Below are 63972 nucleotides of genomic sequence, written 5' to 3'. Positions count from 1 at the left end.
ATTTAACCATGTATACAAGCAATTGACTCTCTAAATGCCATTAAAATAACATAAAAAAGACCAAAAAAATAACGTAATGACGACTGTCATCACATATATACCTATATGACTACAATTATGACTATATTCAAGCCACCAAAAAAAATACTCATTGATTGAATTTACAGTTGATCAAAACTAATTTTTCAACCTGAATCAAATAAAGACCGCACTAAAACAGAAATCAAAATAAACAAAGTGTTCCTAAACAACAAAAGCACGAAATCAATGAAAGAAAGTTGAAAATATATGAAAAATTACTTATTTAATTAAAAGAGAAAGAAACACAATTCGGAGGAGTGATTTCGGATTAAAATTGACCTTAAATTATCCGTCTTCTATAGATCAACAAGAAAAAAAAAATTGTGGCTACTAAGATTTATAAAAGAGAAGAGAGACGCTTTGATAAAAATGTTAACACACGAGAATGTAATAGTTCCGCCAATATAGCCAAATCAAACAAAATATGAATAAAAACAACAATCAGGTGTATTATACAAAGGAATATTACAATCGAAGATGAAAAGGAATGGGCTTTTTGCATTATTCACTCCCAATGTTCCTAAAGCTCCAACTAACTAAGAACTACGGATGTTCGTAGGCATGACAACAAAACTCATACTCGTGGTTACTCGTTCTAATCAAACCTGATTTGACGGGTTTTCTCCGTTTTGATTGGGTTTGAGTTTTTCTCGATTTCAAAACACGGGTATGGGATGGGTAACGGATATATAGGTACTCACCCTGAACCCATACCCAAACCCGTCCTGAATGTAGAAAATTAATTTATGTTAATATGCCATGTTATTTTGTTTGATAACAGTCGTGTTAAACTACCATTGATATTTAAAGGAGTAACTAAATCAATTGGTCTAACAAAATGAGCATATTGTTGGATAATGCATTGCAACATTTCTCTGGGTTGCAGAAAAACTTCTATTTTTTATTAAGAAAAATTACTCAATGCGGGGACGGAGATATCCGAACCCATCGGGGACGGGTATGGGGTTCAATTTCTCATCCCCGTTAGGTATGTGTAGGGTAACGGGTAAGTATATGAGAATTGGGTATGGGGACGGGGAATGTAAAACTCGTCCCCACCCCGCCCCATTGCCATGCCTAGATGTTCGCGGTACGATTTGGTTCCGTTTTGAGCATAAAAGTCATTTTAATCGTGAGATAAAAAACATGTGATTCAGTTTGAATTGGTTGGTTCGATTGGTGTGATTTTTTCGAGACAATACTACAATTTTTTGTTTCGAACATTAAAATCAAGTTAAAGTAAAATAAAACATATTTCCAACATTGCTTTCAACAATCTTTTATATTTCATCCAACATTACAATTTCATTTTTACCCAGCAACATAGACCAAATTAAAAATGTGGACAAAAAGTAATCTTGTACAATAAAAAAATATAAAAGGCTACGATTTTATCATTCTCTAAAAGTTTAAGTAACACATAAATACATTTTTGAAATAACAAGCAACCAATAAACTTAACAAGAGAAAAAAAATGACAATCGTGAGATTAGGTCGGTTTGATTCAAATGTGTAACGACGATTAGCGAATCCTTCTATCCCCCTTTGTCTTTGTTGGAATTAACTCAGTAAATCGTTAGTTTATGTCATGTCTATTTGACTTAAGAAAATAGCGTTTAAAACTCCAAGATGTAACTCTGGAAGTTAATTTTAATATCCCACAATTCAATCAATTACAAGAGATCAAATTTATGAGTGGATTTGGTGTCCCCGAGAGTGTCTCTTGAGGTAAACCTGGTGCTGCCATTTGGGGTTTGGCTGTTTCGGCTGAGAGGTGTTCAGGCTTGGTCCCCAGCGCTGCTGTCATCACAGAACAGTTGCTGCTGGGGCTGTTTGCTGTCATGCGCGCAGCTTTTCAGCTGCTGTTTTTTCCTGGCCAGAGGCTGTTGGTGCGGTGTGTCCCCTTGGGGCAGTCATGGAATGGATGAGGCATAGCAATGGGATTGAATTTTGGTGTTTCTAATTAGATTCCAGAGTCATAGCTTACGCCATGTTTGTTTTGTTGTTTGGTTTTTTGGTGTCCTCGCCGGATTGGTGTTGGAGGTTGGATGTTACGCCTATAGGCGGTATCCTTGTATTGTTGTTTATACCAACTCTTTGCGTCTTGCATGAGTTTTTGGTTTTATAAAATTTTTGCTGATTCAAAAAAAAAAAATCAATTACAATTGCAGGGTTTCCTTAAGATGAGTTAAAAACCCTAGATTCATACTTAGATTCCATGAAAAGAATTTAATTAAGAAAATAAGCAATTTTACTATTGTCAGGATTGGACAAAAACAAGGGTTGTCAATCCTATCATCCGTCTATAGATCAATTTTAAAGATTACAGATTCAGATTATCAGTTGAAAAAGCATTAGAGACCATACATTTATGAAATTAAATCTGACAATTGAAACATAAACTAAGTGAAAAACTTTATTAATTGAATCCAACAAATAAGAAGAGGATCATAGTGGAACTCTAATCAAAGAGGTTTAGTTTCACATTGAAACAATAGAAAATCATACCCTAGAGAGAGAATAAGAGGAGGATGGAGATCTTCTACCTTGAAGCTCTTGATGCTTGACCATTGCCTTGTAGCGTTAGCTTGCTTAATGCTTTTCTGAATCAATAAAAGTGTGTGCAAGGTTCTCTATTTATAGCAGATGATTACTTAGGGGGTTAAGAGAAAGAAAACAGGATTTTCCATTGAAAAGCAGCTTGGAAAACAAGCAAAAGGCACCTCTTAGCCGTCCCCCATTCACAGGGCGCATAAAGTGAGGCACATAGGCGCATGAGACATAAAGGAATGTTGTCGTATACACAGGGGCACATGGGGTAGCAGCTCCATTGCGAATTTTGCAGTATTCATCCCTTTTAAAAAGTGGTGTGTTCAATCTTAATTTTTTCGAGTAACACGTTCAATATTTAATTTACAATTGAGTTCTTACTTTTTTTAATTTTTAATTTTTTAAAAAATTGTATATTATTAGTTTTTAGTTATTTAATTTATTAAAATCCATTCCAACCACTAGATGACAATAGTTCCATGTGATCAAAATTTCTCAAACGTGTTTCAAATAGGAGAAAAATAAATAATGAGACTAGGAACTCATAAATGATGTAAATGTTAGAGGCTAAAATCACACAGTTGAAAATTTGGGGGTTCCAAATCTCATAAATTAAAATGTAGGGAGCAAAAATTGCTTTTAAGGAGGAAAGTAAACAAAGTCTACAACACCCATTACACTTTGCTACAATCAGTAGGCTTAAACGACACAATTTTTTGTTGAAGATCATAACCAACCAACAAATTCTGCTGAGCTAAGTTTCCGAAGATGGAAACGACGTCAGAAGGAATGAATGCAGAAGTAGTTGCAAAAGCAAGACAAACAATGCCATCTGCAACATCAACAAATGTACTAATAGGATGCAACTTAACATCCGCACCTTTAAAATGTGTCGTTATTATAGGAAAATCATATCCATCTGATGTGACGCTATAGCAAAGGTTAAATAATCGGGTTGGATCATTAACACGCTTCAGTTTCACCAATTCCAACACCGCTGATTCCAAATTATTATAAACATCAGTTGGAATAACCGTCAACGTTGTACCTGAATCAATTATGATGTTACCTTCATGACCACCATTTGAAGACCCTTCAAATTCTATTCTTTTGTTACCAACACTAAATGCTTCCAATGTCAAATAGTAGAAAACTATAGGATCCTTTTTCACTATAGGGGTTGACACAACACCATCCCCGGAAACCACAGCCGTGTCTCCAAAATTGAGTTTGCTTGTCGTGTTTGACTCAACCGGGTTTGGCAACAAACAATAAGAGAATTTTGCATCAATTGATGATCCCAATTGTGTAATAAGAGATGCTGGTCCACCTCCAAGGCCAACTATACCAGAACTTGCACCTTCAAATGACACTGTATTGTCAGTTCCACATCCTATCACAGTTTTAGGAAATGAAATAGGATGTCCAGTGGAGGACTCTAATGTAAGAGTATCAACACTAAGATTTCCTTTCGATTGTGAATTATCACCATAAGAAATACTATATTCACAAAAATTTTGATCGGTACAAACGGCACCTTGTTGCCCAGATTTACATAGGTCAGACGAACATGGAATGTTTTTGTAAGTTGACGATTTTGATGGTTTAAACTTAGGAGTTGTTTGATTGTAACATTCTTTGCAAGGCTCGCATTGAAGCCAAACAATGTCACTACCTGTATCAGCAATGCCATATAACTTAAATGGTGGGGTACCAACTGAATAGGTCATGAGATACTCGCCATGATCGGGGATTACAGTTGATTGAGGTGTGTTTGTGAGGGCAGTTTTGTAGAAATGATTGGCACGATTGATAGAACGGCGTGCGGCATTGACAATATGTTGGTATTTGTTTTGTGTAGGTTGGTATAGTGGTGATTTTGAGGAGTCGCGGTGGATGAGTTCAACACTAAAACCATTGTTTAGAGCATGAGAAAGAGAAATAATGAAACAAAGGGAGAAGTAAAAGAGGATCAGCAAGGAACATGTATTCATTGTTACTATTGAGAGGTTAGTAAAATTTTGTTACAATGATTATGTTGTTGTCTAGTGCCATTTTATTGAGAGGTTAGTAAAAATGCTAGTTTTGATTTAGTGCAATTATATTTCATATCAGGTTTTCAACCAAGTTTGGTTAGTGGTTATGTAATTTCCATTCCATGCAATTGCATTTAATTTAATGGTATTGTATGAAACCGACAATAAATATTTCGTTATTATAAGCATTACATTCATAATTATATATATTGTCCTTGTAAAGACTAAGGTATGTGATCTCAACAACAAAATGGTAAGTGATGAAACTTTGGAATAGTATACATTTACAAACAGAATATGTTAAATAAGTATAATAGTAAGCAAATATTTGTTATACGGTGCACAATAACTTTTTAGCAAAAACATCAGTTTACTATATAAAATCCCAATTTTAACTACAGCTTGATTTTAATAAATTTTTAACGTAAAAAATACAATGTCAACCAATCATAAGTTTACATCGTATTAAAAACGTTGATTTTAATTCTTTTTTTGATCAATTATTGATTTTAATTCTTGATATGGATGTTTGTAAAATAAAGAAGTTTCATGTATACAACTGTACGTGTAAATTTATTTTACACCAGTATCTAATCATAATTCAAATCATATAAGCCCACTCGATTTTAAACGTTTAATTTGTATACATTGTCTGTATATAATTCTTTACACATACATCCAATATTGTGTTGACGTACTTGTTGTCAATGCAGAAACACAGCGCGGCGCTGTGTTTCCAAATTTTGGTGTGGCCTAGGAGTGGGCACGTAGCTGGCGCTATTTTGGTGGCGCGGTACTAATATATTTAATACTTCAGCTATTAGTCTGTTATTTTTTTATAACCATTACTGGTATATTCTTGTCAAATAATACAATTTTTATTTAATTATTTTACTACTGCCTTTAAAAATTGAAGAGTTAACGCACACAAAAAATGTATATTTAAATATAAGAGAATAGGAGAGTGAAATACTAGGATCTCTCTGTTGTAATTTACTCTATTTTGTATTATTCTTATTATTATTCAATAAACACTAAGACCATTCCCGTGAGCTTAGATCAGTTGATAAGGACATTGCATAATATATGCAGAGGTTGGGATTCGAACCTCCGACATCTCACTTCTCCGCATTTAAAATGTATGAGCTCCAACCACTATAGGATATGTGAAGAAAAAAAACACGAAGAGAAATTTGAACTTTTAGGATAATCTTTTCTAGTGAATAAAGTGTGAAATATTTTTTTTTATCCCTTTTATAATCAAATCACATAAACTTTAAAATGAAAATCTGAGTGTTATTGAGATGCTTCAATGCAAGAAAAACATAAGTAAGTTCTTTTTGCAAGGAAATTTGGGCCATGCAGAAGAAAAATTATTTCGTCGCACAAAAAAAAAAAACAATAATAGTTGAAATAAAAAATGAAAAGCGACTTCACTGGGGATCGAACCCAGAATCTCTGGTTCCGTAGACCAGCGCCTTATCCATTGGGCCATGAAGTCATTGATATTACTGAAGTACAAAGTAATAAACTTAAATTTACCGTTACTAATTGAGGAGCAAAATAGATGTCATATTGCAAGAAAACACAAATTTTATTTGTCTGTACTGCAACAAGACTCAATAGTGTAACTCTAAAAAACTTAGACAATATCTCCATGAGGTTAGATCGGTTAGTAGGTATATTGCATAATATATGCATGAATTATATTCCAACTTCAGACACTCAATTTATTAACTTTAATAGGTAAATTTCTTACTACTGCACTACTTGACAAAACAAAATATACACGATTATTACTCCCCTGAAATTTTTATGAAGTGACTGAGTAATAACTTTTACATTATCAACATGTTACAATTGAAACCCGGATACGTAATACGGGTACGTGTACGATACAATATGGGTACGCGGATATGTAAATTTTTTAAAATTTAAAATACAATGCTGCTAAGATACGTTAACAAAATATTTATACTAAAATTTATATGCGTGTAAAATACTTGAAAAAATAAGCATTGATTACTCTACAATATTTTTTTTTTTTTTACGAATACCCTTCAATACTATTTAATCATAAAAGTCACAATTTACAAAAAATAATGCATGTGATCAAAATAAAATATGTAAATTTTTCGTATAAATCATATTCTATTTTCATTCATAAGTTAGGATATCAACAAATGCATCAATAAAAGAACTCAACAAAGTTTGTTTAATGTTGATTGATTGAATTTCATCTCTCTCGTTACTTTCATCCACCAAAAACGTTACTTTCATCCACCAAAAACATAATTTTTAATTGGTTAATCGAAAAAAATTATAGTGATACATATCTTAAATTGAATCATATACATCTCCATTGAATTTTCAAAACACATTCTCACTTTTTTACCCTTCATTTTTTTCCAAGATACGTCTCTGTGAAGTATCTTATAAGTATATATATGTCGAGTATCTTATAAGTATCCGATAAAATATATTTGAAATTAAAATAATTATTTCCAATATTTCGTGGATACATATCCGCAAGTATATGTGGAGTATCGGTATCTAATACGTATCTGATACAGATACGTCTCTATTTTGTTGTATCCGAGCTTCATCGGTTAGAAGTGATCATATGTGTGACTTTAGTAGTGATCATAAAAGTGTCAAAGATTTTTAATGATCAAACAATTATGATTGATTGAGAATGTAAAAATTATCTACAGTGACGATATATATTAATTAACTTCAATAAAAAAAGGGAGAAAAAAAAAAAGAGAAGAGCTACATTAAACAGTGTTATGTTATGACTTATGAGTTTCAGCCTTAGAATGTGCATTATAATTATGTGTGCTCTAGTTTTTTTTTCAAATTCCTTTTGGACTTGAAGACAACTATGGAGAAACCATGACTGTGGAAAAGATCAAAATTGTCGCCATCATCGCTCTAGAGACCGCTCAAGAGTCACATATCATGAGCAACGATCGAATTGTGAATATGCCTAGTAGGAATTTGATGAACTACACAAATTGAGCACTATTTTCTTCTTCTGCTATGGCATCACTCTAAAGACAAATAAATAATACACAAGTCAAGGATTGAGGTAGTCTTGCTTGGGTACATGCTTTTGGACACACTATTTAAACACACACATCAAAATGTATTTTACTTAATTCTTTAAAAAATAAATGTTATTCAATTCTTTTCTTTTTCCACTTTTTCTCATTATTGTATGTGTTTCTAAAATTGATGTGTTAGGTATATGTTCAAGTAAGTATTTTCCGTCAAAGATTATATTTACATGTTGCTCACCTCTCTAAATTGTGACAACTCGGTGTTAGCAAGTTCGGCCCTTTCCAATCTTATGAGAAAGATCACTAAGCCTTTTTGGCTAAAGGACTTTATTCTTAAGTGAATTTTATGAAAATTATTCATCTCCCTTTTAAAAATTTTCATTCCATAATCTCAACGGGAGTTAACTTATGCTCGACATTTTTCCGCATGAGTTAACTGACGCTGTACTTTTAAGATTGGTTCAATCACTTTTTATGTCGGCTCAACCGATCAAAAACATTTTGTCGTTATGGAAAAATAAGAATATGTCAATAGGAGACCGCTTGATACTTTTGAAATTTGTCATGTCTTATTCATCTGTCTGCTTCCTTTTATTCTTCAAGGCTCCCACAAGAATGATATCTTCTATATAATCTTTATTTTTTTTTTTTGTGGGGGGGGGGGGGGGGGGGGGGATGTTGCGGTGTGAGGGAGAAATCTAAGAAAGTTTATTGGGAAAATTGAGACTTTTTCAGTTTAGGTAAAGACAAATGTGGCTTGGGGGTTAGGAGGATGCGGGAGTTCAATTTGGCATTGGTAGGTAAATGGTTTTGGAAGATGAATGTAGGCAGTGAAGGGTTAAGGTTTTAGCAGCTCGTTGTGGTCAGATAGGGGGCGGTTGTAGAAGGGTGGGAAAGATGGTTATGCATGGTAGAAAGATGTGTGGAAGATCCGTTTCAGGCCATGGAATGAGTGTGGGAAGATGGTTTGACAATAATTTGCAAAAGGGGAGGTTGTTTGCATGGAAGGATGATCGGTATCTGTGGCAATCATTTGAAAAATATGTGGACTCTTATTCGCACATGGATCGGTATTTACTCTGTGGACTCAGCTTGTGTATCAGATCTCTTTTTGCAGTTTGGTCAATTAGGCGAGTTTTCTATAACCTATCAAATTTTTTTACAGTTGGTTTGGTTCTATTGTGTTTGGGTGATTTGGAAAGAAACAAATTCGTATTTTTAATCACAAGGAAGATCAATTACATCATTTATTAGACAAGATTAACCTCCTTTCTTTTTTGTGGATGAAAGCAAACAACCCTTATTTTACTTTTGATTATCATACTTGGTGGTTAAACCCCTTGTTATGTGTGGGTCTTTTCTTGTAATTTGATTTCTTTCTAGTTTATTTTAACAAGTTTTGATTTGTAACTATTGTAAACTTTCAGCGTTCTTTCTCGGCGGTTCTTGTGCTTATGTTAATATATATCATTTTGACTTTTGAAAAAAATTATTAAAGTATTATTTTTAAAAATAAAATTTAAAATGAAAAAACGTAAACCCTAAGGAAATCAAAATTTTCGAAGACATGCATTGTGACATCATCGAGTAACTTTTTGGCACATTTCTTTACATGACACAACAACAAAAACGAGTCTAAGCTTCAGAGGTATCACTAATTTCTAAAATTTTCAAGAGATTTTCCTTTTCGACCGTAATAGCTTCTCGTGTGTCTTCCAAATTTCTTATGTTGTCCTTGTTCGGATTATATAATCCGAATTAGTTCTCCATAGTTTTAGATTATATAATTCGATCAACCTAAAAACAATATACATTTCAGATTATATAATTATTCAGATTATTTCCCTATAGGCCTGATTCAAAGATGCATCTTACAATATGAAGATGCATATCAAAGAGAAGTTTTGACCGTTTGTTTTACCAAAAACAACCTCAAATGTCCACCTCTAAAAATGGTAAATACTAAAGATGCACCTAAGAAGGTGGATCATTTCATACAATCAACTAAGCGTTCATATATTCTTTCTGGGAGCATGTCGATGCTTGCGATCAAGATATACATTTTTCGCAGTCGAAGCGAGCATTTTCAAATCAACATTTCAAATGGTCATCAAAATATCCGTCTTGAACTTTTACGAGAGTTAACCAATAATCATTATCTCCAATTGATTGGGACCCATAATCGATTCAACAAAGTCAAATGCACTATAACTTCTGATTGTATTGGTCCTGCAATCGAGGATAAATGGATGATTATATTAGATATGAGCTTTCTCATTGTACATAAATATAAGCATATGGTAGTTCTGCTATCAATCGAAATAGGGCAATCAGAAACTTTTTTTAATTTATGTGGTGCACCATCACAGATAGATCGAATGGCAGTCATTTTTTATGGTAAACTTTTCTCTCTGAATTTAGTTCATGTTTAATGTCATTATATTACATGTATATCTGAAGGACGGGTGTCTAATCCTCTCACATTTTAACTATATGCACAACATCATTGAGATGGTGCAGAGCCTTGGGAGCTTGGGTATATTCGTAGGATGGCTAGTTGTAATGAACTAAGTCGTGTGGCAGGTCATGAGATAATTGAGATGATGATGTGGTGATTGTTGAAAACTTTGAGAAGGAATAGAAAGCTGTTGATGATAAGAAAGTTGACGACGGAGTAAAGGATGAAGTTGATAGTCTTGAAATTGATAATTGTTGCATAGACCACGTGACAAATTAAATTAAATGAATATCATTAGAGAAGTAAACACATATTCTATTTAATATGATATTCTTGATATAATTATATATGTTTATGTTCGTCAAACCTTCTGGTTTATGAAATTTTTTAAATATGCAAATGTACAAAAGCATTTTCTGTGGTTTGTTGGACTCTAGGGTATTCAAATTATATAATCCAAAATTCAGCAAAAATGAGAATTTCAGAAGGCTTGCGAGAATATCGGAGGTTTGGAAACAAAATTCTCAAATTTCTATTGTGAAATTATATTTTTAGATTTTAGAACGAGAAGATTAAAATTGTGAATCAACAAGAAATAAGAATCGAAAATTCAGTTAAGTAAAAAATAAAATTAAAGAAACTAAACTCAGGTAAATATTACTCAACTGGTAAAAGAATATAAAGACATTCGATATGTTGTGGTATGAGTTCAAATATACAATTTCCTACGGCTAGGCCGTAAGTCTATGCGAGTTTCACCGCTAGACTCTTAAAAACAAAACAAAACAAAACAATATAATAGAAGCAAATGCAAAGCAACGTATAAGAAAAGAATCCCAGATCATGGATCCCATTGAAATCATTGAAATTTGCCACCCTTGCAACCATAAAGGGACGAAAATATACATCACTATATTCCCGTGCTTTTCCATGCAAAGCCAAAGAATCAAGTTTTCTTTTCCGTTTCTTTACAACATTTTCTTTGCAATTTCTAAATTTATAAGTGATTTCTTAATGCCAAAGAATGCTAACTATTGAGTAATTAAAATATTTGTCCTTTCCCTAAAATAACTAATAATATACTAATCTTCACATGAAAGTAACGTTCAAATGTGATGATGTGTGTGTTAGGCGATAACATCAAAGAAAAACCATTGGCATATATATTAAGCTGGTGATAGAACCAATCTTCAATATATCACACAAATCTTGTTAAGTGATTAGTTTTTTCTATGGCTACTCTTGTTACAATAAAATCATCTCCTGTGGAAGATGCTGAGGCTCTCCAAAAGGCCTTTAAAGGTAATACAAAAATCATCTTCAATTAATTATTTTGGTTATTGTTTAATTTGATGCTTTTATATGATACACTAGTTACTTTTATAATTTTTCTTTATTTTAATTTATTTATTGTCTAAAACAACACTTAATGTGTTGAATTTTAAATATGATGTTCAATTCAAATGAAGAAAATATAACTTGTATTAGCAAAAATAAAATATTTTGTACTAAAACAGCTTATGTAAGGTCTTAGCATTGATAACTCATTCAATATTGTCAAGGGAGAACCAACTCATCACTCATTTCAAATACCAACAAAAGGGAACAAAAAAAATATAGCCACCGATTCTTCAATATCCTACTCATATAGTAAATGTTTTATTTTTGACAAATTGATATAAATGTTCAAAACTCCAAAATAGACACTGACTATATATAGAAGATATTTGTATTGCCTTTTTTTTCTTTTCAAATTAAAATGTATTCTCTAAGCAAATTTGGACAACTGAAACCATAGTTCATAGCTGTAGAGCAATACATATTACATAGGTACAAATTTGACATGATAGTTAAAACTTTATTAATTTTAGAAGATTTTTACGTTTCTCAAAAAAAAAAACTTACCATTGTTAAAAAAGTTACTGTATAGATTATTAATTGTACTCTATATATTGAAGAGCTAGGAAGTTAAACTTCAACTATTTAAGCATCATAGTTAGGAAAATAAATCAATTATGGCTACCCTTATTGCTCCCATCAACCATTCTCCTGTTGCTGATGCAGAAGCTCTTCATGGAGCTTTCAAAGGTTGTATAATTTCTTTAATTTGCTTTCTTTAATTTACTCGTAAAAATATTGCGAAGAACAATTGTGGTTGCATTGCGTTCTTTGATATTGCTACGAACACATGGTAACATTTGTGGCCATGACACAAAAAATATTGATGCTGCGGTCCAAATCGTGTATGTGAATCTTGGTTATAATCCATGATTTTGAATTGTGTAGGATGGGGGACTGATGAGAAGAGTGTTATCACAATATTAGGTCATAGAAATGTTTATCAGAGACAACAAATCAGAAAATCTTATCAGGAAATTTACCAAGAGGATATCCTCAAACGCCTTGAATCTGAACTCTCTGGTGACTTTGAGGTACAATAATCAAGAACATGATTTTGTACCAACAATTTCATATACCTTTTCTTTATATAACTTATTATGTCCTAAGCTAATGACTCGATATTTTGAATAGAGAGCTGTGTACCGTTGGATGCTGGAACCTGCGGATCGCGATGCTGTTTTGGCCAATGTAGCCATCAAGGATGGAAGCAAAAGTTACCATGTGATTATTGAAATTGTTTCTGTTCTTTCACCTGAAGAAGTGTTGGCAATGAGACGTGCTTATCATAACCGTTACAAGCATTCTTTAGAAGAAGATTTAGCTGCTCATACCACCGGTCATCTTCGCCAGGCAAGTCATTAAATCTTCGACTTTGTAGTCCTTAAGGATTAAGATAATCGAATTAGGTCACAGTTAGCATTTTCATGTTAGTCTGTGAAATGAAGAATATGTTTTGTTTTTCTCGGCAGCTGTTGGTTGGATTGGTGACCTCGTTTAGATATGGCGGTGCTGAGATAAATCCGAAATTGGCAAAAACTGAAGCTGACATTCTTCATGAATCAATCAAAGAGAAAAAAGGAAATCATGAAGAAGCCATTAGAATCCTTACTACAAGGAGCAAGACTCAGCTTTTGGCAACTTTCAACCGCTACAGAGATGACCATGGCATTTCCATAACTAAGGTGAAAAAAAGTAGCTCAGTTTTTTACAATTTATTTTTGTTTTCACGTTATTTCCATGTTCACAAAAATTCTTATCATGTCCTTGATTACAGAAACTGTTGGATAATGCATCTGATGATTTTCACAAGGCATTGCACACTACGATTCGATGCATCAATGACCATAAGAAGTACTATGAAAAGGTTAATTAGTTTCTGACTTTCAATTTGTTCAAGGACTATTTTCACACCGTCTCACACATAAACTTGTAACATATTTTAATCGATGATTATCCTTGATTTTTTTTTTTACCATGATGTTTAGATTCTACGCGGTGCGTTGAAAAGGGTTGGAACCGATGAGGATGGACTGACTCGTGTGGTCGTGACAAGAGCCGAGAAAGATCTGAAGGACATCAAAGAGCTGTATTATAAGAGAAACAGTGTTCACCTTGAGGATGCAGTGGCAAAGGAAATTTCAGGAGACTACAAGAAGTTCATCCTTACCTTGTTGGGGAAGCAAGATTGAAGTAATTGATCTTGTTAAGGCATATATATTTGTAATAATGGGATTTGGATATGTTGGTTTCTTTCTTGTGGTTTGGTTTGGTTAATTTGTCTATTTATATCATGTTTTCATGAGTCTCATGGCTGTGTGAGAGATATTTTGTACTTCTATTTTAATAAATTACTAGTTGAATGAATGGTGGAATTACAAAATTTAATGGTGAAAATTACATAATATTTTGGATAGAAAAATTACCAATCCAACATATTAAGAGAATTATTATTTATGGCTTCAAGCTCAAGCATAATGATACAATTAATCAATGGCATGAACACCATATAATAACTTAAATCACCAGTTGAATGAAAAATGAACATGAATGATATTGGTACAATTGGGTTTTATTTCCTATTTCCCTATCAATTTTTTTTTCTTCAAAATATACACCAAATTTAATCAATAATACTGTATCATGCTTCTCTCTTAAAAGCCAATATTGGCCAAGATGATTGAGCATTCTAGTCGCACCAACTAATCATGGATTTGGTCTAAAAATAAAACTTTCTACGTAAATTCAATCATAACGAGACAAACTAAAAAACAAATAGAAACGAAGAAACTAACGAGATAAAGAACAAAATAAAATAGAGTACGGACGAAAATAACAAAATTAACATAGTTCACTTGAAAATAAAGACCTTCAAATACACACGTCAATGAATTTAAATATAATTCAACAATTGTCCGCTTTGGATAGAAGCTTCTATAACAGTTCTTCCATTCGAATGATATTATCAACTAATTAAGAAAGATCAAGCAATCCTTTTAGGAATAGGCTTTGTGAACAAAACAAATTTGCGAACTCTTTCGCTATTAAGATTCTGTTTAGTAAAAATAGCGGATAATTGATAGCTACTAGCTGATGATTGATGATTTATATAAACTAATTAAAATGTTTGGTAAAATTAGCAGTTCAATTAACTAATAAATGTAAAATGATATAAGTGTACATTCTTAATTCATAATAAAACTTATATCAAGTATTTAGAATTTAGGGTTTTAAATTTATTAATATAATTTATATTATTAAACTAATTTTAATTCGCTAAAATGTTATGGTTCTAATTTTTTTTCATTTAAGTCTATATACCGTCCTTATAAGATTTCATTTAAGTCTATATACTTTATAAAGAAAATAAATGTCACGATGGATGTTACGAGAATGTTTTTTTTTTAACATATGAAAATGGATTATATTAACACCAACTAAGAGTTCTTACTATCATAAGGTGTGTCAGAAAAGAACCTTTAAGATCTACAAACCAAACTAAACCACATTACTACCAGAATGTATTATCATCTTTCTCTTTTTGGTGGTGAGAATGTATTATCATCTATTTGTATTATTATATACAAGAAATTTATTAACGATGATGAAGGAATATAAGAAAAAACTATGAACTCTTGTTTTAAAAAAGAAAACTAAGAAAAAAAAAACTATGGACAGTTATCGTAAAAAATAAAATATGAACAGTTACACCGATTCTTTAAAAATACTTCACTGAATTATCGTTCTTATTATTTTTAATTATAATAAAGAATAAAGGGTGAAAATGGATTTTAGATAAAATAATAAAGATAAAAATAGAATAAAAAATGATAAGCTATAAGCTCAAACGCTACTTAAAATAAATTATAAATTTGTAAAATAAACTATAAACTCGTTATTAAAAGACAATTACCAAACATGACTATTTTAGACATATCAACTTATCCGTTATAAGTAACTTTTGAGGTTTACCAAATTAAACCTAAGTGGTAGATAATTAATTTATTGGAGTTAGCACCTATACAATGACACAAGTTTTCAATGAATTTCAAATGGATTCCTCACGCGATTGTTATGGACAAAAAAAAAAAAGCTTCATCATGACATAACAAGATGACACATGCTTTTCACACATTATTTTTACGTGATGAACCCTAAATAACATGTGAAGCTGGTCATGAGTTTTTGCCATGATTTGAAACCCAAAGAGGATACCAAATTATCCATAACGTATAGAATAGTAATAGTAATATTAAAATTAATAAATAATAAAAATAAATCATATACAAAATCAAAAGTACGTAACGTCCGAAGTCCAAACATTATTATAGCCGTGAATGAACGTTTAATTCCCAAAGCCTTTCTTTAACGTATTAATCCAATCCATCATCACTTCTTTTTTTTTATCTTTTCATAATCACAAGAAAGGCTTATTTACAAAAGAAAGAGGGAATCAACAATGGCTACACTTGTTGTTCAAGATTCAACTGCTTCTGTTCAAGATGCTGAGCTTCTCCACAAGTCCTTCGAAGGTATTAACCAATTAATTATTATTATATGTTCCTATTCTTCTTAATTTCTATAGTTTCATTGTGTCTATAACTTGCATTTCCTTACGTTTTATTTTTATTTTATGATTGTTGAATAATGAAATTGTGATTAAGTTTAAATTCTAGTAAGAAATTTTGTTGGAACCAAAAAATAAATAAATTGGTTTTAATTTCTTTATTTATTTATTTTTTTATTCTATGTTTATCAAACCAAGTGATAGAGTATATTTTTTTTTTGGTTTAATTGTAGTTTTGGCCCCCTATATTTCAAGAAGTTGAGATTTTAGCCCTCTAATTAAATAAACTACAAAATCACCCCCTAAGTATTGACTTTTTTGCAGTTTTGGCACCCCAGACCAATTTTGGCAAAGTCAATACACACATGGACGCCACTTGAAAATAAATACATACGTGTGGCGTCCACGTCAGCTTTGACTTGGTCAAAATTGGCATGGGGCCAAAACTGCGAAAAAGTCAATACTTAGCAGGCGGTTTTGTAGTTTATTTAATTAGGGGGCCAAAATCGCAACTTCTTAAAACATAGGGGGTCAAAACTGCAATTAAGCCTTTTTTTTTTTTTAATGACAAAGTGATTGGGTAGGTTAACAAACTCCAGCCGATTCTCAACAATATCTCAATACCTCCTTCTCATACTAGAGGGTTGAAGACAAACAAAAACCTATTTTTTTTAGCAATTATTGTCTAACTTTGAACAATTAAGTAATTAAATTGAATTCATTTTATTGATTGCGATACTAGGGAATATTTAATATTATTGAGTACTAGAAAGTTTCAAAATCTATAATACAAAAAAAAATAAAAAATCAAACAAAATGGCTTTTGATCAATCTCAAGATCAAGTCTGTCAAAAAAATAAAATAAGGATAAGAACTTTTTTCTGTTTATAAGATCAAGAAGTTGAAGAGGTGATGTATTTATCTTCTATGAAAAATATCTTGTCGAAATAGATAAATATTTTATTTTATTTATCTATATTTTAACACTGTTTTGGAAAACCTTTAAAAAAAACCACTGCTTCCAGAAAAATCGATAATAGGAGTAGTTGAACAATCGCTGACGTTCTATATGAATAACATGTGGTTTGAGGTACTCCAAAGATCAAAGTCCAAACTAAAACCAGCATACTATGCTGCATCAAAGATTTTTTTTTTTAATATATAATCATTTTTGCATACTGAAACCACAAAAGTGTAGATACTTTAACCTAATATGTTTGTTTCTTTCTGGAAAAATTAATTAATATACTTTGCTGCATCATCATATTCATAAGATGAGATAGTTATCTTTGGTTGGTTAGTGTAACAAATTTTTCTTCCTTTTCTTACTAATAAGAACACAAGTACACAACTTGTGTTATGTGAGGTATCTCAACTTTTTATAGCATGTTTTGTATGGACGAAAGTATATGATAGAGTATTATGGCATTCAACCATGTAACCGATTCATTTAGTCAAATAAGATTTGGTTGTTGTCGTTGTTCTTGCTATTTTGTGTGCGTGAAACCAAAAATTAAGGCCGTGTCTAATTGTCGAAAACAATTTTATTAATAAGGAGACGAAAGACTTATGCAATAAAAAAATATGACTGAGAAAATATGTAAACGGGCATATTCAAAATCGTTAAAAATGTTAGATTTGTTGTAAAAAATTGTAAAAGGAAATAGTGAAAAAAATATTGGATCTATCTTTTTTTCACTTTGTTATATGAAGGAGAAATGAAAACACAGAACATTAAAAGACAAAACATCATCAATGTCCTTTCTTTTTTTTTTTTTACTCAAAAGGGTAGTCATGACTCATTTTATTTATAATGTACCTAACCCACAATTAGGTACCAAAACATCATCTATTTATTTTCACTCGTTCCTACTAAACTCACCAATTTTACCAATCCACATTTCTATAGTTATCAATTTTACCAATTTTATGCCATTTACAAAGAAGGAAAAAGTTGCAATCAATTATACTCCATATGGTATTATAATTTGACCATATTATAAATGGAAGAATACCATTTATATATGGTTCACCGTCCCTGTGACATTGATTTGTGCTTTGATCACTTTGATAGTACGTGGCAGTGATATCACTAATATCAATGAATTAACTATTTGCTGTTTACAGATTGGTCTCTTAAGGTACTGCCAAAATTGCCTTTGAAATTGAATCCGTTTGCTCAACATGAAAAGGAAAAAGAATCAATGTGATAAATTATTGTACAAATATAAGTCTTGAATGAGATTTCCAATGCATTGAATTGGACCATAGTGATAAAAAAAAGTTAATTTAGAGCATATATAGAATTTTCAATCTTTATCACTTTCTCAAAATAATTGCACAATTCTATCATGAGAAAAGTTTACGTGAGTTGAGTCCCGATTTCAATTCTGATGACTCGTCGTATTGGAGAACATTTCACCGTTTAAAAGGAGTTTAGAGACAAAATGCATTTTTTGTCTACATGATTTGAGTTCATAGAGTTCCCGTCTTGATGGCTCATCAGCAACTATAAAATGTCTCACCGTCTAAATATGTTTAAGTCTTTGGTTCTAATTTTATCGAATGTCTCCTATGGATTAACGTACCTTTTTGGTCTACATGATGATTTGAGTCTGGTCCCAATGACTCACCGCCGACCAAAAATTAGCTCATCGCCGACAAAAAAATATTTTACTTTCCAAGGATACATTTATTTCTTTATACCGTTTTGGTTTTATCGGATGTCACTTACAGGACAAATACACCCTCTGGTCACTTTAATAAACAAAAATAAACATTTTGAATTAATTAATTAAATGATGTATCTGGTCTATGAAAAAGGTCATATACATATGATGTATGTATTCATTTTTGTTTTCATAGTATTATAAATAGAAGAGCCATAGACTTAGATTTCTTCATCACATTTTCTTACTTAGCACTATAAACAATACATATTGAACTATGGCTACCCTTTCTGCTCCTAGCAACCATTCTCCCAATGAAGATGCTGAAGCTCTAAGAAAGGCTTTCGAAGGTGTTATCATCCCCTTTTTTCTTGTTTATATAGATTTTATTTGTCATTTTAATTTCAGTCTAATCTCAAATACTTCATTGCAATATGTTAAATTGTTTTTTGATTGAAAATTTGTTAGAATTGTTGATGAATTTATAAAATTATGTTGTATTAAAATTGATGGATGATTAATTTTTGTAGGATGGGGTACTGATGAGAAGACAGTGATAACAATACTTGGTCATAGAAACTCTAATCAGATACAGCAAATCAGAAAAGCTTATGAAGGCATTTACAATGAGGATCTTATCAAACGATTGGAATCTGAGATCAAAGGAGACTTTGAGGTATCATATTGATTTATTACCATGATGATTAACATTGAAAAAAATGAAATTGTTTATGTCTGTTTCTTTGGTACATGATATTGTCAATGTTCTATTAGACATGTTTTTGAAACTTATTTTGTGTATTGATGAATTTCGGAACAGAAAGCTGTGTACCGTTGGATTCTTGAACCTGCGGAGCGTGATGCTGTTTTGGCAAATGTTGCTATCAAGAGTGGCAAAAATTACAATGTCATTGTGGAAATTTCTGCTGTTCTCTCCCCCGAAGAGCTCTTGAATGTGAGACGTGCTTACGTCAAACGCTACAAGCACTCCTTGGAAGAAGATTTGGCTGCCCATACTTCCGGCCATCTTCGCCAGGCAAGTCCTTTTTCCATTAACTCTTAACAATATGCAATATTAGATCATGATCGCGGACAAAAGATTGATTTCAATTACATATATGAAAATTAGGAATTTAACATAATGTGATATTTCTTGAAATCATGGTTTCTTGATTTTGTGGTTGATTTTTTGAGCAGCTTTTGGTAGGGCTAGTGACTGCATTTAGGTATGTTGGTGATGAGATCAATCCAAAATTGGCGCAAACTGAAGCTGGAATTCTTCATGAGTCAGTGAAAGAGAAGAAAGGAAGCCATGAAGAAGCCATAAGGATCTTGACTACAAGGAGCAAAACCCAGCTGATTGCGACATTCAACCGCTACAGAGAGACTCATGGTACTTCCATCACTAAGGTATATAATAAAAAGATTACGATATTAAAAAAATTATGATATTATGATTCGTTATTTAAATTTGTGTCCGTTTAATCTTTACAGAAGCTGTTGGATGAAGGATCTGATGAATTTCAGAAGGCATTGTATACCACCATCCGTAGCTTCAATGATCATGTTAAGTACTATGAAAAGGTAGATCTCTCACATTTTTCTGCGATGAATTTAATTTTGATACATTGTCTAGGTAAAAGTTGTACATTGAAAACAAATCGGAACCATTCATAAAATGTTCTTCTAGAGTTTAATTTTGATACACTCTCGTTATAAAATGCTTTACCATGTCCACAAAATATTGTTACTACAATGATTTGAACTTTACATTTTCTGATCAAATCGTAGGTGGTGCGAGATGCAATCAAGAAGGTTGGAACTGATGAGGATGCGCTGACCCGTGTGATTGTGAGCAGAGCTCAGCATGACCTAAAAGTCATCTCAGATGTTTACTACAAAAGAAACAGTGTTCTTCTTGAGCATGTTGTGGCCAAGGAAACTTCAGGGGATTACAAGAAGTTTCTTCTCACTCTCTTGGGGAAAGAGGAATGAGTTTTTCCCTTCTCTTGATGGAGCTTGTGCTTAATAGTTTAATCAAGACTTAAAGTTGTGATGTTTTGGTTTATCTTGTTGAATGTGGTTTTAGTTTTTCTTTCATTATGAGAACTTAAAAGTTATATAGTTGATGGTATGTTTGATGGTTCATTTTGACTTGAAAACTTTATTTGAAGTTTCAAACATTATCAATAATACATGATGAACAAGCTCAAAAATAAAACAATGTCGTAGACATGTTAATTGTTAGATAAGATTAAGGATTTCGTGCTCTGTTAAATTTTAGAATATAGTTCATTTTATTCGAACTTAAGACATTCTGAATTAAATTCTTTGTAGTTGAAGAATCTCGAATTCACCGACATCAAATTTAAAGTTTTGCAAGGTTGAAACTCATTTCATTTAAATCAAGATTGGATGGTCAAAGAAGATTGGATGGTCAATCAAGATTGGTGTCAATGATTCTCAAATCAAGAGGTTCAAAGTGTGCATCATGTATTTTGATTTTGATAAAGGTAACTAAGAATTTTTTATTTTTCACCAAAGAAAAAAAATCCTCGAATTAATCGTCCTATGTGACAATGACCTTGTACCCAAAAACTACTAAAATAATAAGCCAAACAAGGAAGGTGTCAATGCAAAACTAACCAAACAAGAGAAACGTCATTTTACAATCCTTCAGATGGCCACATGTTGGAATCATGCAAGTTTAATGGTAATTATTATGTACAAGAATTGGTGTTTGTATATGACAGGCCTACTCATTAAAGATTTATTGTAGCATATATAAGGCACTTTCAAAGAAAGCATATGGCACCAGGATAATAACTTTGTATTTGTTTTTGATGATTTTTCTTGACATACTTTGTGTTAGTTGAACCATTTTTGATTAGTTATTTTGGCTTCTTAAATAAAAAAGCATATTTTGTTTATTCGAAAATTCTATAGATGAATTTTTTTTTTTCCCATAATTATTGAATCATCAAAGTAGAAGGACTCTACTCACCCTTAGAAAGGTTCGTATGCTCAGATACTACACCCTATACTTTTTTTTAATAATAAATTATCTATTTATCCGGCAAAAAGAAAGTTATTAACCAGTAATTTAACAAGTTTGATTGATGGCGGAGTTTGAAAAAAAGTTTAGGTGAACCATTAAAATAAACTATAATATATATACACAATTAAAGTTGTAATAAGAGTATTTAGCACGAAGTTGAAGTAGAGGTGTGTCACTAAAATGTTTGGGTGGTTATTTTTAAAAAGTGAATTGCATATTTTACTACTGCTATATATTATGTAATTGATTTTTTTTTTAGTATAGCTATTAATTGGAGGTTGGGGGATTTTATGTTGCTAGGACAATATAAAGAAGATTTGAAACCCCCACGTATTAAAAGGTTTAGAAACTTGCGCTAAACAATCAAGTTATAAACATGACAAAAATCACATATGCCACTTTAAGAACCGCCTAAAACGAAAACCAATGAAAGATTGTTTAAAATCTCTCAAAATGGACCTATGATTCTTAATTTCTCTAGGTGGGTCACACACCACTTTGCGGAGATTTGTATCTGCCGAAAACTAAAACCGCTGCAAAATTGTTTAAAATCTCGCAAAATAAACATATAACTGTTTAGAGCCAATTCAGTTGTTGAATACATCATGTGTTACGACATCATCTTTTACCACTTCTAATGAACAACTTACACCTTACCTAACTAAAAAGCAGAAAAAAGAACTATATCGAGTGTCCTACAAAATCCGGTCTAAAGGTGCAATTACTCCTCTTTCTCAATGAAGGTCTTCTATTGGAATATTAGATGCTTCTATATAGTCATGGTCACGTTATTATATTTGTTGTCTCGTGGGTTTCTTTACCTATTTTTTTTAGGCAGGATTTTTACAAGGACATACACGGTCTACTGAATTTTAGATTCCCTTAGTTCCAACTTTTGTTGTTATTTTCAACAATTTTGGCCTAGTTAGTCCCCCATCTTGTATAATTTTTTCTTTTTTAATAAAATTTCAGAGCAGCTAGTAGAGGATGAGAGCAGCTACTAGGTACCAACCTATAGTTGATATGTCTAGGGTCTTCTTGATGTCTTTTTTGCTATCTTGATTCATAAAAAAAAAACATGTAATTCGGAAATCCAATAAACACCCTTTTTCAAGGTAAAACAGTTCGGATTATATAATCTGAAATGTATCAGCACAAATTCTAAACATGTTTGTAACATGGATAGTCATTTTAGGGACAATATTAATTTTCCTAACTCTCATCCTTCTGTTTTTGGTCATTGTTACCTGTTCTTAGTCAAAAACTGCGTTTTCGGGGTACTTGATCGGTTTGCTCCGAAACCTCCCCAGAAAATCAGAAAAAATTCAAGGACCATGGCTCCCTTATAAATAACTTCTTACGGGACTCCGCCCCTCAAAATAAAAAATTCCATCATTTAGACCTATTTTTCATTTTTTTTAATCTTTTTTATTCTTAGAAAAATCCGAAAAAATTTGCATTAGTTTTATTTGATTTTTAGAATTTTTTGGTGCTATTTTTATATTTTTATGATTTTATTTGACAGGTTTTTAGCATTTTTTTTACTTAATTTTATTGTTGTTTTTAAAAGCAAAATTCAAAACTGCTGAAATGTGAGAGAGTCTGATGGCTAATTATACATAAGAATTGTCCGAATTATAAAATTCGAAATAGTAAACATGAATCCGGATTTTAAAATCCGGAATGGACAAAGACATTTTTTGAAATTTTACGGGGCACGGGAGAAGGTCATATAGGGTGGGAAAAGTAATTCCCTTAAATTATTGACGGAAATATTTTGAAAATTGCTCTTTAGATACCTAGGATACTCACAAGCACCAAGTGAAGATTAAGATTATTTGTTCTTCAACTGAAGTTAAGGGCTCCGTCTAAGGTGCATGATGTGAATAGGTCATGGATCCGTGAGAGATGTAATGTTAGTTTTTTTTTTGTTTGAAACATCTAATGCTAGTTGTTGGATATATTATAAAGTAATGAACGGTTATGATTGAATTTAAGAGTTACCTGTTAAAGTGGTATTGATGAGTAATTCTCCTTGTTTATTTATATACATATGTACCTTAATTTCTAATAATATTATAAACGGTGTTTCTGGAAATGATTAAAAATTTATGAAGAACCCTTGTGCAATTGGATGGAATATCCCAGAAAATAATTCAGCGTATTAAATTTCACCTCAATTATTTGATTTACTGGTTGATAGAAAATAGCCATGCATTCTTATACTTAAAATGTTACTAAATTAGGGGTAATATATTTTTTGTTCAAGTAACTGCAATAGTAATATGATAATACAAAAAATCTTTTTATAAAGCACATATTGTGTATTATTAGGTGGTATTAAGAAGTAAGAGGAATTGATACATTGATATTCTTAAGTGAGATGATAGTAGACCAAGGGTTTTTATGTAGGGAATCACTGTGATTGTGAGTAAGAGGAATTGAGTAGGGAATTTCATATCTAGCACTAGGAGAGTCGTAGGTAGAAATTACACCGGTAGTGATTAAGTGAGAAGATAGTAGACTAAGGGTTTCTATGTATGCTTTGAATTGATACTACTATAGTGAATTTCCTTCCTGGCTTGTGATGAGTCAATAATTAGTGTTTTAAATATATTATTCGAGTCTATTTTATTTAAATTTTATTTGTTTTTATTTTCTTTCTAGAACTATTTTACTTCAATTGCAAGTTATTTAATTTCAGGAACAAATATTCTAAAGATTGAGTCTTGGAGCAAAAGAAAGGGATTTGGAGCTGATTCGGGTTGAAAATACAAAGATTCAATACAAAAATATGACTCCCCCAAGTCAGAAGCTTGGCACGGCCCGTGCCACCAGCCACACGGTCGTGCCAACTCTCAGGATGCCTTTTGCTGCTTTCTGCTTCATGGACAAGCTACCTATTAGTTTATTCCTGACCTAAAAGCCCATGGTTTCTTGTGGAACATTCTAGTGATATATTTCTTAGGTCTTAAGTCATTGTAAACTATAAATAGAGTAGCTAGCAGTCACAACAAATCATCTTTTGTTCTCTGAAATAATAAGTGACAATTGTTTATTTGAATAAAAGTTCATCTTTATTTCTTTATTTTATTTTATGTTCTTCTTCTTCTTATTCTTCTTCTTCTTCTCTATGTCTACAATGAACGTTAGTGAGTAGACTTCTTTGTCTTTGGATTGTTGGATGAGTCTAATGACCTAATCCTGATCAAACCAAGCATCGAACCCTAATTTTATGTAAATCTAATTTCTAATCTAATTTCACCGTTTTTATAATGAATTAAGAAGTATCAAACTCATAAAGCGACAACAGAGGGTTAATACTTGTTAATTCATCATCACAAATATCAAAGCGAAGCATCGAAAGAAGAAGTTTTGATATTGAACAAGTGAAATTAGACAAGGTCTACAAAACATGAGAATAGTCTATCAAACCTTGAGACAATAAATAAGTTTCGTTCTTAAAGGATTCTAATAGCAATCAACCATGAGAATAGGCGTGGTTGCTAGAGGAACACACTCACTAAAACCGAAAGGAGATGTGATAGGCTTAAGAGAAACTTGTCTTTAGAAAGTAGGTCCAACATAAAGTTCTAGGTTTAGGATTTGGTTTGTGAAGGGTTTGTTACCAGATGAACCAATAAATCCCAATGCGCTTTTATTATTATTATTATTATTATTATTATTATTAGGCAAAATTACAGAAATGGTCCCATAACTTATTTTTAGGTAACGTTTTCGTCCTTTATCTTTTTTTTTTTCTCATTTTCATCCTTTATCTTTTTAAAATGTTGCACAACAATCCTTTAAGTGGAATCTGTTAACTAGTCTGTTAAAAAAAAAAAATTAACGTTATGTTCATCTTCTCTAATGTTCACACAAGCTTCTTCTCAATCACCCTTCAACCTGCAAGAACCCTAAAAAATCAAATCTCAAAATTCATGGCATCCTTACGCACACAAGGTTCACACACACAATCATTTTCCGGTTCTTTCATTTCTGGGGGACGCAACCTGTTCACGCGAGAATGTTTCTGTAAGATGCTACATGTTATTAGAACAGTGACGAAAATGGGTCCTAATAGAGGAAGGAAATTTTGGGGTTGTAGGAACTTTGTGGTGAGTATTCATACATATTATTACATACATACCTTGTTCTCTCTTGCTAATCCTTTTCAGATCTGTTATCACTAGTTAATTTTGCCTTAATTTTAATGGTTTTTTTTTTCTTCATAAATTGTAGGCTAGTAACATTAATTCTGGATGCAAATGGAATTGGAATCAAGGACACTTAAGAATGTTATCCTGAAGATGCAAATGGACCACAACTCAACAAAAAGTTGGATGAAGATTTTGATTATCATCTTTTATTTGGTGTAACTTTTATGTTTAAGTTGATCAAATAAGGTTGTTCATTGTTAAGAAATTATGTATTGAATGTACTCGATGAATGTACTCAACAATTATGTATTGATATAGTCCGACTGAATGAGTTAGTGTCAACAAATTGGTGACTTGATCTCATTTGATTTTGCAAGAGTTTTTTTTTTTTTAATCGGCAAAATATTATTAGCCACTAGCCCGTGCGAGAAGCACTAACAAGCCATGGACGGATACGGACAGAACATAAGCAATTACAAATGGCCAAACCAAGACCAAAAAACAAAACCCAGCTGCCATAATAATTTCCTCTACCAATTTGTGTCAAATAATTGGTGTCATGTAGTTTCAATTAATAGGTTCATACGCAATAATATCAATTGGTATCAATAGTAATTAACTTTTGTTATAATAACTTCTCCCATAATAACATAATGCAACTTTTGTCATTGTTACAAAATCAGTCATAACTAATTAACTGCATAAATACATACTGCCACAAATTCTAACTTAAAGGCAGTACAAGCTGCTTACAAAACGACATAAGGTTTGAAAGTAATAAAATTCCAACATAAAGGCAGTACAAGAGCTGCATACAAAAAGACATTAGGTTCCAAAGTAAGACATCACAAAAGTTGCCCAAAAAATACATTAAACAAACTGTCATCAAATATCATGGCCTCCATATTTTCATCTTTTGTCTAGCAAAGTGAGTTGTTGTTGAATATCTTGAGCTTGCAGTAGGTTGAGAATTTGCACCAGATATATTTGTTACCATATTTGATGTTGCAGAGATACTACTAGTAACAGGCTGAGTACTTGCAGCAACATTGACTTTTCGAGGTCTTCCTCTAGGCTTTTTCTGAGATGTAGCAACAGTTTGGGTCTGTGTTGCATTCTGACCAACACCAGGCGCAGGTTGTGCAGTTTGGCTCTGATTAGGTGCGTTTTGAGTCTGATTTGTTACAGTTGGAATTGAGGGCCCTTTACAAGAAGTTTTGTTATGACCAGGTTGTTTGCATGTAGAACATCTAGCGGGCATTCCTTTTCTACTAACAAGTGAAGAATCTCTCGCTTTCTCATCACCATCTTTGTTCCTTTTCCTTTTCGGTCTTCCAGGAAGTTTCCTTAAAGGGGGTGGTAATATATCTGAATATGGAGTTGAAACCCACAGGTTCTTTCCATTTGGTGGATAAATGATAGGACGGTAACAAGCCTCATATTTCTCTACTCTGTAACAATCAGGAATCAAGTTTTCCGGATCTTGTTTGGCAAATATGCAGCTTGCTACTGCGTGACAACAAGGTATTCCAGTAAGCATCCATTTCCTGCAAGAACATTCTTTCTTTTCCAGACTTACTGTAAAGGACTCTCCTGTGTGATTGAGGGCATACACCCCATAGATATTCTCAGCCGAAAACCTTGTCAAACATAAGCATATATATATATACACTAGTTAAAAGTCTAAAACTGAACCATATTACGACATTTAGAAAAACTCATAACAGAAGGCAAGAAATCATGATATTATTATAGTAGAAAAACACTTAGCATTTAGACAAACCAAAAAGCAAAAGCACTTAGCAGAAACATACATTTAGAAAAACTGAACCATATTAGATACATATTCATTTACAAAGTTAGAATATGACAAAAGCATACCTGCATCCCCAATTCTTTGATAACTCACACTCTTTCTGCAGTTTTTTCTTTATGTTAGGCAAAACAGAGCCATCATATGCTTGTATCTTAGTTCTGTTTGTTGCCCACCTTTCCATAAAATAGCCTCTGATGTCTTCAAACATTGTAACAATTGGCTTTCCCCTGGGTCCAATTATTACACTATTGAAGGTTTCTGACATATTGTTGACTAATACATCACACTTTGAATTGAATGAAAATCTTGATTTCGACCAATGCTTTTGTGGAATCTTCAGCAAATATTTATAAGCTTCTTCACTAACCTTCCTTATTTCTTTCATCTCCCTCTCCCATGCTTGAAAATATGTAGCCTTGGCTGCCTTCCACATTAACTCCTTGAGTTTCTTACCCGGATGCTTTTTTCTAAAATTATTATACAAATGTCTTACACAAAACCTTTGTTCAACATCAGGAAGAAGCGCCTCCATGGCAGGTAAAAGTCCCTTAAACCAAATAATCAATATGTATAATAAGTTATTCATATTATAGTCTATATGCATAATCAACTATGAATATTATAATCAATTAGAAATAATTATGATATTGAAACTAACCTTTTGTTGATCAGATATGAATGTGTACGAATTACATGCTTCTGGACCACCCAAATCGTCAACTAGCAGTTTAAGGAACCAATCCCATGAATCTTTTGTTTCACTTTCAACAACAGCCACAACAATTGGGAGCATTTGGTCATTTGGGTCTCTACCCACAGCAGCAAGTATTTGACCTCCATAATAACCTTTAAGAAAACAACCATCAAGGCCAATAATAGGCCTGCACACTTTGAAACTCTCTTTACAGCCATTAAGACACATGTATAGGCGTTGGAAACTTGGCAGCAAGGGTCTATCCACATAAATTTCCTCATTGTTCTCCCGTCTATCTTCTACCATTGTAGGTTGAATCTGCACCTTGACAGTACTTAGTGGATTAGATCTCATTAGTTCATGAGAGTAATCATACAATCTAAGATATTGTTCTCTAAATGATCCATCAACCAAATCAATTGCAACCCTACGAGCCCTATAAGCTTTCATCTTACTCACTCCAACATTCCACTTTTGATGTGCTTTGTTTGAAATAGATGTCAGTGTAATATTAGGAGTCTCCCTCACTGTTGACTCTAATCTTTTCCCCAGCCAACTTGATTTCATTAATGAGACTTTATAATCCTTGGGACAAGAATGTTTGTCATACAATTTCCTCAATTGCCATGTATCTTCATCGGGAAGTTTAGCACAATAAGCCATCCACTGACACGGGTCCTTGCATACAACCCTCACTCTTATTTTATCATTCTTGATCATCTTCACATCGACCCCATTATGAACAGCATAAGTTGCAATTGCAGCCTTAAATTCCTCTCTGTCTGAGAAAAGTGTACCCAAGACCCACTTGTAGTCGAGCATATTTTTTGGCATGACAAAACCTGAAAACTTCTTTTTAGTACTTTCCTCGTCACTATTCTCTCCCGATTCATCACTAACTAACTCTTCAGACACATACTCATCGTCAGACAACCCTCTATGTGGCATCACAAGCTCTTGCCTTTTCGTTGTACCCCAATTGAAATCATCATCATCAATTAAAATATTTGGCTCTACACTTAGTTCCACGTTTAGATCTTTCTCAACTATGGTCTTCTTAGGTCTCCCTCTTTTCTTACCAGTTGGGGCCTTCTTTTTTTTACTTGAATTTCCTTCATTTTCTGCCCCCTTCCTCTTTTTAGCACCTAACCTTTTCCTTCTTTCCTCATTATCCTCAATAGTTGGTGTTATTTCCCCAAGAACATCAACTTCTGTTTGTACATCACCAAAACCATCATTAATGAGCAGCTCATCATCCGAGTCTCCAAATCCCACATCCAAGGCACTATCATCAGAGTCTCCATCATGCATTTCAGGTTGGGCTTCACTATAGATAATATAGTTGGGCTGTGACACTGAATGTACTAGAAACAAATGCACTTTTCCATTACCCTTGGCCCAATCACTCATTTCATTAGCTCCAGTATCATCTGATAGGCACTTTTTAACACCACCAACCTCATACCACATGCTAATGTTATCCTTGTACCCCAATTTGCCAACATATTCTTCAATATCAAAAAAACACCAATAGTCAGTGTCACAAATCCAATTTGACACTTCACCTTCGTACACATTCTTTGATTGGTCGATAAAATAGCCACCATGATGAATATCAACGGATATTGTAGACATCTGAATAATGACAAAAACATAATCAATGGAAAACTATTAAACATATAGGTAGGGACCACAACAAATCACTACCAAAAAATAGGGACCACATATGCAACATGCATAAATAAATAACCAAAGCAACAGTAGAAACACATAAAAACATACAACATGACATAGATAGTAAACTAATCAAAATGTATTTTTTTTCAGCATGCTTTAGATAGAAACAGAACAAGAAATATAACAGAGTGGTTTGCTACAAAGAACAAGAAATATAGAGAGGGTTTTTAGCATGTTCATGAATCAAAGCAACATTAGAAACACATAATGATTCGGAAAAACAAATAAATTCATTAAATTGCAGATACATACCTTCAAATCGCAGAATCAAAATCAATTAGGGTTTCTAGGTTTTTGATTGCAACTTCAAATCGCAGAACTCTGTGCCGTTTCAAATCGCAGAACTTTTCAAATCGAATAGTAGCATTTTCCTGGTTTTTCGAATCACATCGTCAAGCTTAGTGTTCTAGGTTTTCATCTTCTATTTTCCTTCTTCTCAATCGCGTTTATGTTCTCTGTGTGTGAACGCGTTTCTGAAAATAACAAAGAAAAAGAGAGTAATTATAAAAGGGTAAAAAGGTAATTAGAATAGAGTTTTTTTTAACAGATGGTTAACAGAAGGGTAACGGTGAAACATTTTAAAAAGATAAAGGATGAAAATGGGAAAAAAAAAAGATAGAGGACGAAAACGTTACCTAAAAATAAGTTATAGGACCATTTGTGTAATTTTGCCTTATTATTATTATTATTATTATTATTATTATTATTATTATCATTCAATTAAAAATCCAAAATTTTTAATCTCAAACTCTCAATCTAATCATTATTTAAAGTTAATTGAATTCATAACTCACTATCGAAACGATACTCTTTTTACTACTTCGGTAAACCGTGCACTTGCGGATTTACTACATCAGCTTGGTAGCCCCAAGATGTAAGTGATGTTGCACTGAACTGGGTTAACAAACAACTGGTGCCATATTACTTTATGCATCATTTACTTTCATTTGTTGATTGTTATTTGTGTTATCACGATGTCTTGACATCTTTCTTGACATCACACTTGTCTTGACATCGTGTATAACATCTCTACTACGTACGTGCCAAAATTTCAAAGTTAATCTTAGTAAGATTATCATAGATAAGAATCTTAGTTCTTTGGAAGATTATCATATAACATAAGTTATAGGCGTGGCAACAAAATCCATATCTGCGGGCATCCGTCTGAACCAAACCCAATTTGACGGGTTTTCCCCGGTATGACTGGGTTTGGGTATGAGTTTGGGTTTTTCCCGATTTCAAAACACGGGTATAAGATGGGTAACGAGGATATATTTATCCACCCCAAATTCATACCCAAACCCATCCTAAATGTAGAAAATCAATTTATTACCCCTTTTATATAAGAGTTGTGTAGCCATGAACAACTATTTCTATGAGTAAGGTAAAAGGTAAGTATATGAGAGTAGGGCATGGAGATCGTGAAGGTAAAACTCGTCCCTGCTCAACCCCATTGCCGCACTTATTAAGTTAGTCTTAGTAAGATTCTCATAAATAAGAATCTTAGTTCTTATGAAATTCGTGTAGAACGAAATTTAGTCTAAGTAAGTAGCGTAGTTGTGTTTGGATAAAATTCAATAAATAAGGGTATATAAATACAAAATAAAATAAAATGATACATTGATATTCTTAAGTGACAATTATTTCATTTGATGTTGATATTCGTAAGTGTCAATTATTTTGAGACAAAAAAATTCTTAAAGTGACAATTAAAAAGAGACGAAATAAATAATAAAAATTAAATTAATATATTAAAGATAATTTTGTTGATAAAAGGATAAATGTAGAATAAAATGAAATATTAGTATGATGAAACAATTTTTTATCAAGAACGAAACAATTTGTTTGTTTATTTCTTAATATCACCTAATAATACATAATCTGTGCTTTATAATTTTTTTTTTGTATTATCATATTATTATCACCTTAGTAACAAGGTGAATTACCGAACAATACCACTTTAACAGGTAATTCTTAAATTCAATCATAACCGTTCATTACTTTATAATATATCCAACTGCTACCATTAAATGCTTAAAACAAAAAAAAATTAGCATTACATCTCTCACGGGTGCATGACCTATTCACATCATGCACCGTAGACGGAGCCGAAGTTAAGTATTGTTCGTTACTAAACAGTACTTACAAGCTGCTCAAGACATACTGAAACACAGAAAAACAACCCATAAACATTTAAACAATTTATTCAACAAAGTGATTTTTCAAACAGGTATATAACCTCTTTCCAAAAAAAAAAAAAAAAGTTATATAAACCTACCACAGATAATTAATTTTCTGTTTACATTGTATAACAAAAATACCCTGCATTTTTTTTTTTTTTTTTTTACATTAATGACAATTTCATTAACAAAAGTGTGGCTATAAATTAAATGTTAAAACTGCAGAAATACAAGATGGAGTTTCTTCAATCCATATGCAATCTAAATTCTTAAGAGGATATTTTGCTAAATAATGAGCAGATTGGTTGGCTTCACGCCTGACATGCAAAAATTTAAACTACGAAAACTACCATTAAAACTAATACAATCTTGAATAATTGAGCCAACATAATTGAGAGATTGTTAGTGAACATTCAACGCTAAAACTACATTAGAAGCATCTGATTCTGCCATAAGATTCAGAAAATAAGCGTCTTTTGCAAATTCTAAACCCTCCGTATTTTTTTCATAACATAGATGGTAATTTTTAGGACATCGGATATAAATATAGTAAAAGTGAAATCTACCTAAACACTTCCTTATGAGTCTTCATCAATAAAAGGAATATATTGATTTCATTTATGATTTTAAGATTTTTTAACAAAAATTGGTCTAAAAACACAATCTTCTTAATTACCTTTTCACTTGGGTAGACCATGGACATTGTAAGAGCCTATTATAAATATGTATCGCTTTTGATCGAAAAGCATTCAATTTACATAACCAGATCATATAATAAACATTTCAAGCTGTGATAACCATGGCTACTCTCATTGCTCCTATGAATCATTCTCCTAAGGAAGATGCAGATGTACTTTGGAAGGCAGTCAAAGGTCAGATTCAATTGTTCAAAGTTCCATCTTACAAGTCCATGATAAATTCTCAACGTTTAATTTAATAGTATAATCAATTAAGTATAAAAACGATAATCACTTAAGTTTGTAGAAATGTTTTATCTTTTTTAGTTTTATCATGTTTTTGAGTTTAATTCCGAATGAATATACAAATTTTTTCATATCTTCCCAAGTTTCTACAAACTTAAGTGATTATTCAAAGTTCCCCTTGAATACCGTTAATTTGATAGTGATACTTTGAGTTTCAAATTGGTAATTAAGAGTTACTTTTCCCACTTTTGAAATTGCTAAAACACTTACCGAGCGGTAGCGGTAGTTAACTACCGATGGATGGTTCAATCACTTTTTAAGTCGGCTGAAATCGACTTGAAAAGTGATTATACTGCTGTAAAATGTGCCCAACCGCAGTTAACTGCCGCTGTATACCATTTATAAGATAGGGAAAACAAACCCTAATAGCTTCCTATTTTCTTAAAAATCTGTAATAAAAATCATCTTATAAACCATTGAATATTAATGAAAATAATTGAGAATAATTTTAATGTGTTTGTAGGGTGGGGAACTGATGAGAGTGCTATCATAGCTATAATGGGTCAGAGAAATGCTGTTCAAAGGCAACAAATTAGACAAGCTTATCAGGACATTTATCAAGAGGATCTCATCAAACGCCTTGAATCTGAACTCTCTGGTAACTTTGAGGTATTTCAACCACTGTGCTAACTAACAAGAACACAAACTAATTATATAAAAAATACTAATGTATAAGATATGATGTATTTATACTAATGGGACTTTGAAAAAAAATCAGAAAGCTATGTATAGGTGGATATTGGACCCAGCAGACCGTTATGCTGTGTTGGCTAATGTAGCCATTAAGAGTATTAACAAAGACTACCATGTGATTGTGGAAATTGCATCTGTCCTTCAACCTCAAGAGCTTTTGGCTGTAAGACATGCCTACCACAACAGATACAAGAATTCATTGGAAGAAGATGTTGCTGCACATACCTCTGGCTATCATCGACAGGCAAGTCAGATTGAAATGATTCAGTGACCTATAAAAGTAGGGATAATAGTGTTTTTCACCCCTGTAATATATGTCATTTCCTGCGTGTACTATTTGATGGTTTGAAGATTTGGTGGTTTTTTCTTTTTGGCAGCTTTTGGTTGGATTGGTGAGCTCATTTAGATATGATGGTGTTGAAATCAATCCAATTTTGGCAAAACATGAAGCTGATATTCTTCATGAGGCTGTCAAAAACAAGAAAGGAAACATTGAAGAAGTTATCAGGATCCTTATTACAAGGAGCAAGACTCAACTTAAGGCAACTTTCAACCGTTACCGAGATGATCATGGCTTTTCTATAAGCAAGGTAACAAAGAGAAAAAGTTTTTTTTTTTTTTTCAAAGTTAGGATTTGCAGAATATATCAGAATTCTATTGCAAAGAATTTCACAATACAAAAAATATTTGTCATGTTTTTATCACTGTTGCAAAGATTTTCAGAATGTGCATTTCATTTCATTATAAATAGGTCTAAGTGTACTTTTGCACCCTCAAGTATTACGATTTTCGTCTTCCTTCAAACGAGTGTGACTTTTCTTCATTTCTGTCGTTGCAGAAACTTTTGAATGAAGCATCTGATGACTTCCTTAAGGCTGTGCATGTTGCAATTCGTTGCATTGATGACCACAAGAAGTACTATGAAAAGGTAACATTAACACTAATTTTTCTTTTTCTTGGAAAAGACATTCCATTTTAGATTAAACATATTATAGCATAAGTGATTTTAAATTATACACTATGCAAATGAAATTGTAGCCACATTATGTGACATTGTATTGATAGATTAATTGAATTAATTCAATCCTTATCATGTAGGTTTTGCGTGGTGCGCTGAAAAGGATTGGAACCGATGAGGATGGACTAACCCGTGTGGTGATCACAAGGGCGGAGAAAGACTTGAAGGACATCAAAGAGCTGTATTACAAGAGAAATAGTGTTCACCTTGAGGATACAGTGGCTAAGGAAATTTCTGGAGACTACAAGAAGTTCCTCCTTACTCTTTTGGGGAAAGGACACTAAAGTGCTTGTTATAAGAACATGTCTTAAAATTGCTGTTTTGTTTTAAATAATAAATAATTGATGGTGATGACAATAATACTATTATAATAATTTAGAAATGTGGAATTACTTGTCTTTTCTTTTTGTTGTTATTTCTTATTTGAATGAAGGACGTCAAAAACAATGCTCGATGTAAAATCCAATGAAACTTCATTTGAAGCGATAAGGTTGTTTGGTTTTGCGATGGATCAGTTGTCGAACACACTTTAAAGTACAAGCTACAAATGTACCCGAAAAATGCATAAGATACCATTTTAGCGTATGTCAAATAAAAAAAATTGCATCCGATCGCAATTTAGGTTGTGCCAAAGTTTAACTAAACATATGCTTGAAGTTTCAAAGGAGACTGTGTTTGGTCTCAAGGGACGGTATCAATCCTATTCAACACTATTGTTGAATAGATGTGTGCCTTAGAATCATAAAAGATAATTTTTTGTTTGATCGACAAATATCTCTTTATTTCATAAATGAAACAACAAAACATTTTATTCGATTACATCTTTTATAATTTCTCTTTTGTGACAACAATAACAACACAAGGTGAAGCATAAAGCAGTAACATCAATCAATACAAATTTCAATTGATAAACAATACATGAGACGTAAAGTTTAAACTCAAATTTCATCTTTCAAAACATTACCAAAGGTTTGTTCTTTTATTAATTTCATTAATTAGCCTCCTCTGGCAATCAAGGTTAGCAAGAAATCCTTGTAGTTCCCTTTAGCAGTCTCTTCAATTTTCTGAGGTAAAGAAACTCCATATAAGTTATTATACTCAGCCTTTATCTCCTTCATATCAATGTCAGCTCTAGTAACAATCACACGAGTAAGTGATTTCTTGATATTCTTATTCACATCATTTTTCAATGCTGCATCCAAAACCTATGTACAAAAAATAAAAACATGCATTATATACATATATATAGTTATGTTATTATACAACAAAAAGAGAAGAAAGGAAAATAGAAGCAACCACTTAAGAGGTTGAATTTTGAATTTGTAACTTTATCTTACCTTGCTAAAATATACTTGTGGAGTACAAAGGCATTGCACAGTCTCTTTAAACCTTAAGTCATTAAGATCCTAGCAAAAGGTAAAAAAAAAAATTAATCAGAAATAGAATCCTATAAGTTATATGTTTGGATTAACTATTGAATTAAACATTTGTAGTTTATAGCATAGGCGCTTATCATAATGTAATGCTTATGCATAATTTATTAAGATCCTAAGTCCTAATAAGTGTTTATGCAAGTCGATAAACTCAAATAAATCAATCCAAATGGACTTTATAATGTTTAGTACAACATAAGATCTAAAACTTAAGGTAGTAAGTAATAACATGAGGATTATACTATAGAATTTCTTATGACATTATGATGTATATATGCATTAGTGTTTATTTATTTATAATACCTCTTCAAGATTCTTCCCAGAAATCTCTTTATAGTGCTTGTAAACTGCTTGAAGATGTAGCTTGCTTCTTGTTGCCAATATCCTTATTACTTCATCATCCTCAACAATTGGCTTGTTTTGAGCATTCTTAATGGCATTGGAAAGTGTTTTAGCCTCTGATTTTGCAGTGTCATCTTTAACCTTTGTTCCTTCATATCTATAGGCACTCACAAGTGCAACCAAGAGCTGTTTTGCAAAAGCAATAGGTGTTATTAGTTTTATATATTTCAAATAACAAATAAGGGGGGAGATCATATCCATATAAATAATACTAATTCACCTAAAAAAGCTTTGAAATCTAACATTCATAATTTATTTTGTCCAATTCAATATTTACATATCATTGTCTAAGTTTGGACATTTTCTATATACACTTAGTGGTAGGGTTATCAAAATGAGTCCAACCTAATATGACAGCCTCTATTTTAGCATGGATTGAGCTGTAATAGAACAAGCTAAAAATCAAGATAATTTCTTTTAGGCACCAACATTTCTCAAAACACTGATTTGTCCAGATTGTTACATGAAAAAAAAAAAATGCATGGTGCTTTTTACACATATGAATTATGTAATCCGGACAAATCAAGAGTTTTGAGAAATGCGGGGTGGGACAGAAAACACCAAAAATCAATTTATAGTCTAGTCCGATTAGCCTAAAAATTAATGTGGGTCGGGCAGTTCCGTTTGCTTCGAGCTGGCCAAGTTTTAAATTTTTTTTTATGAAATTTCATTTTCTTTTGTAAATTTCAAAGAAAAAAATGAAGCGGTTTTAATATCAACACAACTGCAATTGAAGCCGCAAAATCAAAAACTATAGCGTGACCACGACGATAATTTAAAACCATGAGATTAGATAGATTAAAAGAAAAACATAAAACTTTATTAGCTCTATATAGGACAACTTGATGTATATACCTTTCTATCATTGCCATGGATGTGAGATGCAACATCTTCTTCAATGGAATGGTCAAAGAGGGAATGGTATGCCTTCCTAGCTCCCAATAGTTCCTCTGAAGATCTTGTGCATGCAATCTCAATCAGTACACCATATGAAATTGAGCCTTTCTTTAGGGCCTCTTTTGCTAAACGGGCATCTCTTTCCCAAGGGTGCATGCTCCAAAGCACCACTGCATTCTGATATATTTTACATAGAAAAGTCAACACACAAGGGACCACACAACAAAATATATTTTTCCAACTTGTGATTGGTTTATTCTATTATAGTTGAATTTTCTTTTTAATTATAAGGTTTAAATAACTAAATGATCCTTTAAATATACCAACATTTGATTTTAGTCCCCCTAACATATTTTTTAGGCTTTTGGTCCTCCAAAATTTTTCATATATGAAATTAGACCCTACTTTTTAGTCAACTCATGTCTAACCTTCATATTTTTTTATTGAAATTGTTCAGAAATGTGTAGAAAATTATGACAATATTTTCCAAAAAACAAATTAGATTTTTTTAACAAAACATGAATTAAATATGAATTTTTATGTTTTTGGTGTTAAAAAATTCATAAAAAATCTTAACACCAAAAACATAAAAATTCATATTTAATTCATGTTTTGTTAAAAAATTCTATTTTTTTTTTGGAGAGATTGTCATAATATTCTACCCATTTCTGGTAAATTTCAATAAAAAATATGAAGGTTAGGCATGAGTTGACTAAAAAATATGGACTAATTTCATAGATGAAAATTTTTAGGGAACTAAAAACCTAAGAAATATTTTAGGAGGACTAAAATCAAATGTTGATATATTTAGGGGGACCACTTACTTATTAAACCCTAATTATATTTTTATCTAATTGTCTTCTAAGTAAGATCATGAAGTCACAAGTATTAATTATGTTTTTTTTTTAAAGATGTATTAATTATGTTAACAAGTAACAATAATAGCTTTATTCAAAAAAAAAAAAGTAACAATAATAGCTAAAAACATTTTTTTAGGGAATAATAGTTAAAAACATATGTCATACGACAATCAATTATAGTGTAAAACTTATAAAAAGTTTTTGTGAAATTTGCTTTTGCATATGCATTTAATCTTTTTAATCAGATTTTATCATAATACTACTTTATTTCATTAGTTTTATAATAATTTCAACAAATCTCAGATCTAATTAAATGACTGTTTAAAAAAATTTAAAATATCATATATCCTTTTTTCTACCAAAAAACATATCCTTTTTATTTTGTAAAATTCATAATATATTCTTTTTGTTTTGTTTTTTTTTTTTTTTGAAGAATTCTTTTTGTTTGGTAAAAGTCATAGTATATTCTTAGCTTGCATCCTTCATCTATATAATCAAAATAAAATTTACCATTTTCAAATAAAAAAAACCTTCAACATTTCTATTAAAAAAAAAAAAACATCATCATCTGTCCATGAAAATCAATCTCTCAATTTTCAAAAATAGAACAAATTGAATTGAAAAATGTTACCTTAAAACGCACAAACTCATGTTTGAGAAGACGAACACAATGATCATTCCACCTTTGAAATTGGCGTTCATGATCTTCAATGAAGAAATGTGATGTCTTCTTCCTATAAGTTTCTCTCTCCAAAGGATCCCATTTTCCCAATACTGCTATCAATGATTTCTCATCCACCCCATGTCCTGAAAATTACATCATTAATTCATCAAATACCATCAATTGGGCATGAATACTAAAATCAATATTGAAAATAATAATATGTAGTAATAATTTAATATGGTACAAGTTGAGAAATAGAGAACCTGAGAAAGCTTGAGTTATAGCTTCTAACTCTTGATTGAATGCCATATTCTGGGAAAGTTTTTGATAGAGTTGAGACAATATTGTAGCAATTAAATATGATGAGTAAGGGACAGTTATATGTTCTATTCAGTGAAAGGTTTCTTCATTTTATAGGGCCCAACAAGGCTAATTTTGTCATTTTAAATGTAATAATGAAAATGATCAAATGAAGTTTACGACTTTTGACCAATCAAGTATGAACCGGTTAAATATAAAATAAAAAACTCAAATTAATTGTGATGGTTATATTATTAAGGTAACAGCAAAATATTTAAGGTGAAAATTATAACCTAGATGTATACTTCAATAATAAAGGCTGCTTAAATATGATGTATGAGAGAGAGAGAGAGAGAGAGAGAGAGAGAGAGAGAGAGAGAGAGAGAGAGAGAATTCATTAGTTATTTTATCATATAAGTTATGCATTGTCTTTGCAGTTGCAGCCATGCCCCTCATTTCTGTGTATTTACAACTGATGCCTAGGGTTGTTTCAATTTCTAATATGACCGCATAAAAAAAGTATGTTATTCCCTCAAAAAATAAAGCAATGTTTTTTAATAGGGAACTGCCAAACAAGCTAACTTTAGCTTATTACTTTTCGTGATCTTTTTGCTTTATATTTTTTTCCCTGTTTCTTCTTAAAAAAGATTCACTAATGTTATAAAATCTATAAATTAAGGTTGTTCCAGCTTTGAATCAATAAAAAGATGTTGTTCCAGCCTCATCATTATTCTGCATTCCTTTTCAAAAAAAATGAAATTAAGGAAACTAATTCATGTTCCTTTCTTGCTAGTAAAAATATGACAATAATTTAACAATCACCTAACATAAGTATAAAATTTGACAATAATAATTTATCATGACAATTGACAATAATTTCGGTTAGGATAAAGTAGATGGGAACAACTTTTATAAATGAATATAAGGAGATAGGAACATTGACAGGTGCGGGCGTTACTTATTCAATGCGTATGTGAAACATATGCTTTTCATTTTCAAATATGTAAACTAAGTGTCTTTGGCACGTTAGGATCACCTTTATTTTTTATTTTTGAAGCGAGGATCACTTTTTTTTTTTTGTCAGGTAGTCTAATGGCTGGAACTCATACATTTTTAATGTGGAGTGTCAGAGTTCGAACCCCGACCCCTGCATATAATATGCATTTGTCCCTACCAACTGAGTTAAGCTTACAGGGACAGTCATGATCACTTTTTATATAAAATACAATATAATGTAGTAATTCATAAATGATGGTTAAATACTTTGTATTTAACACAAAGGTGATATGCCCTTAAACAAAACCATGATAACGCAATCTCTACTTTATTCTGGCGACGATTTGGTACATCGGTTTAAGAGCTCTGAAGTGGCGGAGACTGTTTGACGACGGTGGAAAAAACCTGCAAAATAGAAAATTGCTTCGATGTGTAAAATGTGATCGTGCCTAGGGCGTGGCGTGGAGCCACACTTATATTGGCATGTCGGGAGCTTAGGAACGTTGAGTGGAGGAATGTCCAACATTTAATGTGTGTAGATTTGAAGCGACTCCTCTTTTGGGAATTTCCAGAGGCGTGTCCCACAAACTCGTGGACTATGGCAATGCGCTCGGGTGCACTCGAGTATGGTAACATATTTTAGGCACGATCTAAGGCATTGAGCCACACCTTTCTATCTTTCCATGATCTAAATCCCTTGATTTGTTTATCTCCCATGATGGCAATATAAAGCGGAAATTCGCAAACTTGAAAGTTTTCGAAATCCTTCACCAAGTGCTTGTCTCTTCATGACCTCCATTCATATACCTATCTTTGTTGCTTTCCAATTCATGGGGACGTTCTGCACTATTTGTGCTTTCATGATTTGATCAATTGTACTTCGGCCAAAAATATACCTCCTTCTGTTGTTTTGTTTTTGTTTAGTGAGTTGCGTAAAGAATTTAGGTCATCTCAGGGGTGTGGTTTTATCCATATCTATTTAGGGAATATGTTCCGCCTTTGTCAATTAGTTAACTTTTGATTCAAATTTAGGAGTCATGGACACGACTCATGGTGTGATTGGAGGTTCGCCCCCTAATGACTTAATTTGGCAAGTACACCAAATCGTTTCCAAGTAATAAAGTGGTAAGTAAAATCTTTCCTACATGGATTTTTGTTTCGACGATGCAGTTAGTTAAACCTATTAAAATCAGTAAAATGGAGGGAGTTTGCAAGTTTGATTTAATTGCGCAAATCAGTTGGATGGGATGCAAAAAATAAAACGGGTATGAGTCAAAGTTTTAGCATGGATTAGGATTCTTTGAATCCCCTCTACCTCTTTGTAGGAATTAATGAAAATACAATTACCAGTTATGAATTGATAGTTCTTATTCAAACGGTTAGTTCGGTGGGATCTAGCATCCTTCCCGATGCCATGTTGCTCATCAATCACCTTAAAGGTCATACTTGCAATACGAGGGTACATGATCGTCAATTCTCTACAGTTTCATACACGTTCTAATAGTTATTAAAGCGAAGAATTAGACTCTCACAGGTAATTTAAACGTAGGATAGTTGAAATTTTCATCTAAAGAAACCACTTTACGTACGAATATTAGAATTTCACCACATACCCAAACAAACCCTAATTGATTAAAGAAATAAGAATAACCCTAATTAATTAGAGATAGAAGAATAAAGTTCATATATAACGATTTTGATGTAAGTTGGATCCCAATCCTCACCTAATTTAAGGTCAATCACATTGGCTAGGTATGTCACAATCCCTAGTGTATGAAAGCATTACATTGTTTGATACATATAAAAAATTAAATAGATCTCAAATCATCATTGAATAAAAGACGTTCATTATTAAAACCTAACAAATAAATAGAGGTTCATCTTAAACCCTAATCAAAAGGTGTTTTGTTACTCATGGTAACAAAAGACACAATTCAAAAGAAATAAATAATACTCTAAGAACAAAGGTTGAGGAGAGAGAATCTTCTTGATGCTCCTAGCGCTTGCCTTCCTCTTGAACCGTTAAGTTTTGAATGAATATTTTTGAGTGGAATGAGTTATATTTATATGCATATTTTCTGCTGGGTTTGGGTTGAAAATCTGGGCTTTTTCCAAACCCACAGAGAAAAATACAATAAAATGTTATATTTTCCTGGAACAGCATGTGCGACGTGTATGGGGCTAGGCATGTAGCAGCTGACAAAGAGAAAAAAAGCTATATGTCCCACACATCTGAGGCGCATGATCTCAACCTTCAATGTTGTTTTTGCTTTTTTGTTTCATCGAGTATTTTCCTTCTCTAAATTGGTCTTGGGACTTGAGGCAAAATTTTCTCAACTTGTAATTTTTTTCAAAACCTTCTTAAACATTGCCAACCTTCATTTCATGTCTTCCAAAACTACCATGAGGTGCCTTGTTTTTCCGAATTACATGATTTTTAAATAAAAGACTCAACACCTATGAAATTGTCTAGAAACATACTTACATCACTCAATTGAAAATATTACAATATATCCCTTAAAACCATGAACATCATCTATCAAACCCCTCTTTATTGACTCAAATGACTGATAAAATAACTAAAAAATATGTTGAAAATATTGTAACATGACTTATTCTCATCCCCTCCAAGTGATTGTCATGTTGTGGCTAGGGGTTTTGATGGACGATTATTTGCAAATGCATCAAATCGTAGAAAAGTAATACAATAGTAAGTTATCATCTCCACATGGATTGTCGTTGAACTTAGAAATTAGCAGAATTTATTAGAAGTAAATAGAAGAAAAGAGATAAAATGGTTGCAAAGTTTCAGCTGCCCTGCCCAACGTGAGATTAGGTTGGTTTGATTCAGATACGTAACAAAGATTAAGCTATCTTTTATTCCCCCTACCTTCATTTTTGGAATTAATGCGGTTAATTATTAGTTTATGACCTATCTTTTAATATACGAAAGTAGAATATAAGAATGGAAGTTTTAATTTTATTTTGCCATAATTTACTAAGTTATAATTGTGATGTTTGCTTAAGATGAAACAAAACTCTAGATTCATACTTAGATTCGATTCAAATATTTAATTAAGAAACTAAACAATTTACTACTGTCTTGTTTGGATGAAAGTAGGGTTGTCAATCCTATAATTCACCTAGAGATTAGTTTCATTGATGGTTTGAAAAAGCATTGGAAACAGACATATACAAATTAAATCGGACACTCGAATCATATACAAATAATATTATCAGGTTGTGTTCCCGAATTCCTTCTTTCTCAACCTCAATATTCGATTACATTCATATTAAAAGAACAACTAAAATAAGCAAATTGAAAATAGTAAACATGTTTCAAAAGTCAAAGTGAAAAAGCAAAGTAATGTTATAATCTAGTGTAGTGCTTTTTGCAAATAAAAAGGCATAATAAATAACTTCAAATAATACAATATAGGAGAAACAAAGAGGCCGACAAAATTACACTAAAAAGTGAAGCTTTTAATGATAAAATTATCATACGAATCAGTTAAATTGTCAACAATTTTAAAGATGCATCTTTAATATCGTAACATTAAGTAAGCGTACACAAAAAACTGATCGTAACCGCAAGGGCTTAAATCTATAAAAATGAAAATGAAAAGGAATTGTTATGTGGTAATCGAAAGAAGGAAAAAAATGAAAAAGAATTTTTATGTGGTAACCAAAAGAAAATAATAATAATAATAATAATAATAATAATAATAATAATAATAATAATAATAATAATAATAATAATAACAATAATAATAATAATGATAAAGAATTGTTCTTTCAAAAAAAAAAATGAAAAAGAATTGTCATCAATAAAGTGACAGCTAATAATAAGAAGAAACAGATGTAGAAAAGGAACCTCTAGTGTGTTTGTGACTTTAAAAAAATGCGTTAGTGTTTTATATCAATTTTGGAAACAACAATATTTCAACAAAAACAGAAGTGGTTTAGTGGTAAAAGTATGAAGTATAGTCATATGATACCTGATTTGATTATTTTTTTCTTCAGATCTTTTTGTTTATAAAAATCATTTGATAAAGATAATGATAAAGATGATGATGCCGTCATCAAAATAACAGAATTGTTATGCCGGATACCATGATCGTGGTTTGAACCTGGTACCTCCACTTGTGTGTGAGTTTATAATGGCTTTGTCATTTCCTCTGTCTAAAAAAAATGAAGATGCCATCCATAAATAAATATGAATATACCTCTAAGCATATTTTTCATTTTTCTCTTGACCATCCATAGTCATGTCTCATGTGTTTAGCACCTCCATCGGTTCACACTCATAATGTCAATGCATACTATTTTAATAATTAATGAAACTATAAAATTTGTTGGCATGATCTTTCTTTTCAAATTTGTGACATCGTGTATGTATCAATTTCTGATTCATATTAAATTAAATGAAGTATTTTTCACAAGATATTTTTTTAAAATAAACATTCAAACCATGAAAACATACATAGGATACATGGTAAACCAACGGAAGAGATGAATTACAACATAGAAAGCAAGAGTATTTGTAGAAACGCTAGAGCACATCATTAACGAAAGACGTTAAAAACAATGAAAACATCCTAGCCGGTGGTCAAAAGATGTTAATGTGAACATCCTACTGGTTGGTGATCCATAGTGCTAAAGTGATTAATGAGTTTCAGTTAAAGATGAATCGTTCAAATAAGTTTGACTTCCAATTATGACTGAAACAAACAATAGTAAAATTTTGCTTACAATTCGACTGAACTATGAATTATCATAGACTTATTCCTTTAAAAATGGGAGGGTTGTTTGGCTTGTTTCTAGGTACTTCTTGTGCTACGGGTTTGAGTGGTCATAAATAGATTTCTAGATTTCAAAAATAAAAGCGTTGGTTAAATATAAATGAAACAATAAAATCATTTTTTTTTTTATGAAAAGGAGGGTCCAAGCCCAGCAAAAGGGAGGATTGAAAAGTAACCCCCGCTTAATCATCAACTAACAAATGACTTATTTAAGTCGAACATGACTCATAAAACGTCATCTCATTCTTCATGATAACCCAATATTAGTTGACACGTCAGCGCGCATATTTTCTTCATGATATGAATGTTTAATCTTCCCGTCACATTCCTTTTGAAGAAGTTGTCAGAACAAGGCTCCTACCACTCGCATTACTCTCCTGCCTCCTCATAATAATATTCACCACGATCAAAAAATCCACATATAATTCTATTACAGTGAACCTTAATCTTCTTGCACACCGGAGACCTTCCAAAACTCCACACAACTCCGCATCAAAAGCATTCACTTCTCCAAGAATTTGACAAAACACCCTAACCACTCGCCTTTCGAACCCCTAGATTTGGAGAACCTCCTAACTACATTTTAGTCGATCATAACAAACCATTTTAGATCCAAAATTAGTATAAACAATAATTTTTTAAAATCCCCTTGATTTTTATTTACAGATGTTTGTATTACTTTACCTTAAAATACAATTTTGTGTGTTTATATATATATATATATATATATATATATATATATATATATATATGGGTGATGGAGAGTATATATAATATAAGTAGTCAATATGTGGAGGCTTAATCACACTTAATTAAAAAAAAATTATATCCCTTGTAACAAAAAAAAGAAAATAGTTTAATATCCCACGTTTTTATTTATTTTTTGTGAACAAATACCTCTTGCACGTTGTTAGGATACTACAGCTCAACTAAGATTGAGACAAGAGTTAGCCAATCAAGTCCCACATATTAAAAATAGTTAATGTATATACCTAACTTAGGGCCTAAGAGTAATGCGTGTCCAAAATGATACAGCCTTGTCGTGGACATTAAATTATTTTTTATCTATTTGTTTATTTAACCCTTTGGTTTTTAAGGAAAATGATAGTTAGCAATCCGAAATTTGATTAAAAGGTGAGTAAAATTTAGTCAAAAATTGTTTTCAACAATTATTGAAGTTGGGTTCTCGAAGACAATTCGTCTTAAGATAAACATCAAATTATTTATACAATACTCTCCTTTTAATTGGATTTTTTTTGTGTACTCCTCTCAATTGGAATATAATTAAGTACAAAAGAAAAAATATATTTTTTAGAAGAAAAAAATCATCAAATATATGTAAAATGTAGGGTTATATATGTTTTTTTACCCCTATAAATATAATAATTTTTCGTTTTAGTTCTTCTAAAATTTTCTTTCGATTTTTAGTCTCTAAAATTTTCAATCATCATATTTGGTTTCTGTTTATAAATCAACTCATGTATAGAATTTGTATTTTTTTAATGAAATTATGCTGAAATGTGTAGAATATTATTAAAATCTCTCCCAAAAAATTAGATTTTTTTTTAACAAAACATAAATTAAATATGAAGATAAAAATACGAATATTATTAACTTTTTTGCAAAATTTATTAAAAAATATGAATTTTACATATGAGTTTACTTAAAAGGATGGATGAAAAGTGAAGACAGAAAACTTTTGGTGCACTAAAAGTCAAAGAAATTTTTTAGAGGGACTAAAATCTATAATATATTGTTCATATAAAGCATAGTTCCAGTGACGTTGCAACATGCAAGGGATAAAGTTCAAACTCTCAATTCCCCACTTATTCACCTTAAATAAAGAATTTTCTAATTACTAGACATTTTGACAAAAAAAAACTATAATATATTACTTTATTCATATTCTAATTCCTAAAATATTCTTCAATAAAAGAAGTTTCTATTAAAAATCAAACAAAAAGAAGAGTATTATTCCTATTAGCTCAGTTCATAACAATATTATATTATATCCAGGGATCGCTGTTCAACATCAAATTTCTCATTTATTTATCTTAAGGTGAAATTCTGATCACTTTGATACTCAACAAAACAACAAAAAAGATGAGTAATATAAGAAACACAATTTTTATTGTTTTACAATTGTGTTTCCTATATTTTCCAACAAATAAATAGACGTTTAAAACAAAACTTCTTCATTTGTGGTGTGCAAAATAAATATATAGAAATTATGGTGTGTTTCTCCAACTCAAGAATTCGAGTGTGCAAAACTGAAATTACATAAAACAAAAAGGACTATAATTGTAAATATCAAAAGATAGTTTCCTCATTAGAAACAAACAAGGGGCAAAAAAGTAAAATGAGTAAAATGTTACTGCATGAAATTATGGTTTTTTAGCAAAGTCGTTGGAAAAAGACAATAACAATAAAAACAGCTGAAAACATGAAAAACATGTTGCAAGAACAGTTTCTCTAAACTTAAGATTTGTTGTCACTCAAAAAAAATTCATCTTTCATGGCTTCATTGAAACTACCAGAGATTGTTCCTTCTCCTAACACAGACACTGAACGTCTAAGAAATGCTTTCCAAGGTTTCTCTCTCTTTCTCTTTCTCTCTCTAATGCTAAGAAAGCTTAAAAAAAACTGATTTTTAATGATTTTAAGTATTTTCTGAATTTGTGTAGCGAGAATTATGTCAAAAAACTGAACTTTTTGTAGGTTTTTATTAATGGGTTTTTTCAGAAACGTTACTTTGTAATATGCATGTTTGTAAAATTGAATCACAAAGATTTGTATTGAAGGTATTGTTATGATTTTGTCATTTTATACCTTTTTTGTATTCTATTGGTTCATTTATGCTGATTTTTGTATCAATGGTTGTTGGTATTAGAAATGAGATTATTGGTGTTGATGATGGTTATTGGAAAATTGATGTAGGAATTGGAACAAATGAAAAAGAGTTAATCTTGGTGTTAGGACATAGAAATGCTCAACAGAGGAGGGAAATCAGAGAAACTTATCAGAAACTTTACAATGAATCACTTCTTGACCGTCTTCAATCCGAACTCTCCGGTGATTTTAGAGTATGTCATCATGTCATTCTTGCTTCAATTGACTTTTCATTTTCGAGAAACAATTCTTCGATGTTGTATTTTATCAGTATATATGATTGAAATCAACTGAAATTATGTCATTTTCAGTGACTGCTTGTGCCAATTTGAAATTCTAGTTTTTTTTTTTTGTTACGAAATTGGTCAATCATGTGTCCTATTACTCTATCTGTATTTTAATTTTGTGCTAATTTGATTTGAGCATTACAAATATAAACCTCAATTTTACACCTATAAGCTATGAAACACGGACACTCCTCGAATTAGGCGTGTCCTGGTGACGGACACGTGTCGTGTTTGACACCGACATATATAATTACACTGAATTATGTGATTTTCTCAAATTATTAGTATTGTCGACGTGTCCGTGTCGGTGTCCGTATCCGTGCTTCATAGCCTATAAGTCAAGATAATGATGTTTGTCCTAACAATTCTATAAGCTTTTGGTAAATGATTTCTTTTATCGAAGGAAAAGTTAATTTTATTGTCGAATTTCAATATGATTTTCGAAGCTCGCCATATTTTTCTGAAGTAATGATGTGATCTTCAATGCAGTAATCATGACATAGACTACTGTGATATGTAACAGAATGCTATAGTTCTCTGGACTTGTGATCCACCAGAAAGGGATGCAAAATTTGCAAGAGATGCATTGAAGGTTAAGAGGAAAGGGATCAAACAGCTGCAGATTCTGGTTGAAATAGCATGCGCGTCGAGTCCAAATCATTTGATGGCAGTTAGGCAGGCTTACTGCTCTCTCTTTGATTGCTCACTTGAGGAGGACATTATAGCCTCAGTTTCTCAGCCACTCACAAAAGTAAGGACATGAAGTTTCTTAGTTACACAGAAAAGAAACTCTTATCTAAGTTTGTCTAGCTAGGTTCAAGTAAATGTTGTTTGATTGTGGCTAAAGCTCTATAGCATAGCGGAATCTGAACAATTTTCTATTGTTTTGTGACACGCTGTTTAGTATAAAATACGTTCGAATAGCAGCTACAGTGTTGCTATGTCGAACTATTGCGTAGTAGTCTAGTAGAATTTGAGTCTATATTATCATGTTTATTAGTTGAAATAAATGAAATCGGCAAACATGAAATGAAAACGAGCCCTAATTTTCATCACAAATTCAATGTTCTTCAAACATATCATGTGGGTGTTCTGCAGATTTTAGTGGGCTTAGTAAGCTCCTTCAGGCATGATAAAGTGACAGTAAACTTGGAAGTTGCAAAGTCGGAAGCCGAAAAACTACATGAAGCAATCAACAATAATAAATTAGACGATGATCACTTTGTTTGGATACTTAGCACCAGGAATGTTTTCCAGATCCGCGAAACTTTTGCATCCTACAAGCAACTCTATGGCAAAACATTTGAAGAGGTTTTGTTTAACGATTTCAATTTTAATGTCAACTAGTAATTTAAATCATGCCAAATGCACTTAAAAGCAAAGCCTCGATTACTATAATGATGTTCCAAGATGTTGTTTATTCATTCACTATGAATTTTGGTGATTTTCTTTACAGGACATAAAAACTTGTGGTAAAGGTGATTTGACATCACTCTTAAATGTAGTAGTATGGTGTATAGAATGCCCCGAGAAACATTTTGCAAAGGTACTTGTTAATTCTCTTCTACTCAAGACATGTTCATAAGTTTTTTTTTTTTTTTTTGGAAACCCGGGTTTATAAGTTAATACATTATTAGAAAACACTGATCAATTTTCAAGATGTGTGTATAACTTGCTTTTTCAGAACTGTAGATAAGTTAAAAAGAAAAAAATCCGTCTTTCTTTTTCTGTTCATCTGTTTATCAACCATTTCCGAGTCTAATTTTCAAAAGCCAAGTTTATCAATATTGTAAATGATACATTGTACACACTATTGATTTTTAAGATTAGATATGTTACGCATACTAATTGTATAGGTTACTGATAGCTCGCATTGAGAATTTAGCTTGTTTGGTTGAGATTCTTCTCTATGCAAAGACAATAATTGCATACTCCGACACATATTATGTGTTTTCTCACACTTTTAATCAAAGCAAATTTGTCTTGCTTCTAATCGAATTGTGTTTGAAGCCTCTCAAAATCTAAAAGAAACATCTACAATGAACTTTTTCCATGGAAAGATGGTCGATTATACATAACAGTAATGTTTCATTCAATTTTTTCCCTTCCTTTTCTTTTTGAGATGATATGCATGTAGTAATTCCTTTGTTCTTTCAAATATACAATGTATCTTTCGTTCGAGCTTCTAATAAAAATTTCATTAAGGTGGTTTCAAAGATCAAATTTTGACATCAACGCAGTCGTTTTATATGACTATTTTGACGAATATTTTTATAGGAGTACCAACATGGTTGCATTTCATCTTTAAAATATCAAAGTATCCATTTACTGTAATTTCTTTGAAGCTATATCAAGATTACTCATTCAGAAAATGATTGCAATCTCATTTCGGTTCACTTCTATGCACAAACAGGTTATAAGGGATTCTATTGTCGGGCTAGGAACTGATGAAGATTCACTAAACAGAGCTATTGTAACTCGAGCTGAAATCGACTTGTTGAAAGTGAGATTCGAGTATGCTAACATGTACAAATCAAGTCTTGATGATGATGTCATTGGAGATACCTCGGGTGACTACATGGAATTCTTGCTGACTTTGCTAGGGAAAGGACCAAAGGGATACTAATACATCACAACAACAAGAACCTTTCATTCTGTTCTGAGGTTATTTATAATCTTAATTTGATGGTTTAAATTATGTTGTACATGTTGGTACAATATTTCAGAAGAATAAAATTTGCAAGTTGAAACTAAGACTATATATGTGTGTGTTATTCTGAATTGGATTTGTGTGCATATCAATTAATTGTTCCTTGATATTTTTCTGTGAAAACTAAAAGCAATTGTTGTATAAATAAGAAGGTATTTGATGATGTAAAATATATTCAAATTATTATCATTGATGTAATTATTTGAGTTGTTAAAAGAATGCTCCAAATAGAATGAAAAAGTGTCATGTGAGTTGTGATACTTCATTTAGCCAATAGATTTAGCATGATTGATGAATCCCCACTCACATGTGTGATTACACTAGATTAAGATCCGTGCGTTGGGTAAGGACGGGTTCATTTGTTCCCGTGTGACAAGATGCCGACCTTGAGGGTAAGCCGGTGGAAAAATTCTTAAGTGGCTTGGGATGACATTCTAATGTTCGGAGCTACCGTCGAACACACTAGTCATTATACTAATGTCATGCTTACTTGGAATGGAATTTGAGGAGGGATAGACCATTGTGGGATTCGACCCCAATCATAGTGTGGCACAGTGACACATCTCTATTCAAACCTTCCTGAGTTAGGTTGGTACCTTTTCTCTTTTTGGGAATTTCAGTTGGAGCTAATCCATGAACTTGGAACCCGGCGATAAAACCTATGAAGAAAGACTTTCTTGGTGGAATGGTCGTAATTTGTCCATTGGAGGAAGAGTGGTTTCAATCAATTTGGCGCTACGTAGTTAAACTATTATTCTATTTTTCTTTTTTCAAGGCACCTCGGAAGGTGATTTATGAATTGACTCATATTCATCGAAGGTTTGGAGAAAACACAAGATCAATAGGGTTAGATGGGATAAAGTTTACTCAGTTCAAAATTAATAGTCAATCTTGAAACGTAGGATTCGTTATGGTGGCGTGACTTCCGCGCAATCAGTTTTGTTGATGATTTATCTACAAATTTGTTGGCTAGTATAGTTCATAGAAAACTTGGTAATGGAGAAATCATGTTTTTTTGGAAAGATTTATAGTTAAGTACAATTTCCTCATTTATATAGATTACGTTTTGACAAATCAGTTTATGTTACAAATAAAGGAACAAGTTTCTGAATTAGAGGAAATGTTAACATATGTGCAGCTGCAAGATAATGTTGCAAACTCATTTATCTGGACAGAAGATCAAGTGGCTAGTTTCACAGTAAATTGCAGCTATGGGCTGCTGTCAAGGCTTGTGACAGAAGTGGATACCGATTGTGATTTTGTTGCAGCTGTCAAACGCCTTTGGAAAACGTCGGTTCCATCTATAAGTTGTGCGTATTCGGATGGAGATTATCGCAAGAGATGATTTCTACTAGAGTGTAGTTTTGTGTTTTGTTTCAATGACATTGAGTCAGTAAGCCATTTGTTTCAATCTTTGTACTTGTTAGAATACAATTTTTTCTTGTAAAAGAAAAAGATTGGTACCAATATGACTTAGTGCATGCGGAGCATAGTATTGCTATTTATTGTTTTCTATGATATATATATATATATATATATATATATATATATATAATATGTGAGTTGTGATACTTATATGAGTAGCGTGTGTTCAATCATTATTGCTTATAAACAATAATATAGCAACATATGTATACGTTGGGTTGCAATTTTAGAAGGGTGAAAGTTTATTTTGGAGGTGTATAATTGATTATATTTGGTTGTTTTTGTGTAGAATTAATTTTTTACCTTAAGAGTTTATTCTACTTAAGTTAAGATTGGTAGTTTTTTATTTTAATTGATTTTCACACATAAATTTACAATTGAATTCAATAATGTATCGAAATACAAATCACTCTTAGTTTGAATCAATTTTACATAATCAATTTATTTTACATTAAATTTTTGTTACTGTATAACCAAATAATATATTTACTCACTCCTTCATTTTATATGTCATTTTCTTTTAATATATGCATGCAGGTAGTATATGCAATATCCGTATGCATGTTGAGGCACAACTCCTCGAAAAATAGGATGCTCATATAAGGCAGTCGGAAGCGTAGGCTTGCAAGCGTTAAATCTAGATCGAAAAGAGACAAGTTTGCAAGCGATAAATTTGTGAAAATAAGGTTCCGGAATCCACCAGAAATTGAGAAAACTCTCCAAAATATTATTGAATGAATAAAAGTTGCCTCTTAGACTACAATTGTTAAGCTTAAATAAGGAAATAACAAAACTCTAATGGACCGAAAATAACAAACTGGAACAAATACAGAAAATTATTAAAATTAAGCTAAAATAAAAATACTATAGAAAATAATATGGATACTCTCCTACATCATCCCGATCATTCTTGCTTGTTGAGGCACATATTGATACTCTGCCTCGTGCATTCCAGCCTCCGATCATTCTCGCTTGAACTCATTCATCACTAATTGCAAAAAGATCACCCTTGCTCGAGCTTCAACAACTCTCCTCTTTAAAGAAGTATGCGATCGAACTCTAGTGTGATATGATTTGGAGCTAAAATTTTGTTGCCTTATCATATACTAAAGTTAACAAAAAAAATATATATATCAAAAGTTTTAAAAATGTCCAATTTTGTAAGTTTTGTTTATAAAATGTTCGATTTAAATATTAATATCGGATATTTTGAAAGATCAAACTTTCAGTTTTAGAATTCAAAATATCTGATATTAATATTCAACCGGACCTTTTGAAAACAAAATTTTATGTTTGGGTAATCAAACCGAATGTTTGGATTTTCAAAACTTTCAAGAATTTTCAAAAAAAATAATTTTATAAGCCAATATAGTAAAGAATTTGACTTACAAAGTGTAGTGTTATATCTTTTATCTCTGTCTTCACAAAGCTGCACCTGGTGCAATAGATTCCAATTTCTTCATTCAACCTGTAATCATGCTCACATGATAGACTACTACAAAATACCCCTTTAATAGCATTCATTTAGGGCGTTTAATAGCGCTTGTGAAGCGCTAAGAAAGCCTCCGCTATTATAGGTCAGAATCCCTATAATAGCGTTTTCTAAATGTTATTAAATAGTAGCATTTCAATAGCACTTTCAGAAAAACGCTACATGTACGATTGCCTTTTTTTTTTTTTTAAGGGAATGTACAATTGCCTTTTTTGAGGTTGATATATTTTTTTGAAAATGCTAGATATCAAGAATGATTTTATAAGAAATATTCAAGAATGACATGGCACAATAATCACCTTTAGATTTCAGTCTCATTTATTAATCTTTCATAAAAAAAAAATACATAACACCCACCACCCTATGATTTTCGGCTGAGATTTTATTGGCTAACATTAATTTCAAGACTATTTCTTGATAAAATCTAAGGGTGATTATTCTGCCATGTCATTCTTAAAATTTTATTGATAAAATCTTTCTTGATATATAGCATTGCTGTATTTTTTTTAATATATTTTGATAAACCCCAAACATAGCGTTTTTACGCTAACTATACCCTCTCCAATAATAGCGTTCAATGCATACCGCTGTCTCTGCGAAGCTAAGTAATATCATTTTCCTAAAAGCGCTATCTAATCCATATTTTTTAGTAGTTTTTCTGGGCGCCCAACCAAAAATGCTATAAAAGGCATGTGTGTTGCCTTTTTATAAATAGCATTTATATAGAAACGCTATTAAAATTGCGCTATTAAAAACTAAAATTGTAGTAGAGATATGGTAGACTTTTTCTCAGTTGGAGCTAAAGTGACAACACTTGAACTCTGGTTGATAATAAATTTGAACAAAATAAGCATGTATAAAAATAAAAATAAAGAGAAAAGAAAGTAAATGACACACCTTTGTTCATTAATAAGTTCCTCTTATGCTGCTGGTAATTTATCCATATCCTTCATGTAAGAATCTAGTATCTACCATTATCTTAGAGGCTGTTGCATCTACGGTTCTGCGCCTTCGAGCTTGTTCTTCTTCATCGTCATTTTTGTTTCTTGAAAAAAATGACCGACGCCTCTTCTGTTCAGCTCCACTTTTGAAATTCACCCCCTCACTGGATTTCAGATCCATTAATTATATCCTCTAAATCGGTGGAAACCTTCATTTGGTGCTTCTTACGGCTTCTGAGATTATAATAATGTTCTGAAGAGACACCGTCGATACCTTTTTTCATCATTCTTCTTTGGTCTGCCAATATTATCATTCATGTGATCAAGTTGAGAAGAAATTCCACCACTTTCATGATGATGTGCATTTCTTTTAGTAGACTTTCCATGAAGATTGTCGGTTTGAACATAAACAACATCTAAACGACCTTCTTTACGGATGCTACTTGAACCAAGATCATAACCCACCGTGTCCCCATAACATGACAAGATGGAAATTTCTTGTACATTATGAGCAGAGACAGGGACAATGATTTGGGTGTCAGATGCATCCACTTGAAAAACAGAAAGAAATAATTTTCCATTTTTGATTTGAAAATTAGAACCACTAGTATTACTATGTCCATAATTAATTGTGGTCTTTCAAGTTATGAATTTTAGTTTTCTGCAAGTTTTCATGTGATACCTTGACCCGTGAAGAAACTTACAAACTCAATTTTTTTTACTATCTAAAATCTATATATTTTATTTACTATAATACTTTTTTTAGGTGATTTTATTGTAATACTTGTAAGCAACATTCTGAACAACAACATGTATCATCCCTTCATGTTAACCAATGCAACACGAATGACATATATAGTTGGCTCGTGTATGCACGGTTCAGGTTAAAGAAATCTATTTTTATATATCTAAACAATTATATTAATATATAATTTCTTCTTAAATGTTGATCCATAATTCCATATAATAGTTTGGAGGAGTGTTTACAAGTAGAGGAATGATATTTGTACAACCAATCCTAAACAACTTTTGTGACAACCACTTTTCCTCTCTTCTTATTGGATAAATATAATAGAGAGAGAGAAAGAAGAAGAGAGAGAATTAAAACACATGTGAGTATGAGAGAGATGGTTGTTCCAAAAATTGTCAAAAAGTGGTTGTACAAATATCACTCTTCTTACAAGTATACTCACTTTATCCCTTCAAGTAAAAAGTATACTCACTTTATCGTAAAAAAATAAAACTATAGCGAACGTCTTTAAAAAAAAGGTATAGCGAACACATTCGGACTGTCGAGGCTTAAGCAACCTAAGTGCACTTTCAATACTTAAGGGATTATAATCCAAATGCACTGTTTCTAACTGAGACTCTAGTCCAATCAAATAAAATAGGAGAATTTCGCTATAAGCATTACTTTTCTTAGCCTATGGCATTCTCACGCGCCCTGTAAAATTTAGAAAATAGTTCTTCGAAAAACGTAATCTGGAAATATACAAAATCTTGTCCAGCGTCGACGTATAAAATGAAGTTCACCTCCCATTTCACAGCTTCACTTTTTACTCTCTCTCTCTCTCTCTCTCTCTCTCTCTCCCTCCCTCCCTCCCTCTCCCTCTCTCCCTTAGTTCGATTTCTCTATGCATGCAAGTTAATTGCACCGTTTTTTTTCTTTCTTCTGCACTGAAGCAATCCAGAAAATCCATAAACACCAAGAATGATTTTTGATCTTCTATTTTCTGTTGATTTCGTTTTGTGCATGTTATAGAAGGTTTCTCCTCTACTCAGCGTGTAAGGGTGGCAGGGCATGCTTCCCTTAGGAGAGAGTGTCTCCAACGAATGGAGGAGGATGGTGTTGTTCCGAGGCATCTAGGTGTCAGGGGACGTCGTGCTGATGCCGAGCCTCAGCCGGAGCATGAGCAAGAGAAAAGAGAATGATGAGATGGACATGCATCATCAACATCAAATGGAGGAGGAGAAGCTTGAGGAGGAGCTTGAGGGAACGGAGGAGGATATGGAAGACGGCGAGTCGTAGCGAAGGCGGAGGGGGAAGCGTCCCGTGGTGCCAGACCCTGAGCCTCTTGATGACTATCCCAGTGGCCCACACGACACTACCATGCTATGGAGGTACCATGTCACTTGGTCAGGAAGGCGTCTCAGGGAGAGGTATTTATTAATGTTAACTTCCTTTAAAATGTTGTTAATCTTTGTGAAAATGATGTTTATGTATTGTTAAATTACCCGTTTTGTGGAGTCATGATTGTAAATAGTTGTTGATATTTGTGAAATTGATGTTTATGTACTGTCTAATTTTTTTGGTCTAATGGGCTACACGGCCCTGCCTCCTATGAGTAATGTCCTATAAATCTAGACAGTGATTTGAGCTAGAATTGTAGAAATTTGAGAAAAAAATTGCCTCCAATATAAAAAACAAATACCAGATGTATGTTACTTGACAAAACCAGATTTAAGAACACTGAGGGCAACTTATTATTTTATTCAACAAAACAGAAACTTGGCCAAGTTTATAGACTTAGCTCTACAACTGACAAACAAGAAAATAGAGAAAATGCCTCACGTACTAGCAAGCAACAAATCCCTAAACATGGGCAACTTATTAGAAAAGCAACTAAAACAGAAACATAAAAATAGCAAACTGATGAATGCTTCTTGCAGCTAGTACTTTTAAAGTTCAATGTGGTCATAGCTACCATTGTCTTCATCTGGATGATCCTTATGAGTATGAAGATCAAGCCTACCATTGTTGCGTGGCAGTATCTTCTTCAACGAAGGCCAATTGGAAAGAATAAGCTTGACTCTACCACCGATAAGGTAGTCATCAGTTGAGCCTGGAGCATAATAAATATTTGCATAGTACTCTCCTTTGAAGAGATAAGCTTCCTTGGTCCCGTGAGAAGCAAAAGCTGCTTCAAGTCCATTCTCAAAGACAGTACCTATCAAACTAGGAAACCCATGTCTAATGGTTTCAATGTGAATGAGTCTCTTGGATGAATAGTTTATAAGAGCATAATGTCCTCCTCTGAACAAGTAAGCTTCATTGCTACTATGTGCCCTGAATGCAGCGTCTAACCCTCTTTCGAACACTGTGTCCTTGAAGAAAGGAAACATGTCAGTAATTTTCATAGGACCTGAGAGTATTTTGTCATTTGTGGTTCCTGGAGCATAGTCTATCAAGGCACAAAGGTTTGCAGAGAAAATGTAAGCCTGGGTTTTGTCAGTGTCAAAGGCACAATCTATTCCATGTTCTCCGAATGGTGTACGGGCAAGTGATGGATATCCATCACAAATATATAATGGCCCATTTATAATATAATCGTTTGTGCTTCCACGAGCATAATTAATCAATACATATTCATTGTTCATGAATAAATAGGCTTCATTGTTGGCAGATGCACGAAATGCAGCATTTATATAAATAGGTATATTTTCCACCGCGCCATAGCTATGCAACTCAACTTCTTCATTATCCTGAGATGATGATACATCTCTTTTCTGTACCTGATCTCTTTCATGAGGTGTATAAGTTTCTTCAGGCAGCTCCCGTCGTATCCCATTGTCATCAATGTAAAAGGTTATAGGTGTATGAATTGTGAATTGAAGATCCATGTGTGGACGGAAATGACCGTTCATTATCAATCTTCTTTCTCTTGTCATTGTCGGAAACCTACATTGTATAATTCAAGATAAGAAAATTCAGGTTAGTTTTTTTTTTTTTTTGAACTTGTTTCTTTAGTTGTTACAATTACAAATATTAAATTAAATTCTCTTTAAAGGAAAATATGAAATTAATATATATATATATATATATATATATATATATATGGGGGCCGCCAACTTACATCCACCTAAAAACACTAAAGTGCAAGTTAGCAAGTTACACTCACCTAAAATTTATTAAGGTGCAAGTTAGCAACCTACACCTATTCGATTATTTACACTCATTTTTATAAGTATTATTAAGATGCAAGTTAGCAAACTTCACTAATTTACACTCACTTTCATCATTCCAAATATTGTTTTCTTGAAAGTTTATCCATATTACATGTTTTGTCCCTTAAGCATGCCATTGTTTTTTTTTTTTAAAGAGAAAAAAAATAAACTCGAGTTTTTCTTTACTAGTCAATGCACTCATGGTTTGTTTATGCATGCAAATGTATACGAAACAAAGAAAAAGTAATCAGGAGTCCTTAGAACAAAGTAATCCAAAATCCCTGAAACTCTGCCGCAAAAATAGGAGAACGTTTATTTCCTTACAAAATTGCCCTTTTATTTAAAACTAATGTAATTTAGTAAAATATAAATGGGTGTAACCTGCTAACTTACATTTTAGGGTCTGTTTGGTTCGAGAATTAGGAAGGGAGGGGAGGGATTTTAACAGAGGGGATGGGAGATATTTTAATTAAAAACGTGTTTGGTCCGCAAGGGGAGGAGTGAGATTTTAAAATTATTTTACAGTTTTATCCTTAGGCTTAATTAAATAAGGATAACAAAGTAACGAAACAATCACGATGTAATCGATAAGCCTACGATGTAGAAGACGAAATAATGGATTAGTAATAAGGTTGTTACAAGTAGCAATAAAAATTGTTACAAGGAAAGGTTGTTAATAATATGGAATAAAAGTTGTTACAAGGATAATATAACCTAATAATAATAATAATAAAAGTCGTTACAATATTAAACAAGCTAACATAATAATAATAATAATAATAATAATAATAATAATAATAATAATTGTTGTTGTTTCAAGATAATATAACCTAATAATAATAAATGTTGTTATAAAGATAATATTGAGATTTTAAATTATTATAAGGATAATTTTGGCAGTGCAATAAAATTTGCTGCCATCCCCTTCCATTCTTAAAATTGAACTAAACACATCAAATTAAAATTCTCCCCTCCCTTCCAAAAATCTCGAACCAAACAGATCCTTAGTATTTTTAGGTGATATATATATATATATATATATACTATCTCCACTACCAAGCATCAGGGCCGGCCCATAGCCCGTCGAGGCTGGGCGACGACACCAGGCCTCCAATTTTTTGGGGCCCAAAATATTTTTTTTATATGCAAGACACAAAAATAATTGTTATATATCTATTAAAAGCAAATTATTTCAATATGTGCAGCTTGCTTTAGTGGCAAGGCTGCTTTTTGTTGAGTGTGAGGTCATATGTTCAAGACCTACCAAGTGTGATTTCTAATATTCTTTTTTTAAATTAACTTATTTATTTTTTTGGGGCGTAGAATTTTTTTTTTTTTTTACGTCCCTTATAAAATTAAAACCAAGCCTATGAATTTGTTAAGACGGCTCTGCCAAACATATTACCAAAATTCGATTTATGAAATTAAAGGCACATGTGATTTAGGGGGATAGGTTGCCCCTTTAGTTTTAGCCAATAAGAAAGTGTCAGTAATGTCATGTCATGAGAAGTTTTAAAATTTGTATAGTAGGCCTTAAACTTTTTATAATTTTTTATTTATCTTCCAAAGTAAAATCTAATTTAAAATAAAAATTAAATTATGTAAGCCACCGCTGCCACAGCCTCTGCAACCTTCTATGTGGTTTGGGATGAGTTTTTGGATGTTAGTTTATGGGTTTTGCTTATTTATTTGTTGATAGGAATCGAAATGTGGTGGGGAAAAACAGATGAATGAAGAAGAAGGATGAACATGGACGAAGATGAAAATGAAAATGAAGAACAAGAAGATGAGAAGAACAACAAAAGAATAATGATGACTTTCAATTTAATAATTTAATTGAGAAAATTTTTTATCTAACGATTTATGTAATTTTATTGTTTAAAAAAATTATGCAATATGAATTTATGTCCTAAACTACAAATTTAAAAAGGAGGCGCTGACATGGCATAGTACTAAACGTACCTCACTCTAAATGGACATGGAAATGAGTGATGACCGAAACATGAATGTTATGCGTTTAAAGACAGGGCCGGCCCATAGCCCGTCGAGGCTGGGTGACGACACCGGACCTCCAATTTTTTGGGACCCAAAATATTTTTTTTATATGCAAGACACGAAAATAATGGTTATATATCTATTAAAAGAAAACTATTTCAATTTGTGCAGCTTGCTTCAGTGGCATTGTCGCTTTTTGTTGAGTGTGAGGTCATGTGTTCAAGACCCACCAGGTGTGATTTCTAATTTATTTTTTTTAAAATAACTTATTTATTTTTTTTGGCCCAGATTTTTTTTTTTTTTTTTGCATCCCTTATAAAATTAAGGGTTAAATATGTTTTTGGTCCCTATAAAATAGGGGTCTTTCAAGTTTAGTCCTTACTTAATTTTAATGGTTCTTTCAGTCCCTAAAAATAAAAATCTGCACTCACTATTAGTCCCTCCTCAATTCAAATTTGTTTAATTTATGTTTAAACTCTTGAGTTTTTGAACAATTTTTTACAGACGTGTTAAGAACATTACTAAAAGTTCCTATGCAACAAATTTGAATTGAGGAGGGACTAATAGTGAGTGCAGATTTTTATTTTTAGGGACTAAAAGAACCATTAAAATTAAGTAAGGACTAAACTTGAAAGGTCCCTATTTTATAGGAACCAAAAACATATTTAACCCTAAAATTAAAACCGGGCCTATGAATTTGTTAAGATGGCCCTGTTTAAAGCTCTCTTTGCTAAAAATAGCGGATAGCTTATAAGCTAGCGGATAGTTGATAGCTTTTAGCTGATAGTTAAACTCAAGAAAAGTCATGTTATACTCTCGTTATACTTTTATTCTCTCTTTCATTTTTCTCTACTGTTATTGTCCAACAAGAAGAGAAAAAAAAAAAAAAAAGGTTGTCACTAAAGTTGTTTGATTTCGGTTGTCCAAATATCACTCCCTTATAAAAAAAAAAAGATATATATGTGAAATTAGTCATTGTCATTCATTTTTAAATACTAACCCGGGTGCCCGACGCGTGGCGGTGTATATTTGAACAGAGCGAATGTATTGAGGTTGGATGCCAGCAACAAAGGTAATTTCAGCTTGATTAGGGTGCTGATAGCGACCCATAAGGGAGACAGCGACCCAAATACCACCAGGAGCAAAGATCTCATAACGATACAATTGAATCTGACTTCCTATCGGGAGGACATCAGTTGAAGGATTTGGGCGCCATGCATTATTAACAGTGGTGCTAATAAAGACATGAGCTACAGGCCTGTTGGGGTCAAGAGGCGCCCCAGCATTATGGACAAAGTCGTCAAGATTATAGTAAGTGTTGTTGGGAGTGTTTCCTTGAGCTGGTGCTTGGAACCCGTTTGCTAAGATCTCCTGGTAAGGCCTCGTGGTCCATCGATACACTGGACGCCGGATATCAAATTCAAAGTCGTCCACTCTGCCCGCAACCTCATGCCCCAAGATCGGTCGGTTAACGCGGTCAAGATTGCTCGCCAGACGTTGGGCTTCTGCTATGTCTTCTTGCCTCACCGGCAGTGGAAAGTTTGCTGCACACACTCTGGCTTCTGAACTTGGAGGGATTGAAGACATGATGATCTTAATTCACTTTTGTATATATGGATGGATGGATGGTGTATGCAATAGTGCCCAATACTTCATGCATATATATACACGTACACAAGACGCACATTTAATAAATATCCCTTGACATTTAAAAAACGTTTTTTATTTGTCTAATGAAAGATTGATCTTATCTTGGAAGCAACTAAAGGAAATCCGAACTTGCCAATCAAAATTTGACGCATGACACTTTGAATCCATTCTTAGATAATGTAATTAGAAAATTGTTCACGCATTTGACAAGACTGAAAAAAACACATGTAAAAGACAAAAAGTCTCTTGTTGTAAGAACAGAACATGAATTTTCAAAATTCTATTGTTGCGTTTTTTTTATTCATAGGTGCGATTTTCACCAAGCTTAAGTCATTCCAAGCCAATTCTAAGTGCAAAATCAAGTATATATGAGTTTCCAAAATCCATTGTTGCGTTTTTGATATTCCTAAGTGCGATTTTCACCAAGCTTAAGCCAATTCTAAGCAAAAATCAAGTAAGTGTTTTGAATCCTATTGTATTGCTGTTTTGTGATTAAATTGTTAGTTTTTTTTTTTTTTTGTTAAATTTCAATTATAGAGGTTTTATTGATTTTATGATAGTTTAGGTTTAGGTTTAGGTTTTGATGAATTGTTGTAGAATTGTTAGGTTTAGATTTTGATTTTATGATAGTTTAGGTTTAGGTTAGAATTGATGTTAGAATTGTTTAGGTCTAGGTTGTTATGAATTGTTAGAATTGTTATAGAAGTTTTATTGATTTTATGATTTTACGAAGGTTTAGGTTCCGTGTTGGAGCAGATGCCGGCTCCGACCCATTACACACTAATGATTATTTTCTAAGATTAGATATGTTACACATGCTAGTTGTCTAGGTTACAGATAGCTCGCATTGAGAATTTAGCTTGTTTAGTTGAGATTCTTCTCCATGCAAAGACGATATTGCATACTCCGACACATATTATGTGTTTTCTGAAACTTTTAATCAAAGCAAATTTGTCTTGCTTCTAATCGAATTGTGTTTGAAACCTCTCAAAATCTAAAAGAAACATCTACAATGAACTTTTTCCTTTGAAAGATGGTCGATTATACATGACAGTAATGTTTCATTCAATCTTTTCCTTCCTTTTCTTTTTGAGATGATATATATATATATATATATATATATA

At 32.2% G+C, this 63972-nt stretch overlaps 7 protein-coding genes, 1 long non-coding RNA gene and 1 other non-coding gene across 10 annotated transcripts in view; 5 read left to right on the top strand and 4 right to left on the bottom strand.

Moving 5' to 3' along the window:
* Positions 1-3305: 3305 nt before the first annotated feature.
* Positions 3306-4625, bottom strand: LOC11406047 (aspartic proteinase CDR1). Its single transcript, XM_039829011.1, has one exon. It carries the CDS (start codon positions 4623-4625, stop codon positions 3306-3308), a length of 1320 nt encoding a protein of 439 aa, XP_039684945.1.
* Positions 4626-6095: 1470 nt separating this feature from the next.
* TRNAR-ACG (transfer RNA arginine (anticodon ACG)) lies at positions 6096-6168 on the bottom strand. The gene has a single exon. It is a non-coding gene; the product is annotated as a tRNA-Arg (tRNA).
* A 5159-nt stretch (positions 6169-11327) lies between these two features.
* Positions 11328-13968, top strand: LOC11441433 (annexin-like protein RJ4). Of its 2 annotated transcripts, none has more exons than XM_003627731.4 (6): positions 11328-11489; positions 12474-12619; positions 12720-12938; positions 13058-13270; positions 13363-13452; positions 13574-13968. In XM_003627731.4, exons 1-6 carry the CDS (start codon positions 11420-11422, stop codon positions 13775-13777), a joined length of 942 nt encoding a protein of 313 aa, XP_003627779.2. In that variant the 5' UTR covers positions 11328-11419; the 3' UTR covers positions 13778-13968. The 2 variants fall into 2 exon arrangements, with proteins under 2 accessions (XP_003627779.2, XP_003627780.1); XM_003627732.4 differs by lacking the exon at positions 11328-11489 and adding an exon at positions 12111-12275.
* A 5047-nt stretch (positions 13969-19015) lies between these two features.
* On the top strand, positions 19016-21045 carry LOC11445982 (annexin-like protein RJ4). Its single transcript, XM_013589629.3, has 6 exons — positions 19016-19171; positions 19352-19497; positions 19642-19857; positions 20019-20231; positions 20316-20405; positions 20613-21045. Exons 1-6 carry the CDS (start codon positions 19099-19101, stop codon positions 20814-20816), a joined length of 942 nt encoding a protein of 313 aa, XP_013445083.1. The 5' UTR covers positions 19016-19098; the 3' UTR covers positions 20817-21045.
* Positions 21046-33201: 12156 nt separating this feature from the next.
* LOC11445241 (annexin-like protein RJ4) lies at positions 33202-35542 on the top strand. The gene is made up of 6 exons (XM_003627728.3): positions 33202-33338; positions 33913-34058; positions 34168-34386; positions 34520-34732; positions 34981-35070; positions 35241-35542. The coding sequence occupies exons 1-6, from the start codon at positions 33266-33268 to the stop codon at positions 35442-35444; spliced, it is 945 nt and encodes a 314-aa protein (XP_003627776.1). The 5' UTR covers positions 33202-33265; the 3' UTR covers positions 35445-35542.
* A 400-nt stretch (positions 35543-35942) lies between these two features.
* On the bottom strand, positions 35943-39840 carry LOC11443966 (annexin D4). The gene is made up of 6 exons (XM_013589628.3): positions 39680-39840; positions 39384-39559; positions 37851-38069; positions 36897-37121; positions 36498-36566; positions 35943-36365 (listed from the first exon to the last, which is right to left on the bottom strand). Exons 1-6 carry the CDS (start codon positions 39723-39725, stop codon positions 36156-36158), a joined length of 945 nt encoding a protein of 314 aa, XP_013445082.1. The 5' UTR covers positions 39726-39840; the 3' UTR covers positions 35943-36155.
* Positions 39841-47931: 8091 nt separating this feature from the next.
* On the top strand, positions 47932-51598 carry LOC11443965 (annexin D3). Its single transcript, XM_003627726.4, has 6 exons — positions 47932-48105; positions 48452-48597; positions 49214-49441; positions 49789-50001; positions 50147-50236; positions 51104-51598. Exons 1-6 carry the CDS (start codon positions 48030-48032, stop codon positions 51314-51316), a joined length of 966 nt encoding a protein of 321 aa, XP_003627774.1. The 5' UTR covers positions 47932-48029; the 3' UTR covers positions 51317-51598.
* A 6120-nt stretch (positions 51599-57718) lies between these two features.
* LOC11445240 (uncharacterized) lies at positions 57719-62845 on the bottom strand. Its single transcript, XM_003627721.4, has 2 exons — positions 62199-62845; positions 57719-58937 (listed from the first exon to the last, which is right to left on the bottom strand). The coding sequence occupies exons 1-2, from the start codon at positions 62783-62785 to the stop codon at positions 57938-57940; spliced, it is 1587 nt and encodes a 528-aa protein (XP_003627769.1). The 5' UTR covers positions 62786-62845; the 3' UTR covers positions 57719-57937.
* Positions 62846-63068: 223 nt separating this feature from the next.
* Positions 63069-63972, top strand: part of LOC120577719 (uncharacterized) — a 1675-nt gene continuing 771 nt past the window's right edge. The window contains exon 1 of the long non-coding RNA XR_005643673.1: positions 63069-63302. This is a non-coding gene — a long non-coding RNA (uncharacterized lncRNA). The remainder of the gene's footprint in view (positions 63303-63972) is intronic.

This window comes from Medicago truncatula, chromosome 8 (genome assembly GCF_003473485.1).
Source record: "Medicago truncatula cultivar Jemalong A17 chromosome 8, MtrunA17r5.0-ANR, whole genome shotgun sequence".
In the NCBI taxonomy this organism is placed as follows: Eukaryota; Viridiplantae; Streptophyta; class Magnoliopsida; order Fabales; family Fabaceae; genus Medicago; species Medicago truncatula.
This window is presented reverse-complemented; position numbering and strand designations above follow the sequence as displayed.

Bases quoted from the DNA above. Each gene is read 5' to 3' on its own strand.
- LOC11406047 (XM_039829011.1), bottom strand. From the start codon at position 4,625: ATGAATACATGTTCCTTGCTGATCCTCTTTTACTTCTCCCTTTGTTTC.
- LOC11441433 (XM_003627732.4), top strand. From the start codon at position 12,203: ATGGCTACCCTTATTGCTCCCATCAACCATTCTCCTGTTGCTGATGCA. The intron at 12,276-12,473 runs GTTGTATAATTT...TGAATTGTGTAG, and splicing joins TCTTCATGGAGCTTTCAAAG to GATGGGGGACTGATGAGAAG. The intron at 13,453-13,573 runs GTTAATTAGTTT...CATGATGTTTAG, and splicing joins ATAAGAAGTACTATGAAAAG to ATTCTACGCGGTGCGTTGAA.
- LOC11445982 (XM_013589629.3), top strand. From the start codon at position 19,099: ATGGCTACCCTTTCTGCTCCTAGCAACCATTCTCCCAATGAAGATGCT. The intron at 19,498-19,641 runs GTATCATATTGA...ATTTCGGAACAG, and splicing joins AGATCAAAGGAGACTTTGAG to AAAGCTGTGTACCGTTGGAT. The intron at 20,406-20,612 runs GTAGATCTCTCA...ATCAAATCGTAG, and splicing joins ATGTTAAGTACTATGAAAAG to GTGGTGCGAGATGCAATCAA.
- LOC11445241 (XM_003627728.3), top strand. From the start codon at position 33,266: ATGGCTACTCTCATTGCTCCTATGAATCATTCTCCTAAGGAAGATGCA. The intron at 34,733-34,980 runs GTAACAAAGAGA...CTGTCGTTGCAG, and splicing joins ATGGCTTTTCTATAAGCAAG to AAACTTTTGAATGAAGCATC. The intron at 35,071-35,240 runs GTAACATTAACA...CTTATCATGTAG, and splicing joins ACAAGAAGTACTATGAAAAG to GTTTTGCGTGGTGCGCTGAA.
- LOC11443966 (XM_013589628.3), bottom strand. From the start codon at position 39,725: ATGGCATTCAATCAAGAGTTAGAAGCTATAACTCAAGCTTTCTCAG. The intron at 39,560-39,679 runs GTTCTCTATTTC...TGTAATTTTCAG, and splicing joins TATAACTCAAGCTTTCTCAG to GACATGGGGTGGATGAGAAA. The intron at 38,070-39,383 runs GTAACATTTTTC...AAAATATATCAG, and splicing joins ATGAGTTTGTGCGTTTTAAG to AATGCAGTGGTGCTTTGGAG.
- LOC11443965 (XM_003627726.4), top strand. From the start codon at position 48,030: ATGGCTTCATTGAAACTACCAGAGATTGTTCCTTCTCCTAACACAGAC. The intron at 48,106-48,451 runs GTTTCTCTCTCT...AAATTGATGTAG, and splicing joins TCTAAGAAATGCTTTCCAAG to GAATTGGAACAAATGAAAAA. The intron at 48,598-49,213 runs GTATGTCATCAT...GATATGTAACAG, and splicing joins AACTCTCCGGTGATTTTAGA to AATGCTATAGTTCTCTGGAC.
- LOC11445240 (XM_003627721.4), bottom strand. From the start codon at position 62,785: ATGTCTTCAATCCCTCCAAGTTCAGAAGCCAGAGTGTGTGCAGCAAAC. The intron at 58,938-62,198 runs GTTAGTATTTAA...TATACAATGTAG, and splicing joins GCCACGCGTCGGGCACCCGG to GTTTCCGACAATGACAAGAG.